We start from the raw sequence: 70,878 nt of genomic DNA on the forward strand, positions 1-70,878 counted from the left end.
GTTTGTCAATAGGCCGACTGTCCAAAGACATTAAGAAGAAGAAAAAAGGCCATTGGAGATTAACGCTTATATGAATGTACTTTTAGTTTTTGTGTTTATAGAAAAATGTCCATAAAAGTAAAAAAAAAAAAAAAAAAAAAAAAAAAATATATATATATATATATATATATATATATATATTTTTTTTTTTTTTTTAAAGAGTGGTTGTGGTAGTTAGATTATCTTGACTGAACATGTTCAGAATATTAACTGAGCAGTTCCACACGGTATTTCGTATGCTAATCCCATGGTATCCACAGTATCCCCATTACCAAGATCATGCTTTATTGAAAATTTATGTAACATACAACAAGAGGAATTAAGAACAGGAACTACATGCTGAACAAACACAAAGCTTTGTTATAGAACAAAATGAAAGGGTAACTGCAAGGTTGGCCTATTTGATAGTGATGTTTAAATGTGTGTTGCCCTCACAAAACTGAACTTTTCTCTTCAACTCTAACCCTACACTCATATTTTTATTAAAGGTGCACCAAGAAGAGTCTCTGCAGTGATAAAGGGACAGGTGCAAGTGCAAAACCATGGGCACACAATTTCTAAAAGCTCCGATTTGCAATCTACCATTTAAATTTATCCAGAGATTTTAAGTTTACTTGAATTGAACTAAAATGTCTTACTCACATATTACGTCAAGTCACCTTTATTTATAAAGCGCTTTTACAGATTTTTTGAGAAAAAGCTTTTCAGTGATACCAGGAAAACTGTTCATTTCGGCTATATACAGCAGCTCAAAAAAAAAAAAAAAAAAATAGTGTCATTGTTCAGCTGAAGTCAGTTCAGTGGTGATACAGTTCCATTGTAAAAATTATCAATTATTAAATTAGTTAATTTCATCTATAAAACAATGATGTCATCATGCAGCTCAGTTCAGTTCTCATCCAACAGTGTCAGTGCAGTCAAATCAATTATGTTGTTAAATATAAACTATAAGAATAGCCTATAGTTATGGGCCTTAAGCACATAAATAGGTAATTTCGCGCAAATTCATCTAAAAGCGCCAAATTTGGCACAGATGTAGCTCAGGTCATACCGAAATGATTTAGCTAGGGCGCCGGAGCCAGTGACCAAGCGGGAAGGAAGTCGACCGGAAGTTGAAGTCGACCGGGTGCCGCCATCTTGTAGCAGAACTTCACTTGCGTTAGCAATCCCATTGACTTCCATTCATTTTGGCGTCACTTTGACAGCGAATAACTTTACATCTGAGGCGTTTGAAGACTCCATTTGTCCATTCTTTATTTCTAAAGAAACACGACAATGTATAAAATGCTCCATTATCTTGTAGCTTATGTTATGGCCCCGTAGAAGCAGTTTTTGTAAAAGTAGGCTAACGATTGCGTCATAACCACGCGACTCTCTGTCGCACACTAGAGAGATTACCGTATGGACGGGAGGAGAAGCTCGCGGGCAATCGGGGAGACGTGGAGGCAAAATGACAATATAATTAATCAGAATACTTAGCAAAAGTTTCTCCTGCTCCAAGCTCATGGACAGCTCCTAATCACACTCTCCGTCTCTGCAAGATTCGGAAGGGAATGATTCAGATTTCTCTTGGCACAGCTACTAGAAGACAGACGGGTTGCTCACGTGGTCCGTGTAACGCTTTGCTCGGTTTGAGTCTGCGCGTCAGGAAAGGAAGTGCTAAGAAATCGCTGAAAACGGGCTTCACTTGTCTCAATTGAGTTCCAATGGGGTCGCTGTGTCCATTTCTTTTACTGTCTATGCCAGTGACCCTCGGGGCCAAGATGGCGGCCAAATCCAATATGGCCGCCACCCGAAAAGGGTTCCGGCTTTAACTTTTGAACCACATGAGTTACAAACAGTGTCCGAATTGTGTCAAAGCTCTTGGGGGGTCCCCACAAAAAAAAAAAAAAAAAAAAAAAACGTAATAATATACATATTTTTTCAGTTATTCATTTCATATAATAAAGTATAGAGTATTTTTGTGGATTGAGCTCGGTACCTAGGGGGGTCCGGGGGCATGCCCCCCCGTAAGAAAATTTTGTACATTTTAAAGATAAATTCATTAATCTGGTGCACTTTGAGTCCCCCGAATCTGCTGTTAAAACTAAATAATCCACCCGCCAACCTCCCGAACCTATGATATTCTCTGATTTAGATATCTGCATCTGATCATCACATTTCAATTATTCAAATTCTCAGTGTTAAGCATGATAATATGATGAAATATCACACTGTAGGCTGATTTAAAATTAAGATTTATTTAAAATAAAAGTTCTTCTTTTGTCAAAATTACATTTGCAGCATTAACAGAGGCTTTACTCCCTTCAAACTTAAATTGTCAATGTGTCATTACATCACTGTTGGAAAACACTCTTATCAGAATAATTTTTTTAGCTTTATAAAGGGCATTTCTTTCCCTAATTTGTACTCTCTATACTCTTTCCTTACTCTCAGGGAACTGAGGTTACGTTAGTAGCCTAACCGAGTAGGCCTACGTTATTTCTTATTTTATTTTTTTTGATTTTATTTTTTTAATCAGGGCATTTGTTCGGTTGGGCAAGTAGGCTACAATTCTCTTTCACTTGTCCCTTAAAAAACACACGCACGTGTCCCGGACAACCGTTAATGTCGAAATTCTATTCAGATCAGTTAATTACCAAACAATCATAAAAGAAAGAAATATTATCTTACTGTCATCGTGAGGTGAAAATGAGGATCCACTCTGCCAGACTCTCGTGAAAGTGCTTATCTATAGCACGAAATTTATTTCTCGTACCATTTATTCGCCAAAAATAGTTTTTGCGTGCATATATGATACGCACTTTATGGCGTGTAGGCCTAATACGCACGTACTCCACACCCCTAATCCTACCCAAAGGGTTTGCAGTGTGTATCATTTACACGAAAAACAAACAAACAAAAAAAAAACTATTTTTGCCATATAAATGGCACGATCAATAAAATGTATCTGTTTATAAATTTGAGCGTCTTTTCAGACGCAAATCTAATTTGAATTACTTTCTAATAGGAGCGACAGCGAAATACTTTGATTAAATATATATATATATATATATATATATATATATATATATATATATATATATATATATATATATATATATATATATATATATATCCTAATAAATTATGTTTCTATTATTTTAGTTTTAATGAAAAACCAGGGGACCCCCCGAGGTAATTTTTTTGGGCCTTATGGGGGGTCCCTTGATGCTTATGGGGGGTCCCGGACCCCCCCAGCCCCCCCTCAATTCGAACACTGGTTACAAATACAAACTTGATATATTTTTCAGCTTAATTGATCATGAGAAACACATGGGTAATCATAACTTTGAATAATGCAATGGACTATTTTACTGTATATCCGCAAGCTCACAGCCATTATTATTAGGCCAATATTCCTTGAGACTAAACGTATCTTCCACCAGAGGGCGCTTGAGGGCTCAGAAAATGTAAAAGAAAATATCGGCAAGGCATTTCAAAGTCTAGATTTTTTTCTGTTACATTTGCTCTAAAATGTATAGTTATTTATTCCGCTGATTACAACTTCCAATACCTGGCAAACAAATGAAAATATGGCCAATAAGAAGAATATAGGCTACAGTAATCACAATGATCTGTGATTGGTCCGTCCTGACCAGCGCTGTAAAAAGTTGCAGATACCATATAACAACCTAATCTCAAAGCTAGCACATAGACAGTAAGAGCTAGCACCGTTTATCACCGCCATTTGTCGGAAACAAACACGCAATCTACTAGTTAATCATTTCTACGGCAATGACGTAGGAGGGAGGCGTTGACCATTATCACTCTTGCAAAAGTGCCAAAGGAACAATACACCTTCTCAGCGCGCAGGTAAGTTAAAGCTTTATTTCTGGTTATTAAGCTATACTTTTATTAATCACAATTTATCAAGTTCTGAAGGTTTAAAATAACTTCCTTTGATTCGCTCTTGGCTTAGCTCAACCACGCGGTGAAGTAACGTTAACTTTAAGCAGGATAACTTGCTGGTTTCTGAAATAAGTCACAGAAACACCTTCTCACCTCACATTCTTGGCAAGGAATGTAATCGTTTTTATTAATGTTAAAGGAAAACTATTTTGTGTACCTCTGTCTTTTACCCTAAATGATGACCTTTAGCCCACTGTCCTACTAAGAGCTGTAGTGTAAGTAATAATTACCAATTATTATGCTGACTCTCTTTCTGTCTGTCTGTCTCAAGGCAATGTTGAAGGCTGTAACCAGGTGCCTTTGGTCAAATTCTGTTGCTGGCAGAAGAATGCTGTCCCATCATTTATCACCAAATTTGTCAGGAAAAGTTGCTATAGTAACTGCATCCACAGATGGGTATGATGCTTGATTTCCAATCTTAGCCCACTGTTCTTTAGTTTCAGACCCTCAAAATAAAAGAGCTTTCATAGAAAGAAAGAAAAAGGTTCCTCTGGTAATAACTGCTAGTAAAACTTACTAATATAAATAATGTAAAAATATATTTGTCAATACTTACATAACATACTGACAGACCCTTGCACTGACCGTTCTTCTCAGGATTGGGCTCGCAGCCGCAGAGGCCTTGGGTCAGAGGGGAGCGCATGTGGTTGTGAGCAGTCGACGTCAAACCAACGTTGACAAGGCGGTTTTACTCCTGCGCAGCAAAAATATACAAGTAATAGGTACAACATGCAATGTGGGGAAGGCAGAAGACAGAGAGAAGCTCATTAACATGGTGAGGAGGCTTTTTTTTTGTCAAATATATTTAGGGAATTATGTGCTGAAAGGAGTAAACATCCAAAAAAAGTTTAAAAAGATTTGCAAATGTATAATATACTTTGGCAACAAATGTTAAAGTCACCATGAAATCAAAATTTACTTTTTTTAATGGAATATTGCATTTATAATAAATGATTTATCCTTGCACATCATTATTATTTTTCTTTAATTCATGTGCCCTCGTAATCTTTAATCAAAGTAACTTCCCCACCCTCTTGCAGCGACATCTCTTCTCTGATGATGCGTTTACTGGCGTGAGGGCGGGACAACCTGTCACTCACATGACATCACTGCAGTAACAAACCACAATGATCCAACAATCCAATCAATTCCCAATGTACAAAATCAAGTCCCACCCTACAATTTGTTTCTTGTTTGAGAAGCAGTTTCACTTGCATATGTCACAATAGAGAAGAAAAGACTATCTATCGCAACTTCCGTTTCATGGCGACTTTAAATGCTGCTGTTTACTTCGTTTATTGCAGACAGTCGAGCAGTGTGGCGGTGTGGACATACTGGTGTCTAATGCAGCAGTGAACCCATTTTTTGGGAACATATTAGAATCCACCGAAGAAGTCTGGGACAAAGTATGGCAAAGTTATTAAACCTTAATAAAAGAAATTAAGCACAAAAAAACAGTAGTGTCCATAGTAGTGTACATATTTTGTTAATATAATATATAACGTATTATAATATCTAAATTTTACTGACATTTTATTGACATTTGCTTTATGTCTGCAGATACTTGGAGTGAATGTAAAGGCTTCTTTCCTTCTCATAAAACAAGTCGTGCCTCACATGGAGAAAAGAGGGTGAGAGACAAGTTAAAATAGGGGGGAAAGAGGAAGAAACAAAAGTATTACAAAATAAACTATTTCTGTGAATACGCTTTCATTTTCAGAGGTGGGTCAGTTGTCATTGTCTCTTCAGTCGCAGGATACCAGCCAATGCAAGTATGAAGACCTATACGTTTAATGTAAAGTTTAATCATGCAACAGCCATGTCAATTCACTGATATTAACACTGTTGTTTATAGACTTTTAGCATCTGTTACTTGTTTCGCCACAGTTGAGAGTTCCCCTTTATGTCATTCTTCAACTCTTAGGGTCTGGGCCCCTATAGTGTGAGTAAGACCGCCCTGCTTGGTTTAACCCGAGCGCTTGCTCCTGATCTCGCCCAGAGTAACATCCGGGTCAACTGTGTCGCCCCTGGTATCATCAAGACACGTTTCAGCTCCGCTGTAAGTATTTCCTACACTTCTTTTTTGATTGCTTTCACTTTCAGAACTTCTGAGAGACTCATCTTTTCGTCTAATTATAATGCAGAGGAGACATCAGTTATAGTCTTTACAACGTTCAGCTGTATAACCCTTCGCTTCTGTTCTTCTGTAGTTGTGGGAAAATGAGGGTGTGCTGGAAGAGTTCTTGAAACAGACGAGCATAAAAAGGTCCGTGCATTTGCTGTCAATGCAATTAAATTGTTTTAAACCTAGCAGTGGAAGTGGAGCTTGAATAATCATACCTAAGGGTCACAGGAAATGTTTACTTAGACTTCAATGTTTAAGATTTGCATTACCGCATGAGTAGGAGAATTAAATGAATGGTGACACCAGAATTATGCAACAAAAATATTACATCTTTAAAGGGATAGTTCACCCAAAAATTTAAATTAGCCCTTGAAATACTCTCCCTCAAGCCATCTTAGGTGTATTTGACATTCTTCTTTCAGATGATTACAATCCGAGTTATATTAAAAAATGTCCTGGCTTTATAGTAGCAGTGAATGGCTGTTTCTGTTTTGAAGTCCATAAAAGTGCATCTATCATCATAAACGAACTCCACACGGCTCCGGGGGTTAATTAAGGCCTTCTGAAGCGAAGCGATACGTTCGTGTAAGAAAAATATTAATATTTTAATTACAAAATAAAATTCTAGCTTCCAGCCAAACGACCATACGCAGTCTACTTGCGCCTAAAGTGCAATTTATGCAACTGGTGACGTCGGAAGTAGCACAGTGCATCGTGACATAGCGTAAATATCAGCAGTACGTCGCATTACTCACATAAGTTGCGCTTTAGACTTAAAGCAACACTAAGGAACATTTTTTACTTTAAAATAATGTTTCCAAAATCATATCAGTGGTTCATCAAGTCGTAACAGGGTGAGCCCACTTCTTGATTCGCTTTGCGTCCCTTTATCTGTTATAACCACACTATGCAAGTTTGTCAAACCGGGTCGCGTTTCTGTTTTCGAATTCGAATGAGACATAAGAAAACTACAAATTTGACTTGCTTTACGTCAAGCGTTACAATAGTCATTATTTAGTTTTTCTTCGTTTCTGATTTCGCAATACATCATACTTTCATAAAATCATGCAACATACTCTACCTCGTCTGTGGACATCGTTCATTCCAAAGCCGGTGCTAGATAAACAGCGAGCGTGCGTGTGACGGTTGGCTGCGGGCGGCGAAACTATTTACGACAGCGGTAATGGACAATTCCGCTTACAACCTGTAGGGCGACCAAAGAGGAAAAGTTCCTTAGTGTTGCTTTAAGTGGAATCCATGTGTTCGTTTGGCCGGAAGCTACTGTTAATTATTTTACTTTATAAAGTTTTAAATATGGATATTTTTCTTACACAAACGCATCGCTTCACTTCACTTCAGAAGGCCCTGGAGCCGTGTGGAGTACTTTTATGATGGATAAATGCACTTTTATGGACTTCAAAACAGAAACAGCCATTCACTGCCATTGTAAAGCTGGGAAGAGCCAGGACATTTTTTAATATAACTCAGATTGTATTCGTCTGAAAGAAGAATGTCATATAGACCTAGGATGACTTGAGGGCGAGTAAATCATGGGCTAATTGTAATTTTTGGGTGAACTATCCCTTTAATATTCTGCACCACTCTTGTCTCTTTAATAGGTAAAGTCTATAATTACCTGTAAGACTTGTAGACTTGCAGCAGTTGTCCAAAAAATTGCTTCCTTTTCATAAGCTTTTATATGTCTCTTACGTTCTGGTTCAGGTAACCTGATTATGCCTTTATCTCCTAGACTCGGGGAGCCAGAGGATATAGGTGGCGTGATTGCGTTCCTCTGCTCAGACGAAGCCTCATACATCACCGGAGAGACCATCACTGTAACTGGAGGCATGAACTGCAGACTGTAAGAGGACTGGCAAAGAGGCACAGTTATGTATTTGCACATTAGAGGGAAACCTACTAATTCAGTGACACACTTGTAACAGTTGATGAAGAAATGCAATATACATTTAAAAAATTCGAATAAAATGATTTTTGCAAATTTTTTCCATTTATTATTTAGTAATTTTAATGTATTACTTGGGATTCGTACATCTTTCAATCAGTGAATTTGCATGACTTTTCCAGTCACTGGGAATCACTGATATTAAATGGCTTTTTTTTTTTTTAAAGATAAAACACTAAAAAAATTACACTAAATATTAGCCTAATAAACAATTTTTGCTTGCATAGACAGAACTAAGGATTGTTTCTGATATTTCCAAGTTTTCTATGACAGTGAGCACCCTGTTTAGAATGATCAATTTCATTCAAAGAGTACAAAACAGATCAAGTACTAAACAAAATTCTTTATTTTAATATATTCATAACATCATCATCCTACATGATACCAACAGATACATACATTAAAAATAAAATAAGTTTATAATTATAAATGTGCACACTTCCTTTAAAAAAAAAAGCAGGTATGCTTCCTTGGTTACAAACATACAACACAGTAATGACCTTCTGTCTCTTGATAAAATATAAGATTAGTATGATCTGTAACAACAAAAACTGCAGCATCTACGTCTTTAAGCAAGAATGATGTCCCCATGCAACTGCATCAGTGTCTGCTTCCAGGAGACAAATGGGGACAAAACACAGGATTCCAGAACTCCCGGAGAGTGGGCACATATGTACCATTCTTTGTTTTGAAATACTGCTGATTGAATACCTGACAGGAAATTTACAGGAAAAACATAAATCAGATTGAAACAACCACAGTTCACACACAAATTACACCAAGCCCTAGACCCAAAGGTTTTGGAATTAAGTCTTCTTAAAAGACCTTTATGGTTGATGATAATTTACATAATGTTCAGGAATTTTCTGCAAATGACATTCAAACCGAACCAACTATATTTTGAACACTATATATATGGCCACATACACACTGCAAAGTTTTGAGGATGAAAACCACTTTTACATCATTTTGTGGTGTCTGTGAACTTGCCATAGTCCCCAATGTCCCAGAAAACGTAATATTGTCTGGCAACTGTTTAAAAACCATTGTCATGTGTTGTATGCACATAAAGTTGCAACTTAGAAACATCTCTCAGTATTGTTTCGCAGGGCTGGTGGGAGCAACTAAGGAGTAGAGACAGATTTAAGAGACACATACTTCCTTCTCTGTGATTTGCTAACACCACTCCTGGAGAAGAGACACACATTGCAGACTCGCTCTCAGAGTCTAAAAAAGAGTGAAGTCACAGCATTAACTAATTGCTCAGTATGGTCTTGTACAACACTACATGGATTTGATTGTGATAACCAAACTCTATTTGTGTACAGAACACAAAAAAAGAACTCAGAAGAGTGATGACTGTATTTAGCAGCAGTGTGTACGTGGCCACAGGAACCATAAGTACTGTACAACTCTCTTGAGAAGCTCTGGACATTGAATTAAATAACTTCAAATAACCTTCAACTCTACTCACTGTTTCTACATAACATAAAACGTAATTGGTGGTTTGAGTCACGTAGGTGGAGTTACAAACCTTTCTCTTCACATTGCCTGCTGTGTCATCATCAGAATCATCTATAATGTCATCTGATGACTTCACTGAGGGAGAGGGTGTTTCTACAACAGACGAAAAAAATAAAGTTAGACCTCTGGCATACAAAAACCTAAATGAAACACATGAAATTAATCAAATTTGTAGTCACCTGGAATACCGATTGGAAGACGCACAAGTGGAACACATGGAGAGTATGCAGGAGTTCTTTAAAAACAAGCAATTTAGACAGGAATGAGACACAACGTAAATAATTAACTACAATAAATAATTAAATGATAATTTTAATAAATAAATTCTTACAACTTTTTGACTGATAAAGTCAGGTGTTTTTCAGGCGTTGAACTCGACTCAATAAATTTCCTTTTCCGCAGCTCAGAGACACTGTTTCCCCCTCTGTCTTTTAAAGTAACCTGGCTTGGAGACCTGTTAATTTCCTGCTCATCAGACGGATGATTCAGGCGGACAGGAAGATTGGCATTGCTGATGTTTAATCTGGGAAGGACAACTCTTAGTTGACGCGTCACGCAGGAAATGCGGAGTGCTTCTTCCTGTGACTCGATGGCCTTTGAGTTTCTATTAGCGGAATATTTCCTGGTAACATCAACTCTTTCTTCATTTCCGTTCTTGACTTCAGTCTTTTTGGGTCTGTTTGCACTCACATTACTCCCCTCCATATCTTCTTTGCTGCCCTCTTCCTCCTCCTCTTCTACTTCACTGCTAGATGACTGACTGATCACTGTGACCAACATATTCCCGACAAAACAGTCCTCTTCTGGATCCTTTTCCAAAATCTGTTTTTTAGAACATGTTCTTAGTTTGCTCCTGGTATTTCTGGATATCTCTGAAGTTGATTCGACTTCTTGTCCTAAACTGGATGCTTCTTTCTCATTGTTTTTTGGGAGATCGTCATTGGAAATGGACCCAATCACAGGTGTGACCTGTAACTGGGCTTCATTTGCCGTTCTGCGAGTAACTCTGGCAGTTGGCGGGGCCAGATTTGAGACTCTGTTGGATGTGGGAGTGGATTCGGATTGTACAGTCTGTAGCACTCTACCCGAAAGAGGGAGGGAAAGAGAAGTCAGGATCAAGTCACCAGTGGATGACAAGAGAGATGCTGAAACAAAGAAAAAAAAATTGGGAGGCAAAAAAAGTAGACAGAGTACATGTATATTTAATCTTGTACTTCTTGATATGCAATTACTTAATTATTTCAGCTCCAAGACATACTTGAGCCGAGGTGTCCAAGGCATCTTTCATGCTGCAGCAGAGTCCTAATGAGCTGGGGCTGTGAGGCAGAGCGCGCACACTCCTCCAGAACAGCAGGGGCGCCACTGAGCCACGAGACTGTCTGAAACAGACAGCAAAATACAGAACAGTGAGCAGAAACAAAATACTGGCCAAGGGCAAACTTGAATATTTCAATCAGTCAATTCACTTCTTTACTTTTTAATTATTATAAGCAAATACAGTGTAAAGGACCATACTTACAACCCACACTTGAATATCTTTTTTATTAAACATCAACTAAGAAATACATAAAGCATTACAAAATTTAACAACAACAACAAAAAAAAACTCACATATAACATTTGTGATAACATCTTTAAGTAGTGCAAGGAAGTATTTCCTCCTTTCCAAATATTTTAGACATTTTTATAATTCCTCTCTGAAACAACATTAAAGGCATTAACCCTGTAAGACCCAAATATAGAAAAAAATTAGCAAAAAATGTTTTGACCTCCCAGATATTGTTTTAGGAGGCCTCTGATGTAGAAATGAAAGAGTTTTCAGATTTTGTACGTTTTAGTAAGTTTTTAGGAAAATGTTGTAAATTTGCAACGTTGGGCATTGTTGGGAGCAGAACTTCTGTGTTTGTTCTCACTTTGTCTGAACAGATATACAGAACATTTAAGCATTCATTTGCAGGGTTGATTGCTTACTTAGCCCCATAACAGTATATATCATGAGTAATAACCATACAACAATCATAGTTTTATGAATAAGCATTTATTAATAAAAAATATTGGAAAAAAATATTTACAAAACTTTTCGTAAAAAAAAAAAAAAAAACTGTGGTTTGAAGGCAGTCTGTGTTCACTTGCAGTGATAGTCCCTAAAACAGTTCTTTTCATCTGTTAAGCACAGGTGAACATTGCACTTGCTACACAGTGTGTTTGTGTATCCATCATAAAAGACCTTTCTGCGCTGGTGGCATTCTGAAATGGAAAAAGTAAAAAATAATGTGAACAATTAACATTATATATGTAAACATTAAATATGTGAATAATACACATGGGTCTTACATTGTAGTAGATAAACTGAAAGAATAGACAGGGTGGTAGGCCATGTGGGTAGAAATCTAAGTATTTCCATTAGCATGCCCACAAGTATAATTATAATTTCAATGAAGTGATAATCAACATTTCAATACATTCAAACAATACTGTCTATTGCAGCCTATTATGCTCTCTACTTATCATACTAAAGGAACACATGCATCCCCCCAGAGCACTTACAGGTTCACATTCAAGACCATTCGCACCTGTCCCTGGACAATGCAACAGGCATCCCAAGAATTCCAGAACATTCAGAATCTGTTTTTCTATCTCCTAATGCTACTAACTGCTGCTTGGGCAACACTGAGAAAAAATGGCTCAGGATCATTTAGAAGTTAAAAAACAAACAAAAAACTACAAAGATACAGGGAGTTTCAAATACTGCTATAGATGTTGAAGTTTCAAATATCCCATACAATGTATTCATGTGTTTAATAATAGTCTAAGCTAAACTAAGTAAAACAATTAACAGAAAAACACATTTAGAGCTTAGTTACAATGAATCACTACATTTCTACTAAATTTTTTTTTTCAATTTGTGATCATTTGAAAAGTGCAGTGTCCTTATGTAATGTAGAAGGTGTACAGGCTATTTTGACTACCACTCTGACCCAACGTTGTAGAATTACAACATAGACATAACAAGCTCTAAATCAAATTTGATGAAAGTTTTCCAAAATAACTAAATATGTACATGTTCTAGACATTATAATAAATACCCCAAAAAATATTTAAGCAATTTTACTTACTTTAATCCTGACAAATCCAGTCATGCAAAAAAAGCAGATGAGCTCAGCGGGAAGTTTGCAGGTAGAGTGAGTTCATAGCCAGATGACCGGACCTATAAACACTTCTTCTATCCAATAGCATTGTGAGGACAAACAACAGGACCCATTAACTATGTAAATGTGGTTTTGAGAGGAAAAAAACATTTGCAGGCATTTTTTCTGAATTGTTAAAAGTGATGTTGTAAATTTGCAACCGTGGGTCTTACAGGGTTAAACAACATCAAGAAAAATCAAGGTGAAAAATCAAGTTTTTTTTCTTTATTATATGCCATGATGTTAGCACTAAATGTTATTTTCATGGCATGAACAGATACGTTTAAAATACAGTAACAAACAATTAACTCTTACAGCACTGCAAGAAAAAAAAATCAGATTTTCTAAAAATGAAAAATAAGGTTATTGTCCTGAACAACATGATGAATTATACCTGAGCAAGATCTGGAACAGGTAATAGCTTGTCCACACGGATTATAAACTCCCACATTAGCTTTTCAAGACTGGCTACATAGTTTCCTCCATAGTGAAGATGGAATTCCTCCTGGAGTCAAAGACAAAATGTCAGCGTGCATAGATCAGAGGTAGCATTAACCTGTTAAGCTGCAACACCACTTTTGAAAAATCCCCAGAAATGACATACCCAAACTTAAACAGATACAGTTAATGAACCCTTTGCACTAAAAGCACAAGTATGATCTCATTTGAAAGCTGACACCTGGCAGTTTATTGTAAATGTAGAATTAATTATTGTCATAATGAAAAAAATTGTTATAAATAGCTTCAAAGTTTTGTAAAGTTATTAGAAATTAATTTTTATGAAACATCCTCATGAAAATAAAATTGAGGTTGGCACTGTAGCAATCTAGAAATGCACTACAGCTAAAGCCACATGTCTAAAATTTTATGTTTAAAATCTGAAGATAATAAGTCCAAAACTCTGTATTTAGTTACATGTTTTTCAAGACCATGTCAAATGACTTTATTTTGATTTGACGCTAAAATGCTGCTGATGTTTAGTCATCTTCTAAGTCATCCATTCAGTCTTAGTGTCTCTATTGTTTTGTGGTGCAAAAGAGCACAATTTAGTCTCAGTCTTCCCCTGCACACATTCACACCTCTCCAGCCTGGTTATGGCTCGAAATATGCATTTCTTTTGTCTGCATTATAATTACTAACGACTGGCTATTCACAGGCTATTCATAGGGTTTCAATCCCTAATTTCTTTTATCAAAGTCCTTACTTAACATTTAAAAACTGGATCAAATGCCCTGCTTGAATAATGAAACATTTCAGTAAGCATATTTAGAAAAAAATCATAAAAGGATAACTGCTATATGTGGCAGGTGCAAAGGGTTAAGGTGCTTAACAGGTTAAAGGCGGGCGTACACGGTGCGAGTTCGGACCAGGATCGGACACTCGGGAGGTCGATATTGCACACGTTGCGAGTCAGTTTAACTGATAATCGCGTCAATGCAGCTGGTACGACTGTCCTGCACAAATTTTATCCCGAGCCGGCAGCAATCACGTGAGCTTTCGCGCTAAACACAGAGACCGTCAATATTGCATGCAGGCAAAGCTTCAGATAGAAAAAATGACAGAAATGTGTGTGCAAATGATTTGTTGTAAAGCAGAGAACAGTAGCCATTCAACATAAAAACTAGAGAGAGAGAGAATTATTATTTTTATTTTATTATTTTTATTTAATATTATTATTATTATGTTCTGTAGTACAATGTTCAAAATAATTTTCTATGCTGTTTTGATGCTTTGGCAATACAATTGTATTTTTGTCATGCCAATAAAGCTTTATTGAATTGAACAGAATTGAATTGAGAGAAGTGTGTGTGTGTGTGTGTGTGTGTGTGTGTGTGTGTATGAGAGTGTGAGAGAGGGAGAGAGACAGTGTATGCGCACGCTGTATGGTTGCTGCCACTGAGGTATAGCCCCACGTGGTTGTGTATAATTTGGAAATAGGGGACAGCTGGTGAAAATCGGGCCGACTCCCCGAATTTTTTAAACATGTTTAAAGATGATCGGGAGGTCGGGGAGGTGCTCATAACGTGCTCGGCTCGGCTCGTAATTCCTCTCGCACGCTGCGAGCCGCGACCATGCGAGCATCACCGATTCCACTCGATTTCTCCCGAGTGAAAAAAATCATCTGCGAGCTCGTAAAAACAGCAAAAATCGCACCGTGTACGCCCGCCTTAACTCAAGATTTTCAGGCATTTACAAAATTTTAAAAACATTGATGGATTATTTACAACTACCTTCTGTCATTAACAGAACAAAATTTAACCTTATGCTTTTTTGGATATTAACTTTTATGTAGTGTGTAATAGCTGTTTGTGAATGTAAAAGGTCTGCAAAGTTTTAAAGATCAAAGTGCATGATAAATGGAGTCTCCCAAAAGAAACTGATTCTTTAACAAATTAAATTCTTGCATGTAATGTATACTATGACAAAAAAAATTTTTTTTTGACCTTGGATGCGTGTAAACCTGTTGTAGGAGACCTCCAAAACAAAATTAGGAGCATTTAAAATAGCATAATTGGGGTACTTTAAAGCACCCTCATAAAAATATATCCGGTGGGATATGTGAGTGAAGTTTTGGGGAGCTTTTTTTTTTTGCTTTACCTTGAAGAATTGTTTTCTGGCTGCTGCATTATTTAGGAGAGAGTGCACCAAGGTTTTGAAGTTGTCCTTAGCTTCCTCCACCTTTTGATCCTTCCTCTGAGGATAAAAGAATGTACATCACTTGCTGATGCATCGAACCATTGTGAAACAACATGCAAGAACAATCATTTAAACTTCTAAAGAAGCTAGATGAGACAGAGTAAAACTAGAAAAACAAGATGAGACAAACAAGCAAGGAAAAAGACAGCACCAATGTGAGGGCCAAACTCACCCTTCCACTGGGAATGGAGGAAGCTTCCAGCTTGCACAGTTCCTCGAGAACATGCTGAGCATCAGGAGTGTCGGATCGACGAAGCTCCTCTAAGACCATCTCCAGATTAACAAGGAAAGAATCAAAGAAATGTCCTTATTATTTGCAAACTAAAAAAATCGTAGAAAACAAGCTTTAAATATCAGACCAAAAGCTACTTCCCCGAACCACACTTAGCTTAAACAGTAATAGACAATGTACAGTGCATGTGTGTACATGACTGAGATGATAATATATAAAAAAGGATCAGCTGTTGGTTTACTTTTTTTTGTTTTTGTTTCAAATGTAACATTACTTTTTAGTAATCTTACCAGTGCCCGCAAACCCATTGTCAGCCTGGCCCAATGTCTGTATTGGAGCAACCCAGGTACAGTCTCACAGAGTGTTGTTACGATCTCCTCCAGTTTACCATAATACACTACATCCCTCTTCAGCATCACCTTCCACATGGCTGCGGACATTAGCCGCAGTGGTGGAGCTAAAAGCTGCAGAGCTGACAGGGGTAGAGGGGTATCTGTTGAAAAAAGACCTGAAACAATTATAACAAGCAAACCGTTCTGAATCTCAGTGTTATTATTCATTACCATTAATATAGTTTAGTTTTATATATATATATATATATATATATATATATATATATATATATATATATATATATATATATATATATATATACTTGTGTGTGCCTTCAATTTTTCATTTCACACCTGTCTATATAATGTGTATATAGCCTTTATAAATATTATATAGTTATGAGCTAAAATGACATTTACGGTAACAAAATAGTCTTAAAAAGTACAGCATGTCAATGCTTAAAATGTAAACTACCAACACAGACATTTTATGATTAAATTACAGACATGCTCATCATAAATTATGACATGCTCATCTAACGTTTGACACATTTATTAGCTGGAACTAAATGTGAATAGGACATTTCTTGCATCTAATGACAACAAATGCTCGAAAATTAAACATAAAATCCGATTACTCATCTTTTATTAGTAGATTATTACGAGGTACAATGCAGACCCACCTTCATCCATCGAGTTGATCGCAGTTTTCTTTGTTCTGTCCGTCCTGAAAACAAACAACTCGGTTGTTTTGAAAATCGCTAATTTGATTTCTAAAAAAAAAATAAAAATCCTTTATATAAGTTAGCATAAACAGTCATCTACAATATTCAGAGAGTAAAGGACACTTGGACAACACTGTGTGATAACGGTAAGGCTTTTTTTCGGTTATATTTTTTAAGGCTATATTTACAGACAATACATGATTCACACGAAAATAACGCAGGTCGCAGCAAGAATCCACTTCACGCGCCAAAGTGACGAAATACTGTTTCCGGTGTGAAGTACGCCAAGATGAGAGAAAAAAACATAGCTGAACATAGTAACGTTAGTCACAAATGTTTGTTGGCAGCCTTTTTTTATTGGAATGATATTACAATTCTTTACAATATGCAATACTTTATTTTATTTTTAATCAAAGTTATGCCCATGTATGTTTCTTTGCTTTTTTTCCCAGTAAGACGTGTAGTTCCGTCTGTTGTTTTGGCTATCAAAATAAAAGTCTTCCCAGTTCAAGTATTGTGAATTGAATTAGATGCTTCCACCACAATGTTAGCAGCACTAGGTTTGTTCACTGACTTAAATGCATTAACATCCACAGAATAACTACAAATAGATATTCGCTATAAAAACCAATTTGGTCATGTAAAAAAACCTCAGGTTTCAAAAGAGCAGATTTTAAAGGGGTGGTATAATGCCCTTTTCATAAGATGTAAAATGAGTCTTTGATGTCCCCAGAGTGTGTATATGAAGTTTTAGCTCAAAATACCCTACAGCTATTTTTTATATAGCAAGTTAAAATTGTCACTCTTTGAGGGTGAGCAAAAACACACAGTTTTTGTCTGTCCCTTTGAATGCAAATGAGCTACTGCTCCCGGCACAGGGGGTGGAGCTTCAATAGCTTGTGTTCTTTTACCTCATACAGACATGCACTGAATATTTCTTTTAGCCTTTTATGTTCAAACCTGAGTCAGACAATGATGGTGAGACTCAAGAATAAGTGACAACATGTAGAAGCAACAGGACACTCCCGAATGGTTAGTTGATGAATTTATGTAGTTTATGTGTAGTTATCTTCTAGTCATTAATTAGCATGTTCTGTCATTATAATCTATAAATCGTGTTCCGGGGGCGGGGTTTATGTAAATCTTAGGGTTTGTGGTGTCACTAACCCGGGAGGAATGTCGTGTAGTCCCTACCCGTTTGTTCTAGTCCTTAAAAAGCAATTTCTTTAAAATAAAATATCTCCCTTTGCTTTGAACTACTTTGCAGGTGTTGTTTATGCTCAAACAGCAACATTACACACTAACTAAAGTTAGAAAAATTAAATCATAATCAACCACCCCTTTAAAACTCTGAAATATATCCTAATAATGAGATAAATAACATACCTAAAAAGTTCATTAGCAAAGAAAAATCATGCAAATGTAAAATGATGTTTATGTTTTCTATTAGTGTTGTGAGATGTACAACAGCATTTATTTACAGTATAGGGATAAGTTGTGTTGGTTTCAAACTGAATTTGTAACAAATACATATGTGGAAATCATTTCAAAGTTTCAAGCACACCGTCAGCAATAAGGGTTACAACACTCCCCCCAGTCTCCCCATACTTACATCATGCACACCTTGGCTCCTAAACAGTACAATCAAGAGACCTTGCCCAATGACACATGCTATCAGACTAAATCATCCTGCAAAGTCGAAGTCCACTTGGCTAGAATAACAGTACACATTATTCTCAAAAAGATATTCATCAGCAGCTGTGACTCAGTATGACCAGTTTACTTCAAACAGAGAGGCAGAAGGGACTGTAAACAACTGAAATTGAGCGAATAGACAGAGGACCTCGACCACAGAGCATGATGGAAACAACGTCCTCCCTGTTCAGGTAAGTTTAGTAATGTAAATTTGTTGACAATAAATTCTGTTATTTATAATATACCTTTAGAAGTATATGCTTTGAAAAGTTGCCAAATTTACATATTTAGGCCAAATTATTGACCAATGGTGATAGTAAATTGTAAAATATATTTTTGTTTAAAATGTTATATCATTGTTTGTCTGTAAGTCTTGAAACATTGGACTTTAACTGTTGGTTTCACAGTACATTTGTTTTATTCCATTAACAGCTCTTTAGATAAGAGAGAGTCTGATTACAGCCATGTGCCTGTGCTTGTCCCACTTTTAAAGGAGCAACATTGATTATTAAAGGAAAAAAAATCTTATTAAAAATATTATTTTTTACACATCCTCATGTTGTTCCAAACCTCTGTGGCTTTTTGGTTACTCTTCTCCGTGTAGTTTTAAAGAATGCGGACTGTTGGTTTCAAACTTAAGAAAGGACACAAAAACACACACAAAAAAAATAGGCCTACATAAGACATTGGATAGCTTTGTGTTATAAACAGACCGAAGTCTTAAGTCTTAAATCTTAAATGATATTTTAGTTATAATCTTCCCGTTCAAGTGAGCTGTTATCAGATCAGTGAGTCAGTTGAACTTGACAACCAGATCATAATGATTTAGACAGGAGATGATTCAATGATCAAATAAAAAGAACAAATTGTTCAGGCATCACTAATTCTCTCATTAAAAATGACAAGAACAGCTAAGTCCAGATTATCAGTGAATATCAAATTCCATTCTGTTCCTCACACAAAGCTATCGTATATGGCTTCAGAAGGCTTGAAGTACATCAGTCATATAAACTAGTACAGATTTGTTTGAATGTTTTCGAAAGTAGTCTCCAATCTCATTTCCAATCTCTCTTTCTCTCAGGTCAGTGTCTCGGCGGGTTTGGTCGCCCCCTCAGCGTCCGTTCAGAGTGTGTTCCTGGAACAGAGAGGTCAAAAAAGGAGTCACTGCAGGAACTATAGAGGAGCTCCAAGAGAAGGTATGAAAAGAAAAAGCCAATTTTAGTTCAACTGAAAGTTTTTACATAATTTGATCATGCTGTGGGACATTTTTACACTGTGATTCTTACCTCAGGCAGCTCAGGCTCTCTTGGTATCGTCTGAGCTGACTTTGGTGTGTGAGGAAGATGGGACAGAGGTTGACTCCGATGAGTTCCTCATAGCTCTGCCGGACAACACCGTTTTCATGGCCCTGAACCCTGGAGAGATCTGGAAACCTCATCCTGTATGTATGTGTGTTTATGTCAAGCAGAAACCATTTTTTGATTTCATCTGGAATTATTAGTTGCTTTAAGGTGTTTCACTTTATCAACATTAGAAAGGTGGTAATATGCATCAGTATCACACTTCAAATCAAGACGCAAAATATTAATGACTTTCTTAAGATTCATTCACTTATCAGTATATTATTTGTATTGTTCGGTGCCTTATCTAACTTTCTCCCTCCTAGTTACTTCAGAGGGCTAGCAACAAACCAGGTGATAATAAGCCAAGGACAGGAAAAGACATCGCTCAGATCACCTTTGACCTTTACCGTACGCACCCCAAAGATGTATTCGGCTCACTGAACGTGAAAGCCACATTCCAAGGGCTCTACTCTGTCAGTGCAGATTTTCAATGCTTGGGACCAAAAAAAGTCCTGAGGTAAGCAGGGTTCCCCTCTTAATACAGCAATACAGATTACAGATGGAAACTCTAAGCAATTTAAGGGTTTGTTTTACTAGTTATTTGCACAAAATAATCTTTATCACTTAAGTCAATGAATTGTATTCAACCCATTTGTTGTGTCTCAGGGAGGCGCTCAGAGTCATGTCCAGTCTCCTCAATGCTGCTGGACACTTGCTGATCTCATCGGCTGCTGTAATTCGCCGCATTATCCAAGGGGCGGATCTTCTTCAAGCCCAACGTACCCAGCCTATCGAGTACTGGGAATAACTGGAGAAATCTATATTTTAAGACTTGAATCCGATATCACAAAGAATGTAACTGAGGGAGAGATTTTTTCTTTTCTTTTTCTGAGACATTGAGGTGTTTCCTATAGATTTATATGGTAACACTAAGGTTCAGTTTAACATTAATGCATTAGGTTACATGAATGAACAACAATTTTACAACATTTATTAATCTAGGTAAATGTTATTTTCTATACTAGGGTTCAAAAGTTTGGGGTTGGTAATATTTTTTAAATGTTTTTGATAGAAATCTCTTTTGCTTACCAAGACTGGATTTATTTGATCAAAACACACTAAAACATCAATATTTTGAAATATTACAATTTAAAGTAACTTTTTTATTTGAATACATTTTAAAATGTTACATTCATTTGATGGCAGGGCTGAATTTTCAGCATCATTGCAGTCTTCAGTGTCACATGATCCTTCAGAAATCATTCTAATTATGCTGATTCGCTGCTCAACTAACACTTTATATTATTGTTCCAACTTATATTGGAAAAAGTTGTACTGGTTAATATTTTTGTGGAAATCATGATTCATTTTTCCAGGATTCTTTGATGAATAGAAATTTCAAAAGATCAGCATTTATTTGAATTTTGAAAATTAAATTGTAAAACATGCTAATACATTAGTACTATATTATATAATGTATATTTATAAATTAACATTCACCTAGATTAATAAATGCTGTAAAAATTGTTAATCATTGTTAGATGATACCTAATGCATTAACTAATGTTAATGAACTTTATTGTAAATTGTAAAGTTACCATTTATACCTTGCTGGTTTTATGGACAATTCATGGGAAAAGTTGCTCCAGGAAAATGCTTAGGTTTCTATGAAAACCTAAGTTTCTATGCCTTTTAAGAGTGATTTTTTTATTTTTAGACTAGGACTACCCAGTGTTACTTATTCTGTGTGTTTGACTCTCTTTATACATGTTCATTTCAATTGTACCATTCAATATGTTTACATGATAGACCACTGTATTCTAATTTTATCTTCTCCATTTGATACACTGAAAAAAGTGATCAATTGACTTAACTTTAAAAAAAAGGTGAGGAAACCTGTTGCCTTAAAACGATTAAGTGAATACACTTAAGTTAATTTTCTCAAATAGGCATGAAGTTTATTACTTTATAATTTTAAGGCAGCGGGTTTCCTCACTTTTTTAAAGTTAAGTCAACTGATCACCTTTTACAGTATAGTCGCTTTGGATAGAAGTGCTAAATGAATAAATGTAAAAATGTAAATACAAAATTGTTGTAATGGTGAATGTTTAGAAAATAAACATGTTTTTAAGATCAATTTATTAAGTAAAACCAAACTGGTACAAAAAGCTTCAGCACAAAAAAAGACAGTCTTTCTAATCAGCTTAGTTAATGCATAGACTAATCAACTTCAAAAAGATACTACTCAAGATTTTAATTAGTTTTCAACAAAAAAAAAAGGATCACAAATATTATGATTGGGGAAAAAAAAGAAAGAAAAAAAATCAAGCACATAAATTATGTAGTATTATGTCAGAACAATGTTTCCGTCAAAGAAACATATCTGTGTAGCACACGTGTGGAGCTAAAAGATTTCAGTTATGCTGCTAATAACCTTAAATACAATTGACCTTTGTAAAGGCAAACATCTACATATCTAAGCACAAGGTGCAACTTAAACATGAAAATGACAACATGCATGCATTCGCTCTGTTGAGTCACACAGAGAATTCAATAGACCTCTGATAAAACAAGCTACCAAACAAAATACATTGTACTATAAATTCAGTGCCTTGCCATACACAGTTTTGTTTCGATTACTTTAAAGTACATATTCTAATACTAAATACTTTTGATTCAAGTAAGATGCTTAGGTTTGGAGATACATATTGCATAACAATGTTGTGAGAGAGGTTCTACAAGGCCCTGGTCATAGCATTAAATTGGGATAGAAATATCCAGATAGGTTAAGAGAAAAAAAGTATTTGTGTAACATCTTTGGCAGTGATGTGGAATTCAGTTTCCACCTATCTGCACAGCTACAAATGCCATTGCAAACTGACTTTGCTGCCGAGGTCAGAGTTCACCGTCAGGCAAAACTGGGGTTCCTCCTCTAAAAAGTTCATTCCAGTTTGTTGCTTCGCCCCCTCCACCTCCGTTGACTACAGTAGAATGACCCAAACTCAACCCAGAGCCCATGTTCTCAAACGAGACTCTTCCCCGTGAATACTTCCCGCCCCTTTTCTGTTGTTGCATTATGACAGCGATGATGCGTTCCCTCTCCTGTGAGGTCATCCAGCGCATCTGATTGTGTTTGACATGGTAACGCGTGTCTCCGTACCACTGGATGATCTCTGTCCTTGTCAGGCCAGTCTTCTGCTGGAGAATCAAGTAGTCGTCGCTTGTGGGCCACTGGCAGCGAAGGAAGTTTTGCCGCAAAATTTCCAACTGCTCCCTCGTCTTCTTACGAAGTCGCACGTTTGGTTCTACCCGGCCGCGGAGGAATGACGGAGACGGAGAAGGAGACGGAGAAGGAGAAGGGGAGATATCCGCAGAGTACTGCTGAACGGAAGCGTTGCTGTCATCAAACTCACCTTCGTCACTTACTTCCTCCTTGGTCTCATTTGATTGGTTGAGTGGTTCCTCATCGTCAGCCACATCCACATCAACCTCGACTGCGTCGTCAGCCTCGTCGTTGTCATAAAAATCAGCACCAGGTAGAGCATCGTTCTCCAGCTCGTTCTGAGAGTTCTGTTTAGGGAGCTGCATTGACCGATTGCGCCCCGCGAGCTTGGCTAGCCACGCCCGGCCGTTCTTGCGAAGCTGGTAGCGACTGTCAGCGAACCATTTGCGGATTTCACGTCGATTAAGTCCAGTCATTTTCTGGAGCCGCTGAACCTCTCCGTCAGAGGGCCAAGACTTCTGTACAAAACTACGGCGCAGGGCCATCAGCTGCGCTTTCGATTTTTTCCCTGGCAAGCAGTGTAGAGACTGTGAAAGCTCGGGGAGTTCGGGGTATGGCATTGCGGTCTGTTGATCGTTCATAATCACGAACGGTGAACGTCCATAGGCATCGAGCAGCTGGACTCCAGTATTGTTAGGCGGTACGTTTCTACTATCACTTTGGAAGTGGGGATTAACTTGAGGAACTTGGGATGCAGGTCCAAGACCGTTTTTGTACACGACATTAGAACCGAGCAACTGCTGCGCACCGTTATTGGATTGGGAAGCATTATTCTGGCTAAAATGCAAGAGGTTTTGGTCACTGATGTGTTTAGGAACAGTACGGCTGGGTTTAGGCGTGTGGTCTCTCTGATCTACATGGGCATCTGCTGCAGGTGGCGGTATAAAATCCTGTTGAGTTTCATCACGTCCTAAACAATCCTCCTCGTCGTTGATTTCCACACACTCCTCGGCGACTGCTTTTTTCTGAATTCGCCACAGCTTGCGTCGCGTTTCTTGGATGTCGTCATCTGCCCAGCTAATTCCGTAACGTACCCGTTGCATCATGAACCACGCTTTAACTCTCTCCGGCGGTAATTCACACTTTCGAGCTAGAGCGCTCGCCTCCTGTGATGTGGGGTATGGGAACTCATTAAACGCTTCCACGAGTTCTGACACGGCATCCAGCTCGTGGACCTGCTCCGAGCGCACCCAGATGAGCTTTAACCCCTCGGATACCAATGGTAGACAGACTAGGTTAGCCTGGTTGTGTGTTGATGTGCCAGAGGAGGCCGTTTGCTTCTTTTGGAAGGACTTCTTAGTCCCTGAAGAGCAGGGTGACTTCTCCTGAGGTAATTCGGGGGATGAGCTCTGCGTTTCTTCGGGAGCAGGCGAGACGTCCATCTTCTCTTGTTCTTTTGCCTCCATGGAGGATATTGTCTCATTTGAGTCTTCGGGAGTCTGAAGTGACGTAGATTCAGATCCCTCAGTGGTGACTGGCTGAAAAGAGTGAGATCAAGAAATATGAATACAAAATGCATCAGGTGAGAAATTCATAATCCACAAATTTCTCCAATAAGGTTAAAATGGCACAAAAGGCAATCACTGCAGTTAAAGTCAACATGAAATCAAAATTGACAATTATAATTTTTTAACGGAATACTGCAGTGTTTATCATAAACTATTTACCCATGCAATTTATTTTTTGAATTTATTTTTTTAAATTCATAAGCCCTCGTAATCTTTAATATTAACTCCCCACCCCCCCCCTCGCAATGATATCTCTTCTCTGATGAAATGTGCACTAATGCGAGGGCTGGACAATGATGCTTCCCCTCCAGCATACTGTCACTCACATGACATCACAGCAATTAGATTACTAGGGCACTGTGATCTTCCATAAACAATAAAAATTGGCGATTTTGATTTCATTTTGACTTTAACATATTGTCTGTGTCCAAATTCAGAGGCTGCATCCTTCGAAGGCAGCGAAGGTCACACCGAGCGTTGTTAAATGGATGGTTCGGAGTAATTTCAACCTAGGGTCCTTTGCACCATGACCTCGAGCCAAACACCCCCCTAGAAGCTTTTTTTCCCTTGGTCGAACATTATTAAAGTTAGAGCTTATTTAGAGATATCAGCCGAATGGCTTGGTGTAGGCGCTAATGGATCCAAGGTTGTATCTCGTAAATTACCCCACTAATAATGCCCAGAATTTTCCCAAATCATGGAAGTGACCTTGATGTCCGGGTTAGCGGTAGCATAAGTCATCAGGCAAGTGTTATAAATAAACTCCTGATGTACTTACAAACTTTCCAATGCCTCGTTTTATGAGTACAGAACCTATTTGTACTACTGTAGAAGTTTGGTACCATTCCGGGCATTATTAGTGGGGTAATTTACGAGATACAACCTTGAATCCGTTAGCACCTGGCTGATATCTCTATGGTGCAAAGGACCCTAGGTTGAAATTACTCCGAACCATCCCTTTAAATGTGACGGTCTAGCCTATGTAGGATTGTTCTTGTCGCCTAGCAATTGTGGTGAGCTGCAGTAATGTTTGTATTGGACTTTTTTTTAAAAGTTAACAACAATTAACAAAAACAAAACAGGGTTCACAATCTGTCTAAATATGTTCACCATGGTCCTTTTCTGTATATATTAAGGGTATATATAAACTATAAATAATTGCATATTAGTAAGATTAAAGTCAATATTTTAACTGCTTAAAGGTTTTTTTGTACTTACATTTGTATCATTTGATTGAGCTGAAACCTTATACTTACTTTTAAAAGTATAGTTCGGCAATTTCTCTAGAAAAAAATTCTGTCGTCACTGGCGTGCAATGAATTATGAGGTAGGCGAGGTCGTGAAGGATCCATCTGTTGTATCCTTCATTTCACGGGAAACGGAGGACACATTTGAAGGAGCCTTCGAATTGGGACAGCCTTCGATTACGTCCTTCGAAGGATGCAGCCTCTGAATTTACTTCCTCAGTGACGAACGGTATGCACGTGACGGTATGCAACCGACAAATGCAACCAACGGAAATGCAATTATGCATGTTTTCAAATAGGTCCCCCTCCCAACACTCTACCTCTGCCATTGGTTTGTCAAAGAGTTAGCCCCGCCCCAAACAATAGTTTTTACACTTTAGGAATAGCGTAAAAGCTCTCTGCATATTAAGCCGTAATAGGAGAAATTATTTACATTTAAACAAATACTCTATTTACAGAATCATTAGTGGACCACACAGCTAACAATAAATACTGATATTAACACAAAACTTTACTTACTTTATCCTTGACAAAGCTTTTTCCCAGGTCACCCACTCGCTCCTCCTCGAGCGCTCCACATCGCTCGTTCCTCACCGAGTCAGAAAGGCTAGTCACAGGGTGAGCGGCGTGCAGGTGCTGACTGAGACATTTAACATCTTGCGCTTTATAACCACAAATCCGACACTCGTAAGCATCCTTAACCGTCTCCCCAGCATCTCCTCCAGGGTTCTCCGCTGGGTCTGGTGGTGAAGAGTGCGTGCTTGCGCTCTCGAGCTGCGGAGCTGCGCACTGCTCCATGGCAACCTATGCACGACCTAGCCAAGACGCAATTCATACAAGCTAACACAGAGATCAGGTAGCTAAATTTCTCCCACAACAAAGTCGATGCGCAATACTCCAAAGGATGCAACGAGTTTCATTTGAATAAAATATATGTATACGGAGTCCACATGCAAGAGTTGAATGCTGAATCCGAATTTATGGCCACACTGGTCAGAGTATGGAACAAAGGCTGGCTAGCCAGCGAGCTAGCACAAGAGCTTGTCTTGTTGGCTTCACACAGAAGCATAAAAAAGTAAAAATAGCCAGCTCGGATGCAAACTGGTTTATTTTTTGTTTTTCTATCCTTCATTAGATGTAGTTACTTAAGAAATAAGGCAATTACAGGTGCCACTCCGAGCCAATTGCACTCGCCTATGGGTCGCACAGTTGTCCAGAAAGCTGTCATAGGTTTGGTTTGTCGCATCCTCCGAGTGTGAAGCCAGAGCGGCTTCAAAATAAAAGTTCATTGACAGCCGCTTTCTCTTTTCTGATTCAAGAAGTTTTATTGAGATGGTAAAATAGCTTTACATTTTCAAAACATTAGTAACAGTATATATATATATATATATACACACACACACACACACACACACACACACACACACACACACACACACACACACACACACACACACACACACATTTGCACACATACAAATATAATAAAATAAGTAAAAAAAAAAAAAAAAACAAGGACAGGTTATGTTTAATCATAAGACAAAACCTTTCAGGGATGTCCTCATTTACAAACACTGTTAACAAATATATTTTAACAATGGTTTCTTTAAGATTAGATATTAGTCTAGCATTTATAATTTGCTTGATATAAAAGCCATAAACAAAAAGATGTGTGTGTGTGTGTGTGTGTGTGTGTGTGTGTGTGTGTGTGTGTGTCAGTGTGATTGTACATGGACTTCACTTGACATTACTTTTGAGAAGTAGAAATGACAAGTCAATTCTAAAATAAAATAAAAATTCTTTCTGTTTTTTTTATTCAGAAATGTATGTGCTTTGCTTTGTTACGGAATTTACATGTATTTTGATCTAATAAATGCTGAAATTATTTCTTTCATTCAATTTTACTAGTGTGTCTGACTCTGAACTTATATACAATCAACTAAGAATGTTAATTAAGATATTATCATTTATTGATACTGATTCAGTCTTACAGTTTTCTTATAATCAGCAGTGAAAGGCTTTCAATTTACTGGAAAGGTAAATTGTCTCAATTTGATCTTGAAACCCTTGAAAAAACATCTGTAAGATTTCAAACATAAATCTTGTCATTCAGTTTGTACTGGTTTAGCAAGTACATCAATGTAGAACAATAACGATTATCGCAGAAAACTTGTCAGTAAATGTGTTGTCCACATACAGTAGTAAAAGAATAAAGGTCAAACGAACCGTCATAAACATCTCTGTAAATATAATTTCGTTAGTGATATATTAACATGCACCATAAAAAATACTGTAAACATAAACCAAAGGTCAGTTTCTGTGTATTTAAAGAGAGTCTTAGGGTTTCAACTTACAGACTCATAGTGAAGACAGAGAGTGATCTTGCAACAAAACGTTCTGAATATTTGAAGTGAAAACGAGAAGATCAGCAGCAAGTATGTCGGCCACGCATGAAGTTCCAGAGAAACCCTTATTTGTGAGCTGTGATTTATGTGTGGAGGTGAAAACTCCAGCACTGAAGACCTGCTTGAAGTGTGAAATCTCTATGTGTGCTCAGCACCTACAGACCCATCTGACCACTCCAGTGATGCTGCAAACCCATCCGCTGACTAACCCTGTAGAACCAGGTTCCTCAAGTCAAATGGCCAGCAAATGCTCAGCTCACGGCAAGCTAGTGGAATACTACTGCCTGGATGATCGTGTATTGGTGTGCATGTCTTGTGCCATCGAGGAAGGACATCGCCTGCATAACATGAAGACGCTACAGAATGCCTATCTGGAGCTGGTGGACCAACTGAAAGAAGAGTTAGAGACACTGGCTCAGAGGCAGACCCAGGCAAAGAAGCTGGAAATGTGGCATGTAGACCAAATGCAGACTCTGAAGGACTGTGTTAGTCAGCTCATGGAGACCGGATCAACCCTGAAGGATCTGGTCTTTACAAGTTTAGAGACCTCAGTATCAGCCAGACTGGGGACACTTCAGAAAGCCCAGCAAGCTATCAGTTCAGCTCTGGAGGAAAGCGATCATTTCAGCTTCTTGCAGAAATTTGCCAGTGTACAGAAAGCTATGATGGACGCTCGCACAGTGGATCTAAAGCAGGGCTTGGAGTCAGAACCCGATCGCACTAAATTAATTGAAAATATCAAAAAGACTGGACAAATTATTAAGAAGCAGGAGGATAAACTCCAGCAAAAGTTTCTTTCTTTGGCTGACCCTGAACATTACCCATTTACACAGAATAAAGCAAACGTGGTCTCGGAGCTGACCTTTGACCCTCAGACTCTAGGGCCCGGGATGACTCTGTCTAAAGATCTTAAAACACTGTACTTCAGCTCCTCTGCCGCGAAACTGGCCGATCTTCACATTGTTCGCTGCCTGCAACATCTTCAAACAAACAGTCTGCGCTGGTTCTTCCAACTCTCAGAACATTTTGACTGGACCATAGGTCTTTGTGACACCTCAGCCACTAACAGTTATCATTCAGAGGTATTCGGATTGAAGAAAAGCAATAATAATCTTTCTTTTAAAAAAACATATGAGGAAAATAGCTCTATATCAGGGATGAGCATGACATCACACACAATTAGAGGTGGCGGACAGCTTGACAACAGGGTTAGGTTTGGACCTGAAATACAAGTGCCACATGAATTCCCGGCCAACAGTCCATGGAAGATAGAAGCGACCTGGGACTATAATTCACAGCTGCTAACCTTTTACAGCAGAAACAAACCAACCAAAGGTTTTTTACTGTGTCAACTCAAAACAAATAGGAACTACAGACTTTGCCCCTTTTTTGCCTTGGAAAACCCAACTCTACAAACCAAAAGCAACATGAGACAAAATGACCGATATGTTGCAGATGGCAGTTCATATACAGAAATACTCTGTGTGATCAAACAATAATCAGAGATGAAAATGACAAAAGGATCATTAACAAATTGTTTTTTATTTTCTATTATTGTTAATGGTTTTGTTTATATATTATGAATGATATTTTTAATTAAATAAAAGTTTTCATGGAGTAACCTGTTTTTTTGTTACTTGTAAAAATATATTTTTAAAAGCTTAAGGACTCATTTAATCTTATTTTAAAGCAAGTTCTCATGTAGAATTGTAATTATGTTCTTAAATGCATACTAAATCATAGTTCCCAAATGCCATCAACGTACCCAAATGCTTTTGATTAAAGAGGAGATGAGTCTATTCCAACTGCAGTAAAAAATGATAAACAAACTTATTGATTTTTTTAGCATCCTGGACTCCTCATCATTCATCTTCTGGATCTCTTTCTTCATCATCTCTTTCTTAAGATGATATATTCAAAAATATTCTGTGAGGTATTTCTGTCATGCATATAATTAGACAAGATGTGTTACTGTAGGATTATGTGTAAACTTACGATTCTTCATAGGCACAGTGTAATTGAATTTTAACAATTATGTGTGATATTTGTTGTCAAACTTTACACCAGCATGTCACTGTTGTTTCTTTTGATGTATTTGTTGTACAAGGTACAACAATAATGATTATTGCTGAAAACTTGAAGAACTGAAGATGATAATAAAGACCGTTGTAGTTAAGTCAACATTTTTAATGAATATACGTTTTAAATTTTTTAATTTAACCTTATAAAAATAAAGTCAGACATGAGTCATGATTCCCCTTGGAACAAAAAGGGAGGATGAAATAAAAATTTGGCTGTTAACGAGTTGTCCAAGTAAAACAAATAAAGGTCACAAATGAACCATGATAAACATCTCTTTATCCTAGCAAATATAATTTCATTAATATATTAACATGCACCATGAAAATACTGCAAACCAAATCCAAAGGTCAGTTTCTGTGTATATAAATAGAGTCTTAGATGGGTTTAACTTACAGACTCATAGTGAAGACAGAGAGAGAGAGAGATCTTATTACATTTGTAACAAAATGTTCTGAATATGTGAAGTGAAAGAAGATCAGCAGCTCTTACCTCTCGTGTGATCAAATCAATGTGATGTTAAAGTGATATTAAAATAAATTCATTATTGCTTGAAAAGCTAAGGGCAGTTACTCTTTCAATTCACACTTCCTCAGCAACCCCAATTCACCACCAATAAAGGGCATATTTTTTTGGCATCTTTAGTTCTGCGAAGAACCTTAAACATCCACGGAACCTTTCCACTGCACAGAATGTTCTTTATAGTGGAAAAAAGGTTCTTCAGATTATTAAAAAGTGTTTCACACAAAGAAAAAATGTGCTTTTAAGAACTGTTCTGTGAAAGGTTCTATGGGGAACCAAAAATGGTTCTAATGAAACCTTTTTTTTTTTTTAAGAGTAAAACGAATTCTCAAAGTCATTCTCAAACTGTGTGACATTAGCAGGTTAAATGCTGGGGAACTTATCCTCAATCTAACTCAGTGTCTTTCACAAATAAAAAAAACAGTCTAGTTGGAAATGTACAAACTCAATATTATGAATGTACTTCTCTATTCTTTGTAATCGTGCTAGTAAAATCGAGGTCATGGGATGGATTACCTTGAATGCAATAAGTTGCTTTGGATAAAAGTGTTTGCCAAATGTAAATGTAAAGCGTTGACAAATAATGATACAATATGTTGATTAGGAAGCATATTTAATACAATCAAATTAACACAACTGTTTTTAATTTATATTTACTTATTAGTGAGTTCATTCATTTGCTGAAATTGACAGGTGAGATGATCATTGGGGCTGAGAATGTGCTTTTAATGTTTGTACATGGGTTTAAGAATGGATAGAGTTCCTCAGTGAACCACTGATCAGTGAAAGAGTAGATATGAGACTTGGACTCCACATCATAAAAGGAGACCAGACCCTCCTCATAATCCACAAACACCCCCACCTTATGGGGCTTCACTCTCAGCGAAAGAGAGACAGAGGTTCCAGCACAGGCACTATACTGGTTCCCATTTCTCAACCGCACTGTCCAGTATCCATTCTGAGGACTCAGTGTGATCTTCCCCTTTCTGTTAATGGATTCTTTGGCAACTCCTAAATCCCAATCAGTTTTTCCCTTCACCTGCACGTCAAAATAAAACCTTCCAGAAGAGAATCCCTGCTTTCCCAGGACATTACCACATTTATCAAACCTCGCAGGGTTGTCTGGGACATTCTGTTTCTTTTCTCCACGTCGCACTTGTTTGCCATCGTCAGACAAGATAAGAGATTTATGAGCTGTATCTGGATCCAGCGTCACATCCACTAATACAAATTTAAAAATGATTATATTTATATTAACATCACATACATTACGGACATATAGAGGGCTGATGCATCACTAATATACTGATGCCATATCGGATTAAAAAGGCATAAATTATTTTTGTTTCTACTCACCAGCATATTTTCTTCTCTTTGCAATCTCTAAAAACAGAAATTATTTTAAATGTATTTAAAATGAATTTAGTGGAACACAGAAATCATCACTCCATAAATCACGTAAGATTGAAATGCATTCTCACCTTTTCGAATACTCCTCAAATAGCGAACTGAAGAAATTGTAAAATATAAATAATTATATCACAATTATATCATTATAATTGCACAACAATTTCTTTCCGTTCAGATGCAACTATAAAATTAAGACTTAAAAAAAATATATATTATTTTGCATTAAAATTAATCAATGAAAAACAGATATCACCTCTTCTTATGTAAACAAAAGTAGCAATTGCAACTGTAGTAATGATGCCGAACACAACTGTAATTGAGATCCAAATGACTGATGTTCTCCAAACTTGAAACATTTTACCTGCAACAAAAACCACCATACAGCATGACACGTGAGCAGTGTTGGGGGTAACTCATTACAAGTAACTTGAGTTACGTAATCAGATTACTTTTTCAAGTAACTAGTAAAGTAATGCATTACTTTTTCAATTTGCAATAAAATATCTAAGTTACTTTTCCAAATAAGTAACGCTAGTTACTTTTTCACATTTCTTGACTGACAGCTCTCCTGTCCCCATGTTGAGAGAAACAAAGTGAGGTGGTGGTGTGTGCGCTGTGTAAACATGATGGTTATTGTAGTTCTAGAGTAAATGTGAACTTACTCATCTCACTGCTCAAAATAAATAAAAACAGTAAAATGCAATCTCAGAATTTTACTCAACTTTTATAATTAACTATTAAATTACACAAATATACTTTGTGAATTTAATCTCACTTTATTAATGTCTTTGCTGCTGACCTTCAATGATCTAATTCAACCATACTAATAAGCAAAAATTACTTTATAAGATTTAGAAATAAGAGTGTTGAACTTCCTTCTCCTGTATATTATTTGTTCTTTAATCCAGAACAGCAGCGCAGCTGAAAGGTTAGTTTGAGCGGCACCCTTTACTGTACAAGCGTAAATATACATTTCCTTCAGCCTGAGGCTTATTCAGTTCACTTTTGGTGTGAAAGGGCCTTAACATTTGCCAAAAATATAACTTTTTTGTTGGTCTTGTTATTAAAAAAAACAAACAAGCAAGCCCAGCCCAGGTGAGAAGAAAAAGTAACGTAAAAGTAACGTAACACATTACTTTTCATAAAAAGTAACTAAGTAATGCAATTAGTTACTTTTTTGGGGAGTAACGCAATATTGTAATGCATTACTTTTAAAAGTAACTTTTCCCAACACTGCACGTGAGCAATAGATAGGCCTAGATATTTTATGTTAAATACAGACAAACAAACTAAGGTGAACAGTACATTTTCTGTACTAAAACATTTATGCAACAATAAATGTGCAAATCTGTGACTAAATCATAATTCATTATGAATCATCACGACTGCATTAAAATACCTTGAAAATATGAGAATGATTGTAGTTTATTTTTTTATTAAATATATAAAAGATGTTTGCAGAATAGTCTGGATACTATATTAATGAAACCAGGCCTAAGTAAGCCGTGAGTCTCTGTGATTACTATTTTATACCTCAACTTTATGGTAAAGAGTGGGGAAGCCTCCACCAGTCACTGAATGGTACAAGTTCTGGGATTTACCTGTTATGTACACTTTCTTGATTTATGGTTTGAACATGGTCTCTTAATGATCTTTTAAAAAAATAGAGCACTTGGCGGCACGCCACTATTAAAGAGAAGCCAGAAGGATGGTTAAATAACTGTGGCAGGCGAAATAAAAATGGAAGATAACCCAATGCTCATTGGTTAAATAGGTTGGAAGTAAATGTATAAGAATGAAAGTTCCAAGGAGATTGTTAGATGATCAGCTGGTGCTTTGTCTTTGTTGACTGGACCAATAAAGTCTAATATTTGCCACCTGGAACTTCTCGACTTGAGTGATTTCTTGCAAAGAGGGGAAGCCTTTTTCTACAACATGACAAACTACCAAAATCATACTTACTTGAGACACTGATTTCCGTTTGCAGCATATGATGTTTCAGTTTGACTCTGCAGTGATACTTGGTCTCACTGTTATGCACAGTGATCCTGTGTTTCACGCTGAAGCCCTTTGCATCTTTATGCGCTTCTTTAGTGTCAGAAATCAACCCATTTCCTTCACTGTCCAGCCACAGAAGCTCAGGTTCAGGGTTCCAGCCTTCACATGCACACAGCAGACGAAGCCCTCCTGAATGATCAAACTCCTCTATAATGATCAGTGGATGAGTTCCTATAGCTGCAGAGATAAAGAATAACAATAATTCATATGGTACTTTTGTATATTTTGTGAACTTTTATGTTTATTTCAAAGGCGCTGTAAATCTGAGAAAATATTTCTGCCTGAGCTAGTTTTTGTGTGAATTTGTTGCAAAGAACATCCAAGCACTAAAAAGATCACTTTTATGAAAATAATATAAAATGTCATCAAAAAAAAAAAAAAAAAAAAAATATATATATATATATATATAATTTCAGTAGTCTGCTCACCTCCAACATTAACAACAACAGTGATATCATCATACCAGGAGTTGGACTCAATAAAACACTTGTAAACTCCTTCATCAGAAACTTGGACTGTTGATAGTTTGAGCGAAGCATTTCCATTCTGTAGTAGATCTTGGAACAGTGCTGTTCTCCCTCTGTAGGACTCACTGTGCTCCGTGATTCTGTTTTCACGATTTACATAGAGATGCACTATTTCATCTTTGTCAAGTCTAAACCATTCCACTTTCATGTCCACAGCACTGGTGTTGGGGTTGATATAACAGGGCAGGATCACGTCTTCACCAGTGACAGTGAAGAGAGGCGCTGCAGGTCCCACAACATTATACAGCTCTAAGACAAAGAAAACCATGTCTGAACTGGTCGTAAAAGATTAGTGACTATACAGCTCAACATGTTAAGACATGTGGTTTTATTAACCACATTATATAGACTTGGTAGCACTGCATCTTTAAAAAGTCAACACTGTCTGTTTTTTATTTAAGGTGAGAATGATTACCTGATGTTAAATCTGTAAGTGCACAACAAATCAGAGCCACTCCAACCAACTTCATCCCTTCAAAGAAACAATTGCTCTACTGTATAAAAGAAAAGTCAGGCCATTTATTACAAATAGTATGCTATGCATTGAATAAAATAAATACAAATAATGATTTAGTCCAAATGCTTACCTGATTCGCCTTTCTGCTGTAAACACAATCTTTGAAAGACTTGCTATCACTTCCTTTAGAGAAAAACCAGACAAACCAGAAATCACAAACACCAAACACTCACAGTAAAAGGCGCACACACACACACACACACCATTCAACAAACACAGTCTAGATGCCTATACTTGTTGGTTTCACTATTGTTATCGTTAACTAAGAGTACAAATATATATTTTAAAAAGTCATTAATTGTAATAAAGCTAATGAAAATATAAATGTTAATGACTTATAAATCTTTATGCCACTTAAAACTACATCTGCATTCTCTTTGGTAGTTTCTGAGTTTGTATTTATATTCAGTTCATGTTTATTAAAATCATTAAAAGGATAATATACCCAAAATTGTAGTCATTATTTATTCAAAACCTAAATGACTTTCTATTGCTTAACATTTTGGAAACGGTTTCAACTGTTTTTGTCCATATAACATTAGACCCCACTGACTTTCATTGTATGGACAAAAAAGAGAGATATTTTTCAAAAATAGAGAATGTTTTTGTTTACATAAGTGCAGCACAGCAAGTGCACTTTACACCATTTAATGCGTGAAAAAAATAAACTGTACACAAACTTCATTGGTATTGTGTTTATACAAGAAAAATGAATTTGAGAATTTTAACAAGATTTGAGAAAAGTGCCACTGGAACTGATGCCTATATAACCGGTTCTACCCTAAACGCTCCGAGCGGGACTCAAACTGTGGTCTCCGGTGTAAGAGGCGGGCGCTCTAACAAAGAGGCTAAAATTCACAGCCTCTCAACGTCTGTCGCTAGAGCACCTCTTGAGATCAGGGGAGTGAGTAAAACACGCACAGCTTTTACCGGCCTACGTTCGTTACACCTATCGCTACACCTCTTTGTGTATGCGTTTCACAATTTTCAAACTATGGGACCAACTGGCGCTCTTTCTGTATCTTGGTCTACTGAGATATATAGAGATCACTAAAAAAATCATTATTTTTATCATTTCATTCAGCAAATTCTTCTCGAGTCTTACAATGTATTCATATGTTTATTGAAAGTGACTGGGGAAAAATGACATGAAACAATTCCCTTGTACTGTAATTGAACTGGCTCCAGTTATTGGTGGTTGCTCCGGGGGTGTTCTTTGTTGTTTGCACCCGCTGGTGCTGTGGATTTTGAGCACGAGGAAATACGTTGGGTGCGAAGCTTCTCCACATACTCTCGCTCCAGCAACAGTTGTCGTTGATGATTCAGTAGAGCATCCCGTTGACTGTGTAGCGCCTCATCTCTCTGGAAAATGTTTTTGAACTCCTCACACAGGCTTTTATTCTCCTGATACACCTTTTCTGTATAGGACATCATGTTGTGAGATGCCTCCTAGAGAGAGGGAAGAGAAAATGCCTTGACTCAGTGCCTCCCATGGTGCTTTGACAAACAACCATGCTGATTGACTTCACAACTAGCATTCACTCACCTTGTTGGCTGAGACAGTCAAAGCTTGCATCTGGTCTTTTGCCTGTTGCACCTGGCTCTTCATCTTTCTATTGAAATCAGCCTTGAGAGCGACCAGAGTCTTTGAATGATGACACTGCAAAGAAGTCAGCTCCCTCTCCAGCTCAGTGATACAACACAACTGCTGCTGTTGTAGAGTCTACGTCAAACAAAAATACATAAATAAGTATATAAAAAGCCATTTCATCTCAGTGCAGTATGAAAACAATTATGTAATCCTCAACTATATGAAAATGCTGACACTATTTCAAAACCTATACAGCACATGAGCTGTGAAAATTCAATTCAATTCACATTTATTTGTATAGCGCTTTTCACAATACACATCATTTCAAAGCAGCTTGAATAAATAAATTAAGTGGGCTTTGGGTGTTGGGTCATTGGGAACTTTTTCGCCTACTGTTTTTCTAATACTTTGTATTCGGACATACTACTCTTTTGTCATACTGTTTTTCACTTACTATATAGTAGGAAAGTATTCGATTTCGGATGCAGCAGATCACTATACATGTGCATGTACGGAAGATGCCATTTACATAGTCTACAAACAGTGCAGTCCATCCTCCACCTAACCACAGGTTCCACTGTTCACTACAATGGTAAAACACTAAATTATAGACTACAAAACACAACATAACAGAGACCCTATAAGCCCCAACATAACAGAAGATTAAATACTAAGACAAAACAGACAAAATAACACTTAATTTTAACATTTATTCTCCGTTGGCAGTCTGACGCGAAGCATGCTGGGAACTAGAACTCTGCTGAACTCATTCCATTTAAGTTCAGCTGAAAGGTAGGGTAGGCAATTTTCTGAAAGGCTAGCAATAGCAAGATAGCTTTGAAAGCATAATATCCCACCCTCCCTTCAGAGTGCTGTCTAAACCCACGCATCCTTCAGAACACATGAACGCATACAGCAGGGAGCAAACAAAAGCGCCACGAGACTCGAGACGGCGTTAAACTACCTCATGTCTCAAAGCACATTACATTAAAATAATAATGAACATAACTCAAAGAGCAATGACCTGTACCAGCTGACAGCTGCAGATTCATTTCAGAATTGATAGTGTTGCCATTGAAATGCATAAATTCGAGTCATAAACCACTCAGAGTATAACGTCACAAGTTTCCATCTCTTCCAGTATGATGACAGTAGTTATGGAGTGAATTGTTGTTTTGGTAAGGAGGAACTTTAAAATGTAGCTGCTGTTTCGGTTGCCGTGCTCGGTGACTGACGTCTGTCTAACTCTGCATAGCATGAAACACGCTGATGACGTGTGTTGTCTGCGTGAGCAGGGTGACCGGAGGTAATAAAATAAACGTTGACAGGCAGGTAGGACATCGTATCATTGCATTCGAAATGATTGCAATGATTGGATGAACATTTTATGGTCATTCGCCTTCACAGATGATATATATATATATACATATAAATACATTTAGACCACTTAACTAATGGTCTAAATGTATTAGTGATTGCAGTTGGGATGTGAAGAGACTTTCAACCAGCATAACAAAAAATGTTTCTGGAAAAAATCACCTACCCTCCCTTGAATATAATCAGTTATTGAGTTCACTTAACTTTTTTCAATTAAGTACAACAAACTTTTCGTAATATTTCTCATATTATTTGGTTAATTCAACTGTACAAACACACAAAAAAAGGAATAATAAAAAAGAGAGATCCTGCTACCTTAACCTCTTTTAGGTCTGCAATTTCAATATTTAGCTTGGCCAGCTGATTTTCCGTCTGCAGGATCTCTCTCTGCAACTCTGAAAACACAACAACACACTTGAAGTGCAACAATTGATGTTTCAAATGTTATAATCTAACCAAGTAGCTACTATCTGGATAACTAACTGTAGTGAGCAATTGATTATACCTGTTGTTGATAAAATGACTTGTAATAATGTATGGGCATTACACACTATATTTTCAGTCATTTACAGAAAATATAACCACACGATTACGATTAGCCTTCATTTCCTGTACAGATACATACACACTTGTCTTACCGTTCTTCTTCTCCTCATGTTTATCCTTCATGTTCTGTCTCTGTCTCTGCAGCTCCTCAAGTTCCTGATGGCTCTGATCACTCAGACTGACTACAGCATTCTGTCTCTTCTCTGCCGCCTTAGAAAGATATGAGATGTACTCTTCCTGCACAGCATAGAAAATGAGAATGACTATGATTTTATATATAGGCCAAGAACAAATATTATTAATTATTATGATTATAATTTATAATTAATATTAATTTTAAAAACAGTTGTGTTAATTTGTGAGAACTTACATTTTCTTTACGTGTCTGAACTACCTCGTTCTGAAGAAACTCATTTTCTTTACGTCTGGAGTTGATTGGGTGTTAAACTGTCAAACATTAACACAAATGGAGATCCATAATATCTGTCAGTTTGAGCTACCGGCTGGACTGCATTAGTATTATAGGTCAAAGGACACGAAAACACAAGGTTGGTGTGCGTTTACAATATTGCAGTAGGGTGTACATACTGTACGGCTTCATCAAGCTTTCGGTCTTTCCACGCACATGCGCACAAGTTTTATACGGCCGCATTCTCTGGGAGAAACACAAGTGTGAAAACCGCTTTCACTTAAATAGAGTGAGGAAATGTCATTCGTGGATACTGGTGTGTGAAAGACTAGTGAAAGTGTGTTTTGTATGTACCCAGTGGAAAGTCGTAGGCTGGTTTCAGCAAGGAATTTTGTTACTGTTTGTGCAAAAGGATACAGTAGTTCAACTCTCCTCTTCAGTGTGCTTAGGTTCTCAGTAAGAGTATCATATCTATGGATGCAAAGCAATATTAATTAGATTAATGAACTGTCTACCTCAAGTGATTTAAACTGTTCTTTGAATCGCCAGGCAACTCACTCCCTGTGTAACAGCATCTCTCTCTGTGATTCACCCTGTTCTGCGCTCTCAGCCGAGACATTTGCGTCCTGTTGGTGCTTTGACTCGCTTTTCTTCTTTGAAGACATCCTGAAACCACCTAGACAAGTTGTTATCTCGAATACAGCACACTTACGACAACAAAAGGAAATCTAACGTATTAAGTTCATGCGCCGTTTCCCACTCCCACAGTTGCACTGTGTAACCAAGACAACCAGACATAGGCCTAACATTCGCTTTAAATTCAAAACGAGTTTTAATAATCTATTTCTACCACTAATATCCAGCACCTACGCGATTTATTATTAATTCTAATTTAAATAAAATTTTATTTAGGAAAATCAAATTGTGAACAGGCAGCAGTGATTGATATTTGTTGTGTTGATATTATACACGCTGACCGCTTGGTGGAGCAAAATGCTTTACCGGTAGAGTCAGTGTTGCCATGTCCGGATATTATAAACTACTTTGGACTTGTTTTTCTTGTTTGTCTCTTACAAAAATGGGATACAGACACATTTCACCTCTCCCGGTTGGCCCGGGAATCTCCCGCATATTGTACAATATCCCTCAAAATGGTTCACATCGTTTACATCGCGCAAATGATATAATATGTATTTTGTAAGAAAAATATCAATAATTATAACTTTATAAACCATAATCATTAGCTTCCGGTAACGGGGGTAAAGCGCATTCATGATAGAGTTGAGTTCCAGCGTATGACTGTAGGAGTAGCGTAAGCTTTGACGCCTGTCACGGTTCAAACAAACTGGGGCAACAAACTCAAGCTCCTCTAACATTTTTCTATAAAAGTTCTTGTTTTAGAGCTCTAATTCGTGACTGGTGTTCAGTTTTTCTCTATCCTCTGTGCTTCCACTTCGCCATTCATCACTACATGCGTCGGGTCAAAGGTCACTCTTCCTCTGGAACTGGTTTGTATAAACCGGAAGCCAGTCATAGTTTATAAAGTTATAAATATTTTTATTACGAAAACGCATTGCTTCACTTTAGAAGGCCTTTATCAACCCCTGGAGAATGGATGCACTTTTTAGGGTTTCAAAAAACAAGGTACCATTCACTCTCATTATAATGCATGGAGAGCTATAGGATATTTTTAAAATATATATATATAACTCTGATTGTGTTTGTTTGGCTGAAAGAAGTCATAAACACCTAGGATGGTGTATATTCTTTCTTTCTTTCTTTCTTGCCATTATTGGAATCAGGTTGCTTGTTTCTCTTGAGAGATCTGGCAACAATGCGTAGAGCGCACTGAGCGAATAGACAGGAGGCAGAATCGAGCTCACATAGCCTACTCTAGAAACGTCCACGTTTGATAGTTTTCCAATGTTTGAAGATTGAAAACAACAACAACACATAACTGCAATAAAAAACGCAATTCTTTTCTCTCTTCATGGCTTGCGGTTTCAGTTCACGCGCTCTGTGTGTGTCGGAGGGGAGGATGCGCGGCTGAAGACTTCAGTCCGGAGAGACTGAATCCGCATCCTGATAGACAATCATAGCGACGATGGAGGGACGACACGAGTTTTTATGCGGGGTTGTTGAGGGTAAGTTTACGCACACATTATTTTTCTGAATGCTTGTCAGGGAGCCACAAATATAGATGTATTCGTAAAAATGCATGTTTAACGTGACTATCTTCGAAGCATTATTTACTACAATTGTTTACGGAAAGAAAAATAAGCACCACGCTATACTGACACATATAATTAACCTTTAAAATAACCAATTTATCATTTATGGGCTAGTAGTGCAATGCAATTCATCTTACTAAGCCGACGTGGAGCATCCTGGGTATTTATTTCCATATTTATACTGGAGTGTGATAGGAAGCAGCTGGCTAGAAACCGTAACGCACACACACACACACACACACACACACACACACACACACACACACACACACACACACACACACACACACACACACACACACACACATGCATGTTGTGCATATCTCCTAATTGGCCTTACTCTTGTTTGTAGCTCAGTGTCACATTATTGGCTCGGTGGGCAATTTGTCTCTTCTCTCCAGAGAACCCTGCGGGATTCCAGTAGCTTTTTCTCACTGACCCACATGTTTTACAGCTGCAAACTTGTACCTAGAAAGTGGAACTGAAAAGGGGAGTCACACTTTATGATCTATAACATCAAAGCTAGTGATACTTTACATTTTAGGCTACTATGAGTAAATCCAGCTTAATTTACACACAGTGCACTTACGTAAAGTGATGCCTATTATACAGCAAATCTCAGCTATGTGATTATATACTGTATAAAGTTGGATATTTAAGTATATCCAACATCATTTGCACACATATACCCAAGAATAGAGATAGGCCTACATACTATATAACAAGTTTCAACTGCTTGTTTATATTGTTGTGTAACTAGTCTGACTCTACCCCCTTTGAGCGGGATTCGAATCTGGGTCTCGCTATGGGAGGCGGGCACGCTAACAATTACGCTAAAGACTGCATCCGCTAGCCTGCCTCTTGAGATCAGGGGAGTGAGGTTTTACCTGCACAGCTCTCACTAGCTGACCTCCGTTACCCATCTCTAATCTGTTTAATGTGACTACAAGGCATTCGATATTAAGATATCATGAACATTAACATCATTATTTTCTGTTAAGCTACTGTATTGTTCACATACCAGTAGGGCCAATCACTTCATATTCATAATTACTGAAGCAAATCAAGCAGGAAAATATGTGGTATGTTTTTCCATCAGCATGGCAGCCAACATGAATAATAAATTATAACCAACCACTGTCTTTCCTAATGCAGCAAAATCTATAGAATGCTAGAACGACATAATGATGTGTGATCCCAAACACTGTCAGTGACAACTTATAAAAGTTTTTGGAATTTTTCAAAATGTATTCATTAGCTCTCAGTAGAGGTATTGAGGATGGATGCGTGAAAATGTGGATATGGATGTAGCGTATTTAATGATATGTACCATAGTTTTATAAATGCTTTTATTTCATGAATTACAATCAATCAATGCACAAGCAAGCAGAAACCAATGGAGGCTGTTTTCACAAAAAGGTCTGCTTCTCATCACAGCTTATTCTGGCCAAGAACTACCCACTTAGACAGAAAGAGTGTTCAGAGCAAATCCAAGACTTTTGTCATGGCAGTCTCTGTGAAATGTTGTACAGAAAACACTGTAAAAATAGCGGAATAAATGTATAAACTTTGTGATGAGTCATCAGACAACCCTTAAAACTATGCAGATTATTTGCTTAATAGTGCCTCATACCTCTGGTGATGACCCTGGCCGGTATTATATAAATAAACATCCAGTATGGGATGGATGCGCCAAGCCCATATTTCAGAGTCTGCCCAAAACCTGCCTGTTTTGAGTGGGTTGCAGTGAAGAGGAGGTGGAAAAGAACAGAAGTACTGAAGATTTGTGACGGTTATGAAATGCTGCCTTGTGTAAATGGAGTAAAAATCAGGTATGTGTCTGCATGTGTGATATATATACTCTACTCCTTAGGTTTCTATGGGAGACCCTGGTCAATGGAACAAAGGAAGGTACTATTTCAATGGTGAGTATTGGATCAGTGACTACACACACACAGTTAAATGGGATGATGAGATTGCTCTTTATATGCACTTGTATTACTAAAAGAACACAAAATATTACATATTATAAGTCTGGGGTTATACAATGTAATATGCAATATTGATTTGGATCATGTTGGTAACATGGTGGTATCAGAGCAGTGCGGTAAGGCTGCCCAGGGGGCAGCACAGAGCAGCTGGTGTGTTGCAGAGGTGTAAAAGCCTGTGGGCAGAGAGACAAATGGCTTTTTATGACTAATGGCTGGACATTGGTGCCAGCATGACTCCACTGAGCCACAGTTTCACACATCTTTATACACCATGATGAAACCAATGGCAAGGAACAAATCCATTTTCCCTTGCATCTTTGAATCAGAGAAAGGGTGAAGTAGAAAAAGAGCAAGACATAGAAATAAGATGCTAATAATAATAATAATAAAACAGTTATTTGAAAATTATATTATTATTTTAGGTTTTATTTTCTAAAACTTTATTTTCTAATTTAAAAAAAAAATTAATAATTGCTTGTGCTTGATTCATTCTTTCTCATTTGTTATTTGATATATTATTTGAAGATGATGATGATGATAATAATAATTTATTATCAAAATTATTGTTGTTGTTGTGTTATATAGTGAGTCTTTGAGTTAATGGGATAATAAATGTCATACAGTGGTTTAATGAAAGAGAAAGAAACGACATATTGTAAACAAGAGAGATGGTATCCCTGCTGAAAGGACAATCTTTCTATTCTGATCTGGTTTAGTGCTGGTCTAGCAGGTAGCCATTATGTTTTCCAGCAAAACTGAATTGGTCAAGCTGGTTAACCTAGGAAATCTTCTTGGTTTAGGTATAGTTAATAGGCCTAATGGTGACACCAACACACCAGCATCTAAAACAGGTATACTGTATGCTGTCCTGTATTGAGTCCCTGCTCCCCTTCAGTCATAAAGCAGTTTTTCTCTCTCTGCTGCTGCATTATGAACAAACTCACACTTTACCCAGTGAGCTGGCATGGACTGGCAGATCTGTGTTTGTTTTGCTGAACTCAAGTTCTCCTCCCTTTAAGCTTAGTACAGCTTCTTATGATCTTAAACTTTAAAAAAAAAATATTAATTATGATTTATTGCATATGATTCACTCATTCTTTCCCATTTCTTATTCTTTGATATAAGGGAATATGAATATTATATGGCAACACAGCTATATAATTACATGACATTTTCATAGATCTTTAAACAATGGATTACTATGTAAAATATAACTGATTTAGAAGGGCAAGCAACAGTTCCATCAAATGGCGCAAAACTCTTTCACACTGGCCCGTGTACATATATGTTCACATCTGTGTTGTGGTTCTGATCAGTGACAGAAATTAGGGTGCATGGGAATCCATCTGGACACACAGGAAGAAAGGAGATGAGCAAGAGGGTATACACACACACACAAACACACACACACACACACACACACACACACACACACGCACACACACACACACACACACACACACACACACACACACACACACACACACACACACACACACACACACACAAGCATTGGTCCAAACTCAGCCCTGGATGAAAAGATTAATAGTGCAGGTGAAAGAAGGGGGATGAGATCTTTTACACGCTTGAGTGAGAGCGGAGCGATTGTTCTGATGCAGTAGATGAAGGAATAGAAATAGGAGAAAAAGGAAGGGGGGGGGGGTAAGAGGGGGAGAATGAAATGAGAAATGAGAGAAGGATAGATTCTATCAGTGTATTAGCATTTTAAATAGGTTGGAGAGGGAGAGACCCAAAATTAGCTTTGTGTGTGTGTGTGTGTGTGTGTGTGTGTGTGTGTGTGTGTGTGTGTGTGTGTGTGTGTGTGTGTGTGATTGTACACACACGTTTGCTTGAGGTTAACATTTGGGAAGATTCTTTAATATTTTAGACAATCACTTACTCAGCCTCAGTCTATTTAGGGAGTCTGCTTTTCTCATGAGAGGACACAAACACACACACACAGACACTTATGAAATTGTGAAATTGAAACCTTGTTTTATCTCAATTTTTTACTTGTCTTGTTGAGAATTATAAAATAAACTCTCTTACAACACTTTTCACATTTTCATTTAAACAAATGGCCTACTCCTTTGTCTTCAATTTTATGTAATAGCTGGCATTTTATGTTTGGTAAGTAGTATTAAATAATATGTTTTTAATAATGTTGGCAAATGTAGGGCTTGACTGTAAATGATGCATTCAAATATTGATATTTTAACTTTTTTATTTGATATTTTAGATTATGAAATTTACATTAAAGGGTTAGTTCACCCCAAAATTCTGTCATTAATTACTCTTTTAATTAACTTAACATTATTTTCTTCACATTTAGTATCTTATATTTCATCTCACTGACATGCTGGTTACTACATACAAATTTTTTTATTTATTTTTTTAAGGGAAAATTTTAAACAATTTCTTCACTCATTGGGCCCTATTTTAACGATCTAAGCGCATGGTGTAAAGCGCACGGCGCAAGTGCACTTAGGTCGTGTCCAAATCCACTTTTGCTAGTTTAACGAGGGGAAAACTGGTCGGCACGCCCGGCGCATGGTCTTAAATAGTTGTCCCTATTCTCTTAATGAGTATAGGGTGTGTTTTGGGTTTAACGTGCAATAAACCAGAGTGTCATTTCCTATTCCCTTTAAAAGCCAGTTGCCAGTGTATTAGGAAACGGATCATCTCGTCGCGCAAGCAGACTATCTACGGGACAAGCCGGATTCCACCATATCTTTATGTACACAATATGAGTCTTTTACATTGTAATCCTTTTATTTGTAATATTTGGCTAGTTTGTGTGCTGCTGTGCATTATGTGTAATAAGCAGATTGTATGCGCGTTGTGGACCCGCCTATAGGTGCATATTACATTTGCTATTTAAACAACTTGGCACAGGACGTGAAAAAGATAATTGTGTCAGGCTGAAACTAGCAAAAACACTTACGTCGCGCCTGGCGCCGCATTGCGCCGGGTGTATGATAGGGCCCATTGTGTAGATTGACAGTTTTTTTCGAATGAAAGATTTTACTATTAAGATTTGGTTAAATAATTCAATTAAAAATAGCAAAAACAAACAATGAAGGCATGGTGAGAAGTTCCCCAGTTTTAATGTGACCTTCATATCATAAAAAGGAGTTAATTGAAACATTATCCCTTGGGTCTTCAATGTTCAAGTTAAATCATGATGTTCCATTATCAACCATTATTAACTTTATCAAGTAATCATGATCTTCCTACAAATTTTGGTTTAGAGGACATTGTCACTGGCATGGTATTGAAATGGTTGTACTAAAAATAACAATAAAATATTGCACTGCAGTTAAATTATTTTTCTTTACAGATAGATTGAAATTCATAGAGGGACAGACCGTTAAAAAATTCTCTGCAAAGGAATCGACCATTTGCTGTTTTTAAACTCAGACTCATTCTCTGCAGGAAATGTGACCTCTTATATTATTAATTATGCAAGATCATTAATAATGCAAGATCATCAAGAGAGGCATGTCTCTATTTTCTGCCTGTCTCTCTCTCTTTCTCCCTGTCGTGTCTTGCTCTCTTCTTACACAATATTCTTAAAACATGATCCATTCTAAATTCTGAAATTATTTTTCTTATTATGATGCACCCATTGTCCCCTTCAGGATGCAGATGTGGGGTTTGAACACATATCTGTATGGTCCTAAAGATGATCTGAAGCACAGGTTACTGTGGAGGGAAGTTTATTCAGCAGAGGAAGAGGGTATGTTGAAGTATGGGGGTTACAGTACTTTTGTTATTACACTGTAAAAAAAAAAAGTTTTAAGTACAATCAACTTGGATGTTTAAGTTATTTCAACTTAAAGGGTTAGTTCACCCAAAAATGAAATTTCTGTATTAATTACTCACCCTCATGTCATTCCAAACCCGCTTCTGGGTTCTACGTCAGAACGCCAGCTCATTATTGGTCGACGCTGTTCATGTGAGCACCACAATGCATGCGTGTGATGCTGACGCTGGAGCTTGCCAATTATGAGCTGCACTGTGTTTAAGTCCCTTTAAAGTCTTTGACTGTGTTTACTAGATCAGCAGCGTAGGAGACTGACACAGACGAGAAGAAAATGTTGAATAAAGTCGTTTTTTTATTTATTTATTTTTTGCACACAAAAAGTAGTCTTGTCACTTCATAACATCAAGGTTGAACCACTGTAGTCACATGGACTATTTTAACGATGTCTTTGCTACCTTTCTGAGCCTTGAAAGGTGCAGTGGTGTTGCTGCATGGCTGGTTCAGAAACCTCTCGGATTTCATCAAAAATATCTTTAATTTGTGTTCCAAAGATGAATGAAGGTCTTACGGGTTTGGAATGACACAAGGGTGAGTAATTAATGACAGAAATTTCATTTTTGGGTGAAACCCACTTTAAAAAATTAGTTGAATCTTGTTTAACTTATAAAAAATAACTTATTTTGTTGAGTTAAAGCAATATAAAAACATATGTTTTCATAACTTATTGATCATATAATTTTTTACAGTGTAGGCTTTCATATCGTAACCTGTAGTTTCATATCATAACCTGTCTAAAACTTGATCTATTTATTGTAATGAATAATGAATCATTAGTATTGCAATAATATAGTGCAATTCCAGTATGATAAAGGTGCCATATTTGACATGCTAGCTTTTATCCATGACAGTTTTTTTAGGGCCATATCACACCCGGAAACCTTTCACATTCTCATTCTCTCACTGTCTCCAGCTCAGTTGAAAGCTCTGGTGTGTGAAGCAGAGTCGAGGGGTCTGACGTTTGTATACGCTCTTTCTCCGGGTCAGGACATCGTCTTCTCCAGCTCTTGTGACCTCACACTACTCAAACGCAAACTCAGACAGGTAAGCGAACTCACTTGTTTTCTGCCTCGGTAACTTTTCATTTTTATCCCACTTTGTTGTGATCAAAGACACACTTTTACAGTTTATTTCATGTTAATATTGTTCCAACTTTTGCATCTGCACAATTGTTTTGCTGTTTGACTCATTTGTAAAGTTCATGAATGTGAACTTGTTCTCTTTAATTTCACCACTAGGTGTCAGACCTGGGATGTCAGGCTTTTGCCCTCCTATTTGATGACATTGATCACTCCATGTGCCAGTCAGATACAGAGGCCTTTTCCTCATTCGCTCACGCCCAGGTCACCGTGGCCAATGAGATCTTCCGTTTCCTGGGGGAACCACCTGTCTTCCTTTTCTGTCCCACTGGTAGGCCGATACATAAATATATCAAGCTTAGTTCAGTAGGACAAAAATCATTTTAATGGAGTGACAAATTTACTTAATGATACCTTAGAAGAAAAGAAATATTGCTTTTCTCGTCTTAATACCCCATCTACATTCTCACTGTCTTTCCTTACATTTTTCTCTCATTCCTTCCCATAAAACAGTACTGTGCTGTTATTTCTTTTCTCTCTAGAGTACTGTAGTTCTCTGTGCACTCCTAGCGTGTCAAAGTCTCCCTACATGCTGATGATTGGGGAGGATCTTCTCCCTGGCATCTCTGTCATCTGGACCGGTGAGAGACATGTGTAGTGTGTCCTTTAAAAATTCACACACAATAGCTATGTTTTCATCCAAAGTTGCAAATTTAACTTGTATGCAAAACTAGAATATCACATAAAACATTTGCGAATAAAGCACCGTTTCCATCCCATGTGTTCAAGAGAATAAAATTGTCACAAAATATACAGTATGCAATAAAAATAGAAGTTGGTGTAATCGGGGAAGCCACTGTGGCTCTTTGTACTTCATAAATGACTTGCGTCTCAGAGCGCGCAGACATTACGCCATGAACGCTGTGATGTTATCTTGTGTTCGGATGGCTGGTGTTTGTGAATGCAATCATGTGAGAAGCTTCTGGGAGGAAATTCCAGCCAACCATTTTGATGGCAGACTTTGGCTCATGCATTTCAGAATGACCAAACCCAACATTTGAGATGTGTGCGATGAGATCCACTGTGCGATGAGGTCCACTGGTCCATTTATTCAATCACATCCTCTGTTGAGGCAAAGTCATGCAAGTATTTTGTTGCGCATCGGGGGATTTATTCAGTAAATGTGTTTCTGTTTCCATCATTGTTTATGTGCAAGTCTTCTTATCGGATAAAAAAAATGTCTTGGCATTCCATAATTGTTTTATGCGATGTCCCAAAATGTGCATAAAAATAGGTGGATGGAAACATAGCTAATTTCCGTTGGTTACATAAACGTAAACCACATTTATAACATTACATATTTGTCCTTCACTCTCCTGTAGGAAATAAGGTGATATCACGGGAACTGAGTGCCGAATCATTAGCAGAGGTTCAGATGGTGCTTCGACGGCCACCACTCATTTGGGACAACCTCCATGCTAATGATTATGACTCCCGACGTGTCTTCCTGGGGCCTTTTAAGGGCCGGCCCCCCGGACTCAGGTCTCATCTGAGGGGTCTGCTGCTTAATCCAAACTGCGAGTTTGAAGCCAACTTCATCCCTCTGCATACCTTGGGAAGCTGGCATAAAGAAGTGAAGGAAGAGGGGAAAGGTGAGAGCAGAATGGGGCGCACAGAGTAAAGGAGGATAGAGAGGAATGAGAACAGGGAGAAGCTCAAATATTATAGCATGAAAAAAGCAATGTCAAGGCTTTGAGATTGATTCCCAGGGAATGCATAAATGATAAAATGTATATCTTGAATGCAAGGAGAGTTGTTTTGGACAAAAGCATCTGCCAAATGCATAAATGTAAAAAAGTCAAATAAAGTGTATAAAGGAACATTCTGCTCCTTGCTGACACAGTTTGACCTCTGTAGGTGATGAAGAGGCCTATCGTGTGGATAGAGCGCTGTCAGCCGCCCTGCAAGACTGGATGAAGGAACTCAGCCTTCCTCTACAGCCTGGTACAACATCCACCCTTACACAGTTTTTACACCCTTATATTAGTTATTACACCCATATTCAACTGGGATAGAAATTGTAAAAACTGTACCTTTTAAAATGTATTCACAAGTAGGAATACATTTTTAGCTGTTCAATTCATGTTTAAAGATGTAGTTATTGTAACAATAAAATGCTCAATTAAAAAATCACTTTACCATTAAAGGGTAACTAAACCCCTGGTCAGAGCCTGACTCCACCCACTGGCAATATTTGAAAAATGCTAGAAAAGTGAAAAATAAAAAATTATTATGTAATAATAATACATATTTTATAATAATAAATCACTGTAATATGAATTGTTACATTTAAATGTATGTACATTTAATTTATTTAGTTTTTCTTCATGTAATAAAATTATAATAAATTATACTATTATTGTATTTTTACATATTTTGAATTAGCTTTAATATTTTTCTATTTAGCTTTAATGTATATATTTTTTTAAAGTATATGTAGTTTTAGTAATTTTAATACTTCAATGTATTTCAGCTAGTTTCCAAATCAATATTTCTAATTGTCATTAAAGTTTTTTTCTAATTTTATTTGATTTCAGCTTAATTTTAATTAACGAAAAAAAAAATCGTAATAGTTTTACTTTTAGTTACCAACTGATATTTGAATTAATACACTGATCATTGATTTCTTCAGTTTATTTTTAAGTGGCACTCCTAGTCCTCCACAGGCAGTGTTGGGGAAAGTTACTTTGAAAAGTAATGCATTACAAAATAACTCCCTTAGAAAGTTACTAATTGCGTTACTTAATTACTTTTTAAGAAAAGTAATGCGTTGCGTTACTTTTTCTCAGCTAGGCTGGGCTTCGATTTTTATAACAAAAAAGTTATATTTTTGGACAAATGTAAAGGCCCTTTCACACCAAAATTAAAATAAAAAGGCTGAAGGAAATGCAAATTCACATGTGTACAGTAGAGGGCACAGCTCAAACAAACCTTTCACCTGTGCTGACATTCTGGATTGCAGAAGAATAGGATACAGGAGTGGTAAGTTTAACACTTACTTTAAAAATAAAAACTAAAGTCATTTTTGCATGAGTCAGCATTAAGTACATCGGTCAATAAAGTGAGATCAAATGCATTAAAATATTTGTTTTATTTAACATGTTTAATTTTTGGAGCCGAGGTTTATGTAGTATTCTGATTTTGCATTTCACTGATTTTATTCATTTTGAAGAATACTGAATCTTTTTTTGTTTAAGTGAGATGAGTAAATGCCTGCTCATATGTAGTCTAGAACGATAATAACCATCATGTTTACACACAAAGCCTCTGCACTTATCATTTTTCTCAACATGGAGACAAGAGAGCTGTCAGTCAATAAATGGGAAAACAAAGGAACTTGCATTACTTATTCACAAAAGTAGCTGATATTTTGTTGTAAATGTAAAAGTAATGCGTTACTTTACTAGTTACTTGAAAAAAGTAATCTGATTACGTAACTCACATTACTTGAAATACGTAACCCCCGATGCTGTCCACAGGTCACAAAGAATCTCTTTGCTGACATGAATCGGATCTTTTAGTCCAGTTATTTCACACAAGTTTTTGATTTTTTTCTTTTAGGACGCCAGTTGAGGCCAACAGACCCCAAGCTCTCAAAACTCTCCGTTAAATCAAAGTCCTCCGATAGCTCAGACAATCAATGTGAAGCACAGCCCAAATGTCCCATAACCTCTTCCCAGAGCACAGGGGCACTTGCTAGCGATGAAATCCCAGCAGACCCGGCTATGAGCCATGATTTGAAAGCTGTGGAGAACCAGGTCTCCAGGAGCACCAGCCATGAAAAGAGCTCTAGAAGGGGATTGTGTTCTGGGAGGGCTCCTCTCAGCGAGGCCCAGGTCCGGCTGCTGGTTGGCCTGTACTACCTGCCACATGAACACGGGCCACCCGCTCAGAATCTCCTGCAGGATCTCACGTGGCTCAAAGCCAACTGTCACTGCGTCAGTGTCAACCGCAACGGCAAGAAGGCCTCGCCACAGAAGGTGAAAACATCCTTTTTACTAAATATTTTCGATTCACCACTGATTCATATGTCATTCGATCTGCTTGTGAATGCTACTGAAATTATAGTAATGATTCAACATGGATGTAGTTCATAATATGTGTTTAATGTGCACGACAACCCCAATTATTTATTTAAATATTTGTATTTAATATGGAATGTGTTGTACTTTGTGTTTTCTGTTGTTAATGTTTCTCTTGCTCTCTCTCAGGTAGAGGACTGGCGGGCCCGTGCAGGCCGTTTCCTGGCCGTGTGTGATGATGTGGCAATACTGCACAGTGCTGTTGTGAACAGCATCAATAGGGCTGTTCTCTATGACCTTTACCCTTACATCTGGGACCTGAGAAACACCCTGCTGGTGGCCAAGGCCTTCATCTGCTGGCTAGGTGAGAGAGATACTGTTGAATGGATGATTAAGAAGAGAGGATCTTGTCTTCTCATGTAGGTATTTTTCCACCATGTGATAAATGAGAAGTAAATGAACTTTGAGCGTGGTAGATGCAAGATAGATAGATACTTGATACAAGTAGATGTATTTTGAGCGTGAATCACCGTTGAAGTTTTGTCCTGTAGATCGCCCCTTCCCTCCAGTTTCCCACCCTCGTCTCCCATCTTTTCACAAGCATATTTCCTTTCACAGAGGGTCGTATTCTGAGTGAAGGTTTTCCGCTAGACTCTTGGAAAAACTGCTTACACTGTGAGTGTCAAACATGCACATAATGTATATACTGTAGCACATTAGTTTCTGCATAGTTTTCTGAAGCCATATACTAGCTTTGTGTGAGGAAAATACAGAAATTTAAGTCATCTTTGACTGGTTGTGTTCTCTTGCGCTACTACTGTAAACTAAAAGTTTGGGGTCAGTAACACCTTTTTTTGAAAGAATCTTTTGCTCAATATTTTTTTAATAAGACACTTTTATTCAGCAAGGAGTCATTAAATTTATGAAAAAGGATAGTAAAGAGATTTATAATGTTACAAAGTATGTGTTTTTCAAATATTTGCTGTTCTTTTGAACTGTCTAATCTTCAAAGAATCCTGGAATTTTCACACAAATCCACAAAAATATTAAGCAACGCAACTGTTTTCAGCATTATTAATACAAAAAAAATGTTTTTTGAGCACCAAATCAGAATGAAGGCTGGAGTAATGGCTGCCATCACAGGAATACTTTACATTTTCACATATTTAAAAAAGAGAAAACTGATATTTAAATTTTTAATAATATTCCACTATGTTAATATTTTTACTCTGTTTTGTTATCAAATACATGCAGAGACTTCATGCATTTAAAAACATTAACACAATTTGACTAACCTCAAACTATTGAACAGTAGCTTGATGCATAAAAACTGACGCTTTGATATTGTTGATGATTGATGCTTTGAGATTGTTGACAGGGTGCGGAGCTTCCTCAGGGGCGGAGCTACATGGTGTGGAGGCGGAGCCATGGGTGTTTAAAGGGGGGCTGTCTGGAGAGGTGCAGGTGGGAATGACATATTTAATGATTCAGTTTAAAAAAGAAAGTTATGAATTTCATTAAATTAGTATAAATTGCCAGATCCATTTGGTGTAGTTTTTTTTACAGTCTCTTGATCTTTTCTTGTCTCATTCTTGTTTTTTTTCTTTCTTTCTCTGGTGTTGGTGTGAATCAGATGCTTCTGCCTGTGGGGACCATCAGTGAGTTATTCAGTCACCCTCCCCCTCTGTTCCCCACCTCTCGACTTTACAACATTCGGCCTTTCCAGCAAAAAGACAAGGTGACGCATGCATACTTGTTAACCCACTGACTCGCACCTCATTATACATTTATGACTCTTATCGTTGTTGTTTTCTTCACAAAACTTTAGGTAGAGCTGTACCGAATGGTGCATCAGTTGCATCAGAGGGGTAAAGCGAGCCAGGACGCTGCCATCTCCCATCCTGACTTCATTGGGGACAGGCAAGAATTGCTCTCAAGCATATCACAACCCACATATAAAATGTTCTGTTATCTTTGATGTTTAATAGATGCCTCCGTCTGAGTAAGAATTAAGAAACTATATCTATTATCTATAATTGCAGTCTCTGATTCCCGAGATAAAAAAAAGTTTAAAATCAACACATTTCCACTTTGAAATAAATAGGAATCACAATACACAAATAAGCCATTTAATTTGATGTTTAATATTTATTTGATTGAAGTATTTGAAAATGATGACACTACATTGATCAAAATACAATATATAATTATTTTAACTTATAAAAACAAATACAGTGCTGGTCATAATTATGTTCCCTCCTTGGTAAATATGATCAAAGATGGCTGTAAAAAATAAATCTGCAATGTTTATCCTTTTGATATTTTATTTAAAAAAATTGCAAAAATCTAACCTTTCATTTAAGTAAAAGAATTGAAAGTGGGGGGGAAATCACATTATGAAATAAATGTTTTTCTCCAAAACACGTTGGGAACAATTATTTGCCCCCTTTTATTAAATACTTTTTGCACTGTATATACATTCTTATTTTAAAACGTTTGGGGTCTCTAAGGTTAAAAAAAATAAAATAAATGAATACTTTTATTTAGCAAGGATGCATTAAATTGATCAAAAGTGACATCAAAGACATTTATAATGTACATCATATTTCAAGTGACACTGAAGACTGGAGTAATGGCTGCTGAAAATGCAGCTTTGGCATCGCAAATATAAATGACATTAAAAAAAAATATTAAACTACAAAACAGATATTTTATTGTTTTACTGTTTGATCAAACAAATGCAGCCTTGGTGAGCATAAGAGACTTCTTTCACAAACTTTTTCCACAAACGGTTGTTGCACTCAAGCATAATGCCTTAATATATTTCTTAGTAGTTTTGAAAAAATCAGTTGAGGTATATGAGAAACCTGAAATCAACCTGTTTGTGTTTGTGTTTTAGGTGTCTGGGTGCGTCTCTGGCCTTGTGCCCAGAGTACAGCTTAGTTCTGGAGGATGAACTAGGTGTATGTGGGTGCGCTGTGGGCATTCTGGATCTCCGCTCTTTTGCCAAACGATGTCAGGCCACCTGGCTACCTGCTATGAGGGACAAATACCCTTCACGCCCCCATGGAGCCAGTGGACACACTGCAACAAAGGTCAGAGTTATAGCTAAACACAAAGCTACACAGAGACACAACTATACCACAGTACTTTTAAAATGGTGAAGTAGTAACCTAATCCTGACATGGTTTGAATTGCACTTTCTCCTCCCTGAAACCCTAGGAGGCGCTGCTGTTTTTCCACGAAGAACACGACTACCCAGACTCACTGCTGTATCATTTCCCATCTCAGCTCAGGCTTGAGGCTCTTCCTGATCTGGTGGACTGTAGCGTCAGTCGTAGTCTCCTCACGGCCTTGCTAACGGCCCTCAAAGCTAACGGTGCACTAACACTGATTGTAATTTGAAGCATTTCAGCCTTTTATACAAGATATTAGCCCTGATAACCGAGTATTTCTTCCTCAGGTTCACAGGGTGTATTCTGCGAGGTCCAGCCTACAGATGGATTACGGATGGAATTTCTGACAAAGTTGGGATTTCTGGAGATCCTCCGTGGAGAAGCACAACCTAGAGAGGGCATCGTTTTAGGGAGGCTGTTATAAGCGAATAGTCAAAACACACAGGATCCACTCTTTGATCAAGTTTCTAGATCAACATGTTGCCATGTTTGAGACCAGAGCTGTGGTTATGGTTGTACTTAGAAAAATGGCTGGGTTTAGAAAGTGCTTGGTGAAGCGTTAAGGTCGATTCACAGGTCTGAATTTTGGCAGGAAATAATCGAATTAAACAATGCATACTGCATGCCAAAATCAAATCTACGATCAGATCAAAAAATATCATACTATGATGATCTGACTTTTCTGAAATTGTTTGGATACATTCTCTTTTCAGAGACTTACTAAAATTTGGCATTGGACAGATTGCGAAAATATTTAGTTTGTTAATATTTTATTTATAATAGTGCAAGCCACAGTAAAAATGTATGAAAACATTTAACAGAAAACACAAAACTGAATAATAGGACAGGAATTTAGTGAAATGTAGGTATAGGTATGTGGTCTAAGAAAAACAAAACAGTTGATAGTAGTTGTGGGATTATCAGAGATTGTATGTCGGCACTTTTTGTGATTATTTTATAATTTCCTGAAATTTAGTCACATTGAACTTGGTGTGAACAGGCCTTTAGGCTTCATGGTCAAATCTGGGGCAGATAAAACAGTACTAATAAAACATAAGGGACAAAATGATAATTTAATAGTGATGACTTGTTTACAGCTTCATCTTTACTAATTAGCATTCTGTTTGCTTTCTCACTGCACTGTGCATCTGGAGCTCTCCTATTGGTTCGCAGTCTTCGCACAAACCTTTGGCTCTGCTTTTCGGAGGTAATAAAACTTGCTGTTTTTTTATTGAAAGTTTCTGTGTTGCAGCTGTGGATGGCTGTAGGAGCAAAAAGCACAATATTTCTCTTTTGTATTCAGTGTACGCACACACACACAAGCACACACACACACAAGCAATCTTCCCTCCAGCCAGTCATGGACATACTCCCAAAGCAGACTCTTGAAGACACATAATAGCTCCTCCAATTTGCTGAAGGAGCCCTGACCGCCACTGCTACAAGATTGATGAATCTTGGTGTATCTTTTTATAGCTCTTCCTTTGAATGAATTCTCTCTCTTTCTCACACACACACTCACTAATTTTCTGAGGCAAAATTGTTGTCTCTAACCATCTCACTTTGTCCTTTTACACACATACACACAGTCGCTCACTCATTGTATGCACGTCCGTCCACAAGTTCAACAATATGCCTTCTGATCTTTAACCAATAGCCTTCTTTAATCCCCATGGGCAATCATAAAAAAAACATAAATTAAATTGCTTTTTTGTTCAATTGATTTGATATTGTTTTGATGTAATCTCAATGATTTTGAGTTTTGCTTTGCTATAGTTTCTGGTATTTTTGTACATTTATTGTAAAAGACACTTTTGATTGTGCATGCTAACTTTAAGGCATCCAGTTTTACATTTTTAGAGCACTTTTACTATTTCTGCAGGTTTTAATGTCAGAATTGTGATATGTACACTGAAAGGTCTAAGCTTAGGTAGTAATATTAAATGTTAAATTGATTGCATTTAATGTTTTTAAAGATTATGGTACAGTACAACTGCAGGTTTTGTAATAATGGAATAAAACGTGTTTACAGCATCATTAAAATCTTTCCTTTCTGGAAAAATGTCTCTTTTGTTTATGTGTATGTTCTATATTTACATTATATTAATTTCACTGCCTTAGTCATATCTGATATATGTATATGTATATATACAGTATGTATATAAATTTCGATTCAATTAGATGAGCACATGCAGCATATGATTCTAAAGAAAGCATGCCAACTTTTATCAAGATCGGACCATAGCTGGCGCTATAACTGTTAAAACGCTTAAAAAAACATATTTCCTGAGTAAATTGCTTCTTTTGGCTGTAAATGGTCTTTTTCCATCTCTGATCTAATGCGCTTAAAGGCCTTAAAACGCTTGAACCCTGATAATTGCTGCTTTCAGTTATATTTATTATTATTATTATCATTAAAAACAGTGCTGCTTAATATTCTTGTGGAAACCGTGATACATTTTTTCAGTATTTTTGAAGAATTGTAAGACATTTATATGATTTTTTTTTTTTAAACATTGCAAAAGTTTTTACTGTCACTTTTGATCAATTTAATCCATTCTTGCTGAATAAATGGATTTTCTAGTATTTTTTTAAATGTCGTGCAGTCACAGCAGTATATTTCTATATTATATATGAATTTATTTAAACACTATGCATCAGTTGCATTTGTATTGGCTGCAGACCATTGCTTGTGTGAGTGCAAGTTCTGTTCTGGTGAGGTTACTTTTCCGGTAGGGATTCTGTATTCTTTAAGGTTTTCCCCTGTCAGCAACAGCATGAGAGTGCCTATCAAAGTTGCAGCCCAACTGCTTGCTGGGAGACCCACCTGCACAGGTAAAAGGCATACAAACAAACACTGGATGAATTTGAAACCCAGAGGATGAGCTCGACAGAGTGTGTGTGAGTGTGAGTGTGTGTCTACTCACAACTCCTAGCAGGTTGCTCAAGGCAATGTCTGTGTAAGCTGAAAGTAAGGCTGCAGAGGGAATATATAATTTAGTTATAGAACAATAAAACAACACTACAAAGGAAATATCTGTGCATTACTCACCACTTGCAATAGATAAGAGATGTGTTCTCCAATTAAATATGAAAAATGCCCCCACGACCATGCAACCCAGAGCACCATTAAACCCTGAGAGGCCTGAGTACAGAAAGCTGTACTGCACCGACATATACATGCCTGCAGGGGGCAACAGAGAGAACTTCAGTCCAGTTATTGACAATTACATTATACTAAGGCCCTGTCCCAAATGGCACACATCTTATGCACTTACGGTCTTGTGGACTTACATTGGCTGCAGCGTGTGCATGATCGAGAAGTCCAGGAGACTATCGTGTCCCATATGTCATTTTCACAAGTTCACACGTACATGAAATCAGATATAGTAATTTATGCGTATTTGGCGTGCTGTCCGGGAGAGGGCTCCGAGCTTGGAATTTGGCCCGAACCAAGAGTACTCCCCCCTTTTGACAAGGATGGAAAACCAGCCAAGAGTGAGGTGAAGGGGTGGTGGAGGGATGCTGTGAAACTGTCGGGACAGAGGTGAGGGAAGGCTATATTTACACCGGCTTCCTCTTGTGCTGATTGGTTGATTACCTGAACGTGCTCCTCCCAAACTTTGTTACATAAAACTTAATTTAGTTTTCAGAAGTTTGCGTTTTATATACGCCCTCGATACCCTTTCTGCAAGTGTGGATTTCTGCGGGACAAAAGGGTGGGGCGTGCCGAGAGGTAGGGGTGTGAAGAAAGGTCAATGTTCACGAAAACGGTCTGTCAGGGTATGGGGCAGGGTTAGGGGTTAGTTTCTGTTGTAGCAATTGAGCTTTTGGCACGCCAAAATATGTGGAGCTTGACGTCCAGCTCCCCCTTGCTGGACGTACTCGGTAGCTAGAGCTAGACGGTCAAACCACATCCTAATCCTACCTATAGCCCTATCCTTAAACTTAACTCCACCTATCATGTCCAGAGAGGTGGAGCTGGATGTCATTTGGTTCTGAGCAGCATTTGCAGCAGACTCTGACAGTCAAAGCAGCGTTACGTTGCGAAAGTGCAGATTTGTAGGAAAATGGTTTAGGATGCCATTTGGGACAAGGCCTAACAGTCCACACGTTAGATTATTATTGCCAAGAACCACCCGCGTTGACAGGTTCCATTTTGGGCTATCTGAAATATAATAGACTGGCATGGAACAAATCATATAGACTGAATTTGCAATAGAGTGCTGCAGGGATGACATACATAGACATTAAAATAAATGGACACAGCGCCCCCATTGGATTCAACAGAGAAAAGTGAAGTCAATTAGAAGCACTCACTTCCTGATGGCTGACCGTACTGCACAGACTCAAACTGAGCTTGACAACGTAGATGTGATGTGAGGAACCTGTCTGTCTTCTAGTAGCTGTGCCAAGAGAAATCTGAATCATTCCCTTCCGAATCTTGCAGAGACGGAGATCGTGAGTATGAGGTGTCCATGGGCTAGGAGCAGGAGAAACTTTTGCTAAGTATTCTGATTAATTATTTTGTCATTTTGCCTCCACGTCCCCCCGATCGCCCGCGAGCTTCTCCTCCCGTCCATACGGTAATTTCTCTACTGTGCGACAGAGAGTCGCATGGGTATGACGCAATCGTTAGCCTGCTTTTACAAAAACTGCTTCTATGGGGCCATAACGTATAAGATACAAGGTAATGGAGCCTTTTATACATTTTCGTGTTTCTTTAGAAATAAATAATAGACAAATGGAGTCTTTAAACGCCTCAGATGTAAAGTTATTCGCTGTCAAAGTGACGCCAAAATGAATATGAGTCAATGGAATGCTAACAGCAGGTGATGGTCTGCTAATCAATGGCGGCCCCCGGGGAAGCTTCAGTTTCCGGCTGATGTTAACTTAAGTTAACTTTTATGCACTTCCTGTTCCATCATCCCAAAGTCAATGGGTTTTTGGTTAAATGCCTAAAATAAGGTCAGATGTTAACACAAGCTCAAGATATTTTCCCATTTTATTATATGACATAAAATGCATCAGTAATACCTCCTTGAGATTTTATTTTTAAAGCTTTTACTTGTCTTGAAAAAGGCGGTTGCTGACAAGTGCCTACATGGAACTACACTAAGGACTTGGGTTCATGGTAGTTCTGTTCATGATCTGAAGGTGGCAGTGTAGATTCATTACAGAATATAGGCTGCCCCCACATTCCTGTCCAAGCTTTCAGACTTCACTAACCACCCACCATTCCCAAGAGCTTTCTTTTATTGTAGCATCTTTCTTTCTCTCTCTAATGCTCTCTCTCTTTATGCATTTTTTTGCAGCATGAATCTATTCGATGAACTCAAAAACATGTCTCTTGAGAGGTCTTATATACAGTAGGCCTATCTAATATTTTATATTGCATGGCCACATGGCTCACACTTGATAATTTACTTGATAATTATTTAGTTTTTGTTTATTTAAACAGTCAATGCTTTGGAATATATATTTCTATTACTCAGCAATGTTATTTGAAAAAAAATAGATTTACTTAAATATGTCACAAACATTTTTGGTATTATGATAGCCTATCATCTTTCTGTCTGGATTCACTATACTGAACAAGAAAGCTCTGACCCTGATCCTGTCTGAAAAAGATTAAAAAACACAAGTTTTCTTTCATTCATCAGTTAACCTTCAGAGAAAGCCATGTTCACCTTCCCCTCAATTTACCCTGTTTTATTTGTACAGCTGTCCTTCATAACATGGAATTGCTCTCAGGAGCTCTTGCTCTCTCAGAAACCAAGAAATGTCAAAATCACCATTACTTTGTATACCATGAACTGGAACCTTTACTGTCTGTCTGTCTGTCTGTCTGTCTGTCTGCTATCTATCTATCTATATATCTATCTATCTATCTATCTATCTATCGTGCCTATTGCTCTGTTTATCTGTTTATTCGATCTGTCTATAAAAAAAAAAAAAAAAACATTTTGAATTTAGACATGTTGTCCAACAGTTACAAGATTACGATTCAAACGTTTGGGGACAGTAAGATGTTTTTGTTTGGAAGAAAGAATTACAGTTTTTTTTTTATATATATTCTCTTTGGTAGGCTACTATATTTTCACAAGTGTACATTTTCAAAACTCTTTGTACAAAAATCTAAACTTATCACACCACACTTGTAACACAGCTAGTCATTCTTTCAAAACCTGATCCCATGTATTTGTTACAGTTATACACATTTCAGTCCACATAATAATTTTTTCAAACACAAGATTATTATAATATGTCATGAGAACATTTGGTTTAATCACCAAAAACACAACAGTATGATCAGTTCATTCAACAGCAAACAATGCAAGATACATGTTTCAAATCACCCTTTGTTTCTGAAATAATTACAGTAATACAGGCTACAGTTAGCAATTTAGAAAATACACTTACACTACCTAACTTATGTTATTGAATTCATGTTTGTAAAAGTATCTATCTAGTGTGTTATCAAAAGCTTTGGTGAAGTTTTGAAACTGCCATGAGGTTTTGTGCTAGAACAAGAGTTTGCTGGCAATACAATAAATGTTTTCACTGTGCCATATGACTGAATCTATACTGTATTTGACCTTTACACAGATGAGGGGTGAGTTAAAGTAATGTGGCAGTCTCTGCATGGTAATCTGTTTACAGTATCACATCATGGCATTCACACTGTAATGTAAAATGCTATATTTAATGCCGTCTCCCTTCTACTGATGCATCTCTGATCATTCTGATGTTATACTCACTCTCACACACACACACACACACACACACACACACACACACACACACACACACACACACACACACACACACACAAACGAGTGTGTACACAATTTGAACATATGGTGGTTATTTATAAAACACTTAAGTAAAAATTAATTCATTACATTTGGTTATTCATATCGTAAATTGCAAACAAAGTTCTATAGAAACAGTCTATATAATCAATATCTAAATCTATTATTCATTGAATAACCATTACGTTCAGTTGGATTAATTAATAGACAAATGTATTAAACTGAACGAGAAGAGATGCAATTCAAAAGTTTGATAGTAAGAGCTTTATGAAAGGCAGTTACTGTAAATACAATTTTTATATAGATGAAACAGTTATTTTGTGTTGTGAAAAGTATACTTTTTGATTTTGTGTATTGTACCCCCCAAAAAAAAAAAAAAAATGCAATACCTTTATTCAACAAGGACACATAAAACTGATCAAACATTCTATTCATGAAAAAACTCTGAAAAAAAAAACATGTATCAGTTTACACAAATATATTAAGCAGCACAGCTGGTTTCAACATGATAATAATAATAATAATAAGAAGAATAAATGTTTCTTGATCACCAAATCAGAATATTAGAATGATTTCTGAAGGATCATATATGACCGAAATTTTCACAGGAATAAATTACATTAAAAAAATTATTGTAATGTAATTTATTCCTGTGAAAATTTCGGTCATATATGATCCTTCAGAAATCATTCTAATATTCTGATCTGGTGATCAAGAAACATTTCTTCTTCTTCTTATTATTATTATTGAAATTTTTGATCAAATTAATGCAAACAAAAGAGTCAAAAACATTTTTAAAAAAAAAATCTTACAGACCCCAAACATTTGAATGGTATTATTGTATATAAAATGAATAAAAAATAAAATGTTTTTTTGCATTTTTTGTTTCACATTTTAAAATATCCTTTTGTCTTGCTGCGTTGCTGTGCCTGTGTTCAGTTCATGTGGTTTAGTTCCTGTTTACCTTAGTTTCTATAGACCTTTGCTGCGTTCCAGTCCACTTTTAGACACGCACTTGCGAACTTCCCTAAGCACTTCCCCTCGGGGGAATCCCTGCCGCCATTTTGAAGTGCGTTCCACTTCGTGAAGTGGACGAGGGAAGTTTATATGGACAGACCCTCGTTCCCTCGATTTTGACCGAGGGAGCGAGTCTGCTTCAAATGTACACTTCAGGCACCTATATGTCCCACAATGCAACACGATTGTGACGTCACCGCATATCTCGTCTAATCACCACCACACAAACAACTCTATGATATATTAATTATAATTTTTTTTTAATTTAAAACAACCCAAACACACCTATAAACATTTGGATGCTGCATTAAACAAATTCTTAAAGGGAAAAAAATGTAAATAATAGATCAACTCCACAGCTGATTCCAAGTGATCAAGGGCTTAGGACGTTCCAGTTCAGCCCATTGCAGTTTCCGCCAGTAGTGGGCACTCGCAATGACGTACATCCGAGTGAACGAGACGAAGGGAAGTTAGCAAGTGAAGGGCATGACAATTTTGGACTGGAACCACTGATCTATATAGAATAGGCTTGTTTGAGATGCGCCTTGCCTCGCCTGAAATGTAGTCGAGAGTAGGCGGCTGCAGTGAGAGGAGGAGTGAAAAAAGCCCAGGCAAGCCGGACAGATCTCTCTTCTCGCAGTGGATCTGACACCTGTGAGATCAAAGATGGATATCGCGGGATTCACGGGATTCACGCTCGTGCACAGTGTTGCTATTAAACTGGATGGAATTTAAGTTCTGTTGCTTTTATATGAAAATAAATATAATGAACAAGACACCCAAAGTAGCCTTCTTATTAAATTACATTCCAAATACATGTTTATTAGTCTTTTTTTCTTTAATACAGACATGTGTTTTTTCTTTTCTTTTTTTAATAAAAATTACATTGCATAACCCATAGAGATCGCACTGTTAGATAGTTTGGGAATATTCACACATAACGTATACACATAAAACATGATATCAGAGTTTTAAAATCAAACATTTTAAAAGAGAACAATACATCACGGTTGTTTAAACCAATAAACATTAAGCTGTGTCGTCAGCAAGTCGTTTCCCATCATGCTTTTGATCAGCGCAGTCAGTGGAGAGCAACTGCGCTCAACTGCAGAATCCGACACGTCCGCCTTGCGCTCGCGAGAGATTTTTGACATACGTCAGCATGACATCAGAACAAGGCGGACCGCACTCGGACACATTTCTAACCGGCATGCATCTCGCGCTGATCACCGGTGATCGGTTCTGCGCAGATTTTGCTCATCTCAAACAAGCCTAATGACTGGATAGCTCATGACGTCATAAACAGTGAAGCCACCGCGCCGCCATATTGGTATTCCCTAGTGAGCTCACGCGTTCTATTGAATCAATAGGAAATTTTATGATTTGACTGAGAAAACATTGCCTAACGAGACACAGTTTTTAAATCTAAAGTCTCCCTGTATATTCTCACAACGCAAACATCCTAAGCATTTAAATGGGCAGAGGTGTGGACTCGAGTCATGTGACTTGGACTCGAGTCAGACTCGAGTCATGAATTTGATGACTTCAGACTCGACTCGACAAAATGTACAAAGACTTGCAACTCGACTTGGACTTTAACATCAATGAATCGTGACTTCACTTGGACTTGCGCCTTTTGACTCGAGAAGACTTGCTACTTCCCATGAAAACTGGGGAAAAAACGTTCACACGCCGCTCTGTTTATCTGCATCTGTGAAAAAATGTGCACCACCTGTATGCATGCAGAGAGCGCGCGCGCTGCCTGCACGACATCCAATCACTGTAGTCCCGCGTTGTTTTGATTCGACAGCATCTAAGCAGGCACATTGCAAGACAACCAATGAAGCGCAACAAGCACAACGCATGCTACGAATTTGAACGAATGAAGAGGACACGGAGACCGACAGACTTGACAGAGCAGGTTAGTTATGATATAAAAAATCTCTGCTCTCAGATTCTGTCACTTTTATTACGAAATTCAGACAATAAATACCGTTTTGGCGCTTGTAAATGTGACACGACAGATCCCTAGCGGCACGTGAACCGATCATCTCTAGCTGATAGTAAATAACGTTAAACACGAATGAACACTGTTGAAAGATACAGTACAGCTTACCGAAATGTATTTTCCTCATACATAATATCGAGCCATCAATCAAAGGGGTCAATAAAACAGTTGGAGAACAATTATGTCACATAACATTTACCTCAGGAAAGCATTTAATGACCATAATATAGGCACGTTAGTTGGCTAGAAAAAAGAGCTATAGAGAGTATTTTGCTAAATATGTGTACTATTGCATGTTTATTATATTTTTACTTATATCATTAAATGAAGTTGTTGTTATTATAATAAAAAAAATGCATTATATTTAATTTGTGTTATTTTTAACCTTAAATAATACTGCCAGCTGATAGGGCTCTCTGTATGTTTAGGCTACAGCATTAGGTGAGTTGTTTTTTTCTTGAGAAAAATGAATGCCTATCTTGTGTAGCCTACCTAATATTTATCCAAATGAGTCAATATTAAATCAAATCATAATAAGTGAATTGAACTGAAATAATAAAAAAGCGTAGCTTACCATAAATTGAACCATGTAAACATTGTAACATGTTGTCACTAAACCTAATAAAATTCAGTTTAGGTACTAAAATGTTTTGACAATACACTTATTGTGATGCAAAAATTACAATTATTAATAATTGCATCACAGTTGCACCTAGGAGTGTGACGGTTAGTATATAACCGTGAGACCGACGGTTATAGTTGAACACCATCATTAGATCTATATAACCGCCAAAACCGTGTTATTAAAATATTTTTTACAAAAAAAAATTTATCATAGAGAATGTTTAAATACTAATTAAAAACAATTGTTAACAGTCTGTGTTATTAATGGTCTACGTCGTTTCCAACTGTATTTGATTCTTTGCCAAGTACCCCCTGACCGACCCAATTATTTTAGATAGAAATAAAAGCTATGATATAATGATATGCCATCATTATGAGATTTATTAAACAAATGAAAAACATTTGCAATTATAAACATTAGCAATGAACATTTGCAATCGGGAGACATGGTTTTTACCACTTAATGAAGTTTTGTTTTGTAAATCGTCAGACATGATTTTTACCACTTCATTAAGTTTTGCTTTGTAGAAATCCTTTCTTTAAAGCGAAGTTCGTTTTGTACAAATTGTATCTTAATTTTAATAAATGTTTCATCAACCAATAGGCTCTATGTACGATCGCTTCCGCGTTTTGTCTCAGCCCGCCCAGTTACATCCGGTGCTGCGTCAGAAGCCGTTTTTGCATTAGGTGGAGATAATGGCAAATTACACTCGCTGTTTACAAAAACTTCCTGCGGTTAACGTGAATGATGTTAACAATATTGTGAGGCAGTTAACTGTCACACATATGAGTAAGATAGAGAAGTTCTTTAAATTATAAATTTCAAGCTACATCAACAACTTTGAGGGTGAGTATTCTCTCATATTGCAAAAAAATCCGACTAGCGAATAAGTTTCTAAAATCGTTGTCTCCGTTTCTGAGAAAATGAATTTTATTAAAGTGAATTGTCCTATAGAACGCGCTATGCGGAAGTAAAGACGCCGGCTGAGATCCTACCGGAAATACGTTAGCAGCGTTCGTGCATAGAGCCTATTGCATGTATTTAATAATTAAAACCTATTGATGCTAGGCCTGTCGCGATAGTCGATAAGTCGATTAATCGCACGATAAAAAAAATGAGCTCGATAATTTTTCCGGCCGCGATAATTCCATTTGCATGCTTGTTTGTTTTCCTCGTCTCTCTCTCTCTCTACCAAAGAGACTGGATGACCACTCTCGGTTCTTTAGCGTATAGGAGGAGTGAACCCTCTTGTTGTCAGTTGCATGGTCTTTGTGTGGGGAGGCGGCGGCGCGGCACTTGTCAGTCACATGGTCTTTGTGTGGGAAAGCGCCGGCGGGACTGTTTGCGGCTACTGCCGGGAGAGAGAGAAGACGCTAGTTGTGAGTTGCGACAGCGAGCCCGATCACATGAAAATGCATATCTATACCACGAATGTTATTTCTCGTGCCATTTATACGCCAAAAATAGTTTTTGCGTGCATATGATACGCTCTTTATGGCGTGTAATACGCACGCACTCCTCACCCCTAATCCTAACCAAGTATTTTCAGTGCGTAGCATACACACGCAATAAAGTGCGTCTCCGTCTTCCCGACAGTACACAATCACTTGACAAAGTAACAGGAGGACAAAGTAACAGTGCAAAATTGTGCGATATGGCTTGTTGAGGCTTTTTTTTTATTTGTTTACAAAGGTCCTAACTGTCAGTTTTGCCTGTTATGGAATGTATCACCATTTAATAATGTCTAAAGCCTAATGTTTAATATTTTTTGAAGTGCAATTTTGTTTCATTTTATATATTAACAGACATTTATTTTGTTAACAGACACTAAGAGTCCATTGCTTTCATTGTTTTTGGTTGTTTTGTTCATTTTTTTGGATATTTAAAATGTTTTCCGTTTTCAATGTTTAATATTCTTTAGAAATAAAAGTTTATAGATCGTTGAAAAGGTGTACCTGCATTATTATGCCATTATAATTATATTAAATGAAAATGGTCTCAGAACGACAATATTATCGTTTATCGCGATAATTTCTTGGACAATTTATCGTCCAGCAAAATTTGTTATCGTGACAGGCCTAATTGATACTTTGCAGTCACGTGACTACCACGGATACCTGGCGGGCAACAAATGGGTATTTTCAACGTTGAGTCCTGTCTTTCTAGTAGATATCAAGTCTGTTAGCGAGCTAGCTGCATAACTATGGACTAGGATTAACTCCAAGGTAACTAAATTGTGTAAAGCAGACAAGTTTTTTTAAGATAATCGAGCAGTAATAATTCCTCCGTAAATAATCTAGCTCTACTGTTGGGTCATCTCTGGTTCTCATTGAAAATCATAGGTTGTTTTGAGGTTTGCGATATCTATCACACACTTCTGTTATTGTTAGCAAAAGACGACAGCTGTTACTGTGCGTTCACACCGCCACCGGCGAGAGCGTCAAAGTGCCTGGAAATCATTCATTTTCAATTAATTTTGCCGCTCTCGCTGGCGGCGGTGTGAACGTACAGTTAGCCTAGCTTAGACTCATAACACAAACACCTGACTCGCCGAACCAGCTGGTGAATACTGGTGGTGTTGATTGACAAAACTACAGTAACTTAAAGACACGATTAATTACATGATCATACACCCATTGTATTCAATCAAATGTTGAAATTACCTTTGATGGTAATATGCACAGACGTGTGTATACTGTGAAGGTTGCTTATCTCATCTGCGGTTAGTGCATCCAATTGCACAACAACTATCTGGCATGTCGTTTACACCTCAAAACACCAACTTTTGTATAGCAAAACTGGCGCCCTTGATTAGTTTACTGGGTTTCATTGCTGGAGAACGACGTTCTTGCCCGCCAGCCAGTACTTGTGACGTCACGTGCAAAGTATCAATAGGAGACAATAAATAACCGTGACATTGAGGCTCCGATGCGCCGCGTTCACTTGCATTGCATTGTGAAGCTGAACTAGAGCGCATCTCATCGTAAATGAATGAAACTCAGCGTAGGCCTCATACATTAGCATTAAATATATTTGCTGCATCCTTTCTAGAACAGACAAGGGCATTCTTGCGGCTTTGAAATCTGGTCAAAAAAAGTTGGTGCGGATGATGAGTTTTGTGATGCGGTTGCGGATGAAATAATACACCATTCGCGTATCTCTATTGATAACAACATTGAACACTACACAAATATTACTTTTATTCAAAGCCCCCCCCCCCCCCCCCCCGACAGTTATGTTACGAACGAACCGTCACATTTGACTCACGTCATAACCGTCATCACCAAATCTGAAACCGGCACACCCCTAGTTGCACCCATCTCCCGCCCCCCCTTCCTTCCTGTTCAGCAGAAGAAATAAATTCATGTGAATTTTTTAGTGAAAATTAAATTTTCTGTTTTTTTACTGTATTTGATTAATGTCATTGTATAAAAAGAGGTTTAAATAAATACAAATCTTACAGACATACATGATTTGTATGCATTTTATTTCTGTGGTAAGACGACTTGAAATGACTCGAAACTAAAATGGTAGGACTTTGGACTCGACTTGAGACTTGTTGGCTTTGACTTTTGACTCGACTCGGGACTTGCCTCATCTTTGACTCGACTTGACTTGGGACTCGAGGGCAAAGACTTGAGACTTACTTGTGACTTGCATAACAATGACTTTGTCCCACCTCTGTAAATGGGTATTTGTTTAAAGTCGAGAAATTTTTCCTGCTTAAAAAAACGGCAATTTCTTTGCAAAAGGAATAAAAAGCTGTACGAGAACACTAGTCGGCCTTCACTGAAGAGCTATCTTCACAGGTAAGAAAAACAGTTTGATAATATTAATTAAATAGTGAATGCTACAGACCTATATTTTTGTGAATTGGTGAATATTCAGGTGAATATTTTTTCGTGGCCACGAATTAATAATACCTCAGCACGTTATCTTGTGGCCACGTTGTAATTCGTTAAATCAAAATGAGGGAGGGAATTAGTTCAACGTGTCCACGATTTATTAAAACGAGGGAACAAATAAGTCGTCGTAACAACGAATTATTTAGATCAGTGGACAGGGCGCATAAGAACAAGCAGAGAGAGAGAGAGAGAGAGAGAGAGACCCGGCCGCGCGCGCGCGCGCACTCTCACCGCCTTCAAACAACTCGAGTGGTGTATGCTCTCTCTCCCTCGCGCATATCAACATCAGTTGACACAATAGTAAAAGGTCGGAAGACCGAATGTGTTTTATAGATTAGTAGTTTGTTTATATAAAGTGTTTGATTAGCAAGTACATGTTCAGGAAATGCATAATACAAATTGTATGGGTTAAATGTAACGGTAAACGGACTCTGCACGAAGCTCTTTTGAAGCTGTCAAATGGTGTCGCTATTGGACACTTACCGTAATTGTGATTATTGCTGCCCTGAGGTTTCTTATAGGCTACTGTTGACTGTTTTATCGTGTTTTTTTCTGAAGAAGCAGCAGCATTACTCTTGCCTCGGAGAAAACAACACGGGCATAGCGACAATTTTGCATATAAATTATTACTTAAAGGGCTTGAATTACAACCTTTGGGCAGTTTTTCTACATCCTTTTGTGAACGTCGTTTTACACTTGTTTACTGCACAGCGGGTCATCTTAAAAGTGCCGTCGGAGCTACCAATCTCTGTATAACGGGCGTTGGAGCCCTCTGCTGGTAGGGAATCGTAAGATGGCCGCTCGAACACTTCCGGTGGCTTCACTGCCTAGTG

The 70,878-nt window shown here is 37.5% G+C and overlaps 7 protein-coding genes across 13 annotated transcripts; 3 read left to right on the plus strand and 4 right to left on the minus strand.

Annotated features, from left to right (window-relative positions):
* The first annotated feature begins 3,681 nt into the window (after positions 1-3,681).
* dhrs4 (dehydrogenase/reductase (SDR family) member 4) lies at positions 3,682-8,118 on the plus strand. Of its 2 annotated transcripts, none has more exons than XM_081392692.1 (9): positions 3,682-3,894; positions 4,262-4,386; positions 4,588-4,765; positions 5,295-5,396; positions 5,551-5,621; positions 5,711-5,762; positions 5,915-6,049; positions 6,201-6,256; positions 7,866-8,118. In XM_081392692.1, exons 2-9 carry the CDS (start codon positions 4,265-4,267, stop codon positions 7,978-7,980), a joined length of 831 nt encoding a protein of 276 aa, XP_081248818.1. In that variant the 5' UTR covers positions 3,682-3,894; positions 4,262-4,264; the 3' UTR covers positions 7,981-8,118. The 2 variants fall into 2 exon arrangements, with proteins under 2 accessions (XP_081248818.1, XP_081248819.1); XM_081392693.1 differs by having other exon boundaries at positions 3,728-3,894; positions 4,262-4,483.
* A 283-nt stretch (positions 8,119-8,401) lies between these two features.
* On the minus strand, positions 8,402-17,234 carry tinf2 (TERF1 (TRF1)-interacting nuclear factor 2). Of its 5 annotated transcripts, XM_081392393.1 has the most exons (11): positions 16,735-17,052; positions 16,010-16,212; positions 15,660-15,758; positions 15,389-15,484; positions 13,185-13,295; positions 10,861-10,981; positions 9,934-10,747; positions 9,782-9,837; positions 9,613-9,695; positions 9,237-9,305; positions 8,402-8,789 (listed from the first exon to the last, which is right to left on the minus strand). In XM_081392393.1, exons 1-10 carry the CDS (start codon positions 16,742-16,744, stop codon positions 9,255-9,257), a joined length of 1,644 nt encoding a protein of 547 aa, XP_081248519.1. In that variant the 5' UTR covers positions 16,745-17,052; the 3' UTR covers positions 8,402-8,789; positions 9,237-9,254. The 5 variants fall into 5 exon arrangements, with proteins under 5 accessions (XP_081248519.1, XP_081248518.1, XP_081248517.1 ...); XM_081392392.1 differs by lacking the exon at positions 9,237-9,305 and having other exon boundaries at positions 16,735-17,234; XM_081392391.1 differs by lacking the exon at positions 9,237-9,305 and having other exon boundaries at positions 16,010-16,227.
* Positions 17,235-18,543: 1,309 nt separating this feature from the next.
* Positions 18,544-21,949, plus strand: cideb (cell death inducing DFFA like effector b). The gene is made up of 5 exons (XM_081392745.1): positions 18,544-18,662; positions 19,553-19,667; positions 19,763-19,912; positions 20,138-20,331; positions 20,481-21,949. The coding sequence occupies exons 1-5, from the start codon at positions 18,634-18,636 to the stop codon at positions 20,620-20,622; spliced, it is 630 nt and encodes a 209-aa protein (XP_081248871.1). The 5' UTR covers positions 18,544-18,633; the 3' UTR covers positions 20,623-21,949.
* Positions 21,939-27,105, minus strand: homezb (homeobox and leucine zipper encoding b). Its single transcript, XM_081392270.1, has 2 exons — positions 26,372-27,105; positions 21,939-24,575 (listed from the first exon to the last, which is right to left on the minus strand). The coding sequence occupies exons 1-2, from the start codon at positions 26,648-26,650 to the stop codon at positions 22,710-22,712; spliced, it is 2,145 nt and encodes a 714-aa protein (XP_081248396.1). The 5' UTR covers positions 26,651-27,105; the 3' UTR covers positions 21,939-22,709.
* A 4,426-nt stretch (positions 27,106-31,531) lies between these two features.
* LOC308705085 (butyrophilin subfamily 1 member A1-like) lies at positions 31,532-35,121 on the minus strand (the record flags this gene model as incomplete). The annotated part of the gene is made up of 3 exons (XM_081389918.1): positions 31,532-32,079; positions 34,231-34,503; positions 34,755-35,121. 3 exons carry the CDS (start codon positions 35,119-35,121, stop codon positions 31,532-31,534), a joined length of 1,188 nt encoding a protein of 395 aa, XP_081246044.1.
* A 1,353-nt stretch (positions 35,122-36,474) lies between these two features.
* On the minus strand, positions 36,475-40,065 carry ccdc166 (coiled-coil domain containing 166). The gene is made up of 7 exons (XM_081392681.1): positions 39,852-40,065; positions 39,711-39,764; positions 39,255-39,309; positions 38,977-39,121; positions 38,654-38,733; positions 36,917-37,093; positions 36,475-36,819 (listed from the first exon to the last, which is right to left on the minus strand). The coding sequence occupies exons 1-7, from the start codon at positions 39,956-39,958 to the stop codon at positions 36,559-36,561; spliced, it is 879 nt and encodes a 292-aa protein (XP_081248807.1). The 5' UTR covers positions 39,959-40,065; the 3' UTR covers positions 36,475-36,558.
* A 1,071-nt stretch (positions 40,066-41,136) lies between these two features.
* Positions 41,137-57,741, plus strand: LOC308706482 (protein O-GlcNAcase). Of its 2 annotated transcripts, XM_081392162.1 has the most exons (17): positions 41,137-41,437; positions 43,398-43,449; positions 47,157-47,254; positions 48,252-48,382; positions 48,577-48,748; positions 48,960-49,058; positions 49,800-50,069; positions 50,335-50,421; positions 52,039-52,457; positions 52,689-52,863; positions 53,118-53,174; positions 53,878-53,963; positions 54,133-54,237; positions 54,328-54,419; positions 55,399-55,594; positions 55,722-55,878; positions 55,963-57,732. In XM_081392162.1, exons 1-17 carry the CDS (start codon positions 41,398-41,400, stop codon positions 56,097-56,099), a joined length of 2,373 nt encoding a protein of 790 aa, XP_081248288.1. In that variant the 5' UTR covers positions 41,137-41,397; the 3' UTR covers positions 56,100-57,732. The 2 variants fall into 2 exon arrangements, with proteins under 2 accessions (XP_081248288.1, XP_081248289.1); XM_081392163.1 differs by lacking the exons at positions 41,137-41,437; positions 43,398-43,449; positions 47,157-47,254 and adding an exon at positions 47,436-47,869 and having other exon boundaries at positions 55,963-57,741.
* The last annotated feature ends 13,137 nt before the right edge of the window (positions 57,742-70,878 follow it).

This window comes from Scardinius erythrophthalmus, assembly GCF_964197995.2.
Source record: "Scardinius erythrophthalmus genome assembly, chromosome: 2".
In the NCBI taxonomy this organism is placed as follows: domain Eukaryota; kingdom Metazoa; phylum Chordata; class Actinopteri; order Cypriniformes; family Leuciscidae; genus Scardinius; species Scardinius erythrophthalmus.

Coding starts and splice junctions, on each gene's coding strand:
- homezb (XM_081392270.1), bottom strand. CDS start 26,650: ATGGAGCAGTGCGCAGCTCCGCAGCTCGAGAGCGCAAGCACGCACTCT. Junction 24,576..26,371: donor AAAGCTTTGTCAAGGATAAA/GTAAGTAAAGTT, acceptor CACTCTTTTCAG/CCAGTCACCACTGAGGGATC.
- ccdc166 (XM_081392681.1), bottom strand. CDS start 39,958: ATGTCTTCAAAGAAGAAAAGCGAGTCAAAGCACCAACAGGACGCAAAT. Junction 39,122..39,254: donor TTCAGACACGTAAAGAAAAT/GTAAGTTCTCAC, acceptor TATGCTGTGCAG/GAAGAGTACATCTCATATCT. Junction 38,734..38,976: donor ACATGAGGAGAAGAAGAACG/GTAAGACAAGTG, acceptor TTGTGTTTTCAG/AGTTGCAGAGAGAGATCCTG.
- tinf2 (XM_081392389.1), bottom strand. Junction 10,982..13,184: donor CTGTTCCAGATCTTGCTCAG/GTATAATTCATC, acceptor TGTCTGTTTCAG/ACAGTCTCGTGGCTCAGTGG. Junction 10,748..10,860: donor CCTTGGACACCTCGGCTCAA/GTATGTCTTGGA, acceptor TCTTTGTTTCAG/CATCTCTCTTGTCATCCACT.
- dhrs4 (XM_081392692.1), top strand. CDS start 4,265: ATGTTGAAGGCTGTAACCAGGTGCCTTTGGTCAAATTCTGTTGCTGGC. Junction 4,387..4,587: donor GTAACTGCATCCACAGATGG/GTATGATGCTTG, acceptor CGTTCTTCTCAG/GATTGGGCTCGCAGCCGCAG. Junction 4,766..5,294: donor GAGAGAAGCTCATTAACATG/GTGAGGAGGCTT, acceptor CGTTTATTGCAG/ACAGTCGAGCAGTGTGGCGG.
- LOC308706482 (XM_081392162.1), top strand. CDS start 41,398: ATGGAGGGACGACACGAGTTTTTATGCGGGGTTGTTGAGG. Junction 50,070..50,334: donor AGTGAAGGAAGAGGGGAAAG/GTGAGAGCAGAA, acceptor TGACCTCTGTAG/GTGATGAAGAGGCCTATCGT. Junction 55,595..55,721: donor GTGGACACACTGCAACAAAG/GTCAGAGTTATA, acceptor CTGAAACCCTAG/GAGGCGCTGCTGTTTTTCCA.
- cideb (XM_081392745.1), top strand. CDS start 18,634: ATGATGGAAACAACGTCCTCCCTGTTCAG. Junction 18,663..19,552: donor ACAACGTCCTCCCTGTTCAG/GTAAGTTTAGTA, acceptor TCTTTCTCTCAG/GTCAGTGTCTCGGCGGGTTT. Junction 20,332..20,480: donor GGACCAAAAAAAGTCCTGAG/GTAAGCAGGGTT, acceptor GTTGTGTCTCAG/GGAGGCGCTCAGAGTCATGT.